At 41.3% G+C, this 72,089-nt stretch overlaps 2 protein-coding genes and 2 long non-coding RNA genes across 9 annotated transcripts; 1 reads left to right on the top strand and 3 right to left on the bottom strand.

Annotated features, from left to right (window-relative positions):
* Nucleotides 1–29,762: 29,762 nt before the first annotated feature.
* Nucleotides 29,763–31,417, bottom strand: LOC123173906 (uncharacterized). The gene is made up of 3 exons (XR_006486625.1): nucleotides 31,204–31,417; nucleotides 30,189–30,798; nucleotides 29,763–30,109 (listed from the first exon to the last, which is right to left on the bottom strand). It is a non-coding gene; the product is annotated as an uncharacterized lncRNA (long non-coding RNA).
* Nucleotides 31,418–32,010: 593 nt separating this feature from the next.
* Nucleotides 32,011–36,290, top strand: LOC123173895 (uncharacterized). Its single transcript, XR_006486614.1, has 2 exons — nucleotides 32,011–32,421; nucleotides 35,642–36,290. It is a non-coding gene; the product is annotated as an uncharacterized lncRNA (long non-coding RNA).
* Nucleotides 36,291–40,723: 4,433 nt separating this feature from the next.
* LOC123182750 (uncharacterized) lies at nucleotides 40,724–43,764 on the bottom strand. 6 transcript variants are annotated; one of them, XR_006492309.1, is made up of 4 exons: nucleotides 43,352–43,764; nucleotides 43,029–43,174; nucleotides 42,013–42,064; nucleotides 40,724–41,357 (listed from the first exon to the last, which is right to left on the bottom strand). XR_006492309.1 is itself a non-coding variant. In XM_044595409.1 (3 exons), the coding sequence occupies exons 1-3, from the start codon at nucleotides 43,589–43,591 to the stop codon at nucleotides 42,892–42,894; spliced, it is 429 nt and encodes a 142-aa protein (XP_044451344.1). In that variant the 5' UTR covers nucleotides 43,592–43,764; the 3' UTR covers nucleotides 40,724–42,891. The 6 variants fall into 6 exon arrangements, 3 of the variants coding, with proteins under 3 accessions (XP_044451344.1, XP_044451345.1, XP_044451343.1); XR_006492307.1 differs by having other exon boundaries at nucleotides 42,013–43,174; XR_006492308.1 differs by lacking the exon at nucleotides 42,013–42,064 and having other exon boundaries at nucleotides 42,794–43,174.
* Nucleotides 43,765–61,169: 17,405 nt separating this feature from the next.
* Nucleotides 61,170–61,606, bottom strand: LOC123160284 (nuclear transcription factor Y subunit C-3-like). Its single transcript, XM_044578089.1, has one exon. The coding sequence runs from the start codon at nucleotides 61,593–61,595 to the stop codon at nucleotides 61,170–61,172; it is 426 nt and encodes a 141-aa protein (XP_044434024.1). The 5' UTR covers nucleotides 61,596–61,606.
* Nucleotides 61,607–72,089: the final 10,483 nt, after the last annotated feature.

Here is a 72,089-nt window from a genome sequence, read left to right as displayed (position 1 = left end):
CTCCAATGGTGGTTAAACCAAAGCAATGGAGACCAAAGCTCGGATACCAATTGAAAGGAACAATAATAGAGGTCTAGAGGGGGTGGTTAGACCCTTAACAAGTAAAAGTGGCAGTTTTTAGTTTCTTCAAGTTAAAGTTGAGTTTAGCACATGTTAATGGGCACACAATACATTTTACACAAGCATAGCAAGAGTATGAGCAGTGGAAAAAGTCAAGCATGCAAGTGCAGGAATGCAAAGGGATGGGATTGGAGTGTGCAAATGTAATGGAAACACGGAGATTTTTTGGCGTGGTTCCGATAAGTGGTGCTATCGTACGTCCATGTTGATGGAGACTTCAACCCATGAAGGATAACAGCAAGTCCACGGAGGGCTCCACCCATGAAGGGTCCATGAAGAAGCAACCTTGTCTATCCCACCATGGCCATCGCCCACTAAGGACTTGCCTCACTCGGGTAGATCTTCACGAAGTAGGCAATCTCCTTGCCCTTGCAAACTTCTTGTTCAACTCCACATCATGTTGGAGGCTCCTAAGCGACACCTAACCAATCTAGGAGACACCGCTCTCCAAAAGGTAATAGACGGTGTGTTGATGATGAACCTCTTGCTCTTGTGCTTCAAATGATAGTCTCCCCAACACTCAACTCTCTTCACATATTTGGCTATGGTGGAAGAAGGATTTGAGTGGAAAGCAACTTGGGGAAGGCTAGATATCAAGGTTCAAAAGCTTGGAATGGGATCTATTGATCTCAACACATGAGTAGGTGGTTCTCTCTCTCTCGGAAAATGAATGATGGAAGTGTAGTCACGTTCTGATGGCTCTTTCTTATGAGGAAGAGAGAGTGGAGGGGTATATATAGCCTCCACACAAAATCCGACTGTTACACATTGCTACCTCTTGAGCATGCGTTGGTTTTCCCTTGAAGAGGAAAGGGTGATGCAGCAAAGTAGCTTAAGTATTTCCCTCAGTTTTTGAGAACCAAGGTATCAATCCAGTAGGAGACTACACGCAAATCCCTCGTACCTGCACAAACAATTAAGAACCTTGCAACCAACGCAATAAAGGGGTTGTCAATCCCTTCACGGCCACTTGCAAAAGTGAGATCTGATAAAGATAATAAGATAAATATTTTTGGTATTTTTGTTGTATAGATTGAAAAGTAAAGATTGCAAAATAAACGACGATAAAAATAGCTAGTTGATGGGAGATTAATATGATGGAAAATAGACCCGGGGGCCATAGGTTTCACTAGTGGCTTCTCTCAAGATAGCATATTTTACGGTGGGTGAACAAATTAGTGCCGAGCAATTGATAGAAAAGTGCATAGTTATGAGAATATCTAGGCATGATCATGTATGTAGGCATCACGTCCGTGACAAGTAGACCGAATGATTCTGCATCTACTACTATTACTCCACACATCGACCGCTATCCAGCATGCATCTAGAGTATTAAGTTCATAAGAACAGAGTAACACATTAAGCAAGATGACATGATGTAGAGGGATAAACTCAAGCAATATGATATAAACCCCATCTTTTTATCCTCGATGGCAACAATACAATACGTGCCTTGCTGCCCCTGCTGTCACTGGGAAAGGACACCGCAAGATTGAACCCAAAGCTAAGCACTTCTCCCATTGCAAGAAAGATCAATCTAGTAGGCCAAACCAAACTGATAATTCGAAGAGACTTGCAAAGATATCAAATCATGCATATAAGAATTCAGAAAAGAACCAAATATTGTTCATAGATAATCTTAATCATAAACCCACAATTCATCGGATCTCGACAAACACACCGCAAAAAGTATTACATCGAATAGATCTCCAAGAAGATCAAGGAGAACTTTGTATTGAGATCCAAAGAGAGAGAAGAAGCCATCTAGCTAATAACTATGGACCCGAAGGTCTGTGGTAAACTACTCACACATCATCGGAGAGGCTATGGTGTTGATGTAGAAGCCCTGCGTGATCGATTCCCCCTCCGGCAGAGCGCTGGAAAAGGCCCCAAGATGGGATCTCACGGGTACAGAAGGTTGTGGCGGTGGAAATAGGGTTTCGTGGTGCTCCTGGATGTTTTCAGGGTATATGAGTATATATTGGCGAAAGAAGTAGGTCGGTGGAACTATGAGGGGCCCACGAGGGTGGGGGCGCGCATACCCCACTGGGCGCGCCCTCCTGCCTCGTGGCCGCCTCATTGCTTCCTTGACGTCCACTCCAAGTCTCCTGGATTGCGTTTGTTCCAAAAACGATCCTCGTGAAGGTTTCATTCCGTTTGGATTCCGTTTGATATTCCTTTTTTGCGAAACACTGAAATAGGCAAACAAACAACAATTTGCACTGGGCCTTCGGTCAATAGGTTAGTCCCAAAAATAATATAAAAGAGCATATTAAAGCCCATGAAACATCCAAAACAGATAATATAATAGCATGGAACAATCAAAAATTATAGATACGTTGGAGACGTATCAAGCTGTAGGAGATATGACCTAGAGGCAATAATAAATGCTATTACTTATCTCCATGTTCATGATTATGTTTATGTTCCATGCTATAACTGCTATGGTTCTCGAGTCTGCAATAACACGAGGCTCGGACGAAGACTCATATGCACGTGTGGAATAATAAACGGTAAGAAGTATTCCTAGTCTGGCCTCTAAGACTAGCTCAAGTGTTGCATGATGATTCTGTTTTCCTGGTCATGGGCATGTCTATGCCAGCAACTTTGAGGGCACAATGGTAAGAGAACATTTGTGTTGAATCGACCCGGATTGATGTTATGCTATGAGATTCGTTCGTCACAAGTTAATGGTACATAACACAGAGATGGTTAACGTTTGCATAATTCCTTAGACCATGAGAGTATCGAGTTTCTTCATACTTGCTTCATGAACTTTGGGGTTTGTTAAACGTCATCCGTAAATGGGTGGCCATTACGGCAGCTTACGGGTTCATGGAAAAGTGTGTCAAGTAACTTGATAGCTCAAGATTGGGATTTGCTCCTCCGACGATGGAGAGATATTCTCGGGCCCTCTCGGTGTTACGGTATCCATCATCGTCTGGCCAGACACAGTGTGATTTGATCACAGGGATGCCGCAACACGGAAACGAGAAAAGAGAACAAAACCGGTAACGAGGTAACTAGCATAGTGGACAAGTCGTTGATCCACGGGGATGCAAGTAAATCTCACCTCGGGTATTTGTAACATATCACGAAGCAACAGGAATAGCACACGGCAATTGGAGGTTCACTCGAATATTCATTCGTGTGGATATAGGGGTCAATATGGGTGTCCACGGCTCCGATGTTGATCATTGATCGGAAGGGGTTCCGGGTCATGTCTATACTTCACCGAACCTATAGGGTCACACGCTTAAGGGTCATCTATCTGCTGAATACTAGACAGGGAGTCTGAGAGAAAATCATCGAACAAGTTTCGGACACCGAAAAGTTTCGGACAGCGGAAAAGTTCTGCAGAGAGAGGTCACCGGATGAGTTTCGGTGAAACCGAAATAGTTGTTTCGGGGTATGCCATTAAGTCAAAATGGTTTCGGCACATGCCTGATAATTCTTGGAGGGTGCCAGAATCATTCTGGAAACTTTTTGGAATTTTCAGAAATAAAAACCGGAAATGTTCCGGAGCTGCAGGAACCGGTTCAGATGCTTTTCGCAGATGAAAATCACTAAACTGGAATTGTTCGAGAACACGTTGAAAATTATTATGGTGGGTACTGGAAATTTTCTAAGCCCACATAAATATTTTCAGTTCGAACGGACGCTGAAAATGTCATTGTGAATAGTGAAAGTACTTTTTGGGATATTTTATGGAAAGCCACCTTTTGGGGCTTTGCCCAAAAGATCTAGGGATGACATGGATGGATTGGGAGTCAAGAATTGGGAGGCCCTCATGGGGGCCCCCCAAGGGGTGTGGCCGGCCACACTTGGGGCTCCACCTTGGAGCCCCTCTTGTTCCTTGGTTTCACTCTTATGCCCTTGAGGAAGGACTTCATTCATGTGCATTTTGGGTTTTTGTGTTAAACTACCCTACCCCTTGGGATTTCCTATAAATAGAGGTGGAGGGGCAGCCCTCCACACTCACTCTTTCTCACATACAAGTGCCATGCATGATCTGGCTTCTCTCTCCCTCCTAGCGAAATAGTTTCGTAGAGCCGAAAGGTTGTCTGGGTTCCGGTAGGAACTAGTTCTGGACGGCGAAGCCCTGCTGGATAGATGACACCGTATGTGTGCAACTCTGTAGAGAGGTCGTAGTTTCGATCTTAGTGCCCGAAGGGCTGTCCAAGTGATGGTCCGAGTTCTGTGAGTCCTCCCGAAGGGCTGTCCGAGTGACCGTCCGAGTTTCGAAGGTCCTCCCGAAGGGCTGTCCGTAACACCGTCCGGGGGGTTGTTCGACCGCCTCCCGGAGGGCTGTCTGAGGGGCAGATGTGGGTATACATCCTCGCGGTTGGGAGGTTGTAAATCCTAGCTGCGGGGATCTGCACCGCCGATTGTCATCGACTCTACTTCCCGCTGCGCTACGAGTAGGTAGCGAAAAAGATCAAACCATGTATGCAGTGTCCATAGTGGTCTTGGGCTGGTGCGTAGATCGGAAAATTTTGTTTTCTATCGCGTTCCCCTACAGTGGTATCAAAGCCGTGCTATGAGTAGATGCAGTTTTCGATCTAGAATACATGGAGATGTATGGGTATTGCATAATATAATTAGGTAGTAGATGAGATCTATTGCTGAAAATTATTTATGCGGGTGAGAGATGAAATATGTTACCCAACGTTCTTGTTGCTTCCCTAGAATTTGCGTTTGCTCAATCTGGAGACAGCATGGTGGAATTTGACAAAGTTCTGGCAATCCGTGATCCTGATTGATCATGGAAGTGCTATCAGTTCTTTGGGTTCTGCCGTAGTCAAAAGAAAGATGAAATTCGCAGATGAAAGGGCATTGCAGATATGATCTGCACGGGGGTCATGCGTATGACGAAGTTTAGTATGGGGCTCGAGATTTAATTATCTCGTGTTTCATACACCCCGAGATGTTAATCTAGCAACTTGAATAATCATACTTGATGATAAAACGTTGGTAGCTGCGGTTTAAGTCAAAACCTTAGAAGCCACGTAAAATAAAATTTTGCATAAACCGATTAGAGGCGTCTAACTTGGTTTGCAGGATGTGCATGTGATGTGGTATAGCAATGCTCATATTTAATTTGATTATGTATGAGATGACTATATGATGTAATTAACATGACCTGCGTGTCATGATTCGGCACGATGGCTGGAGCCATATGATTGTCACTTTAATGACCTGCGTGTCAACCTTAAGTAATGCACTTATTTTATTAGCTATAGAGATAGCAATATTATCTGGTGCATCGACAAGGTGGTGGCAATCTTCGTGAAGGTGAACACCGATGCGAATGCCGAAGACGAAGGAGTGAAAGACTTCTCCGTCATAAAGGGCTATACCATATCATGCTATTATGAATTGCCTGAGATGTTTATCCCTTTGATGCACCCTTTTTGGTTGCGCGATAGTCGCTTTTTATTAGGGTGATCTCTCACTAAAATATCAAGTAGTTAGTGTTCTCCCCAGTGTAGCACCATCACGGCACCTATCTTTTCGGGGTGCGCCATGGATGCATGGGTACGAACGATTAGAGAAGTGTGAGGCGGGTGAGGTCAGACCTCGCAGCAAGATCACTTGGTTGTCTTGACGTTCATGGCAGGATCGTCCTGAGCTCGGAACACACGCATCGAAAGATGAGCAAGAGTCACATAGAGATGTGATCGGCAAGTTGGCCTACCGATTAAAATTCCCGTTATGAGATGATAATTCTATGGTGATGAATTGAAATCTGGATCTTGTATCACTCAAAATTAATTATGAGAGATATTGATTTGAGTGGGAGCGCATTGTTGAATTAACATGTTTAATTCTCAGTGCAATTAATTATGAACATTGTCTAAGTGTTTCTTGCAAAATAGTTGTAGAATAATGGCTCGCGATTCCACTTTCCCTGTTAAAATTGAATAGCTATTAAATATCTGGTTAAAACTTTACGATTGGTAACATAATATGAGGATTGTCCTCAAAAGTGCCGAGAAGGACTTTGTCCTATCGCATCTTTCCGTATCCTCCCGCTAATGCTATGGATCATGTGACTCTCGTCCTTCGATCCAAAAGCTAGAATTCTGTTATGGTCAAGTGGAATATGTTTGCTTCCATGAAACCCAAACTTCGAAAGTTGGGATAGTTATATGATATTCATGGAACTGAAAATTATTTTCAGATACAAACAAAGCAATGTTTGTTTTCAAGTATTAGTAAAAGTGTTTACTATGCATTTGACTGTTGGGAAAGGGATCCAGAAGAACGCCTGTCATATAATGAAAGGTGAATAAAACAACAACTTAAAGAGATAGGAAGTGTCCAAAGGGTGTTAGTATGACTTACACGCCTAGGAAGTCCGGGGCTAACGCCACTCTTAAGTTGGGTGCTTCCTTTGCGAGTAGGAGAAATACTAAAAGTTAAAACTGTTAGAAGTATAAAGGCAGAAAGAAAGATGACTGGAATATCCAGCTCATGTATGAATGTCATACAAGTTTTTGATGTATAGTAGGCTGGTCAAAGATATAATTCTTGGGAATTATGGTTAAACATGTTAATCACTAATTCTTGGGTATTGTGAGTTAATCACAAAGATACCCGCTCGATTGCATTCTGTTACGAATCAATGTAAGAGCTACTATGGCCTAAAAAGACTAGCCAGAAATGAGGTTAAGGTATACACAGGGAACATAGTAAATGTTACTATACCTTCCATCGGTGTATTGCCGTCTGTATTTATTTTCATAATTCATTTAGAGTTTTACAAACTCTAGCCCATTGCATAAGGTATCTTACAAGAAGGTTGTTCATAAGAGAACTTTTTATGTTTGATGTTATGAATAACACAAGGGCCATACTTTTATTATGAATGAGATGTATGTTATGAATATTGATAATAATACAATACCTCTGGGTTTACTTTCATAATTCATTTTAGAGTTTCATACACTCTAGCCCATTGCACAATGTTTGTTGCAAAAGAGTTGTTCATAAAAACAACAATTGTTGTTAAGTATTATGAATAACAGGAAGGGCCATGCTTCCATCCAAGATGGGATGTATGTTATGAATATTGATGGTAATATGATACATCCATAACACTGACGCTAAATGTCGCAAGACTAAAAGAATACCACACAAGTGTGGCACTACATTTGGTCACATTGGAGAAACCCACATGGAAAATTCCATTATGATGGATTTTGAAGTCTTTTTTATTTTGAATCATCTGACACTTGCAACTTTCCTCCGAAAAGTGAAGTGACTAAAATACCGTTCACAGGCCATAAGGAACGAACAACAAACTTATTAGTGATCATACATTTGATGTGTGTAGTCCGATAAGTGTTGTTAGTGGTGGATTTATTTATCTTCGGAAATGACTCAAGTAGATATATGGATACTTACTTGATGAGACGTAAGTATGGATCTTTTGAAATCATTCGAAAGGTTTTAAAAAATGAAGTAGAAGTTATTGTAACAAGAAAATTATGTTTATGCAATTTGATTGCACAAAGGAATATTTGAGTTACATGTTTAGCGAATGTCTGATGAGTTGTGAAAGGGGTTTCATAACTTGCACCTCCCGGAACACCACTGCAAGTGAAAAGTCCGTGGAGATGTAATCTAACCGTTTATGACATGGTAAGGTCAAAGAAGACATAAATAAATTGCAGCTGAACTTGCAGCTGAACCACGTAGGCAAGGCTCGTGCAAACCTCTCAGGTGCGCAAACGAGATATTGTTGTTAGACAACATTATACCTACGATACACAAGGAAGCGTTGATGGGCCCTGACTCCAGAATTGGCTAAATGCCAATACAACCCGAGTTAGTTTCCATATAAGTGATTCAAGATTAAAACCTTGATACACCTTTTGGAAGACTTAGAGTCTAACGAATATTTATGGAACTTAAAACTGATACGGATAAAAATGTTTTATACATAAAGCTCGACTTGTTGAAATAACAAGTTCAAGAGTTGACTACGATGAGGTTGTTTTCATCGTAGCGATGCTTAAAGTCAGTTCGGGTTGAACTAGCAATTAATACATATTTCAATCATGAGATATGAAACATGGATGACAATAGGATTTCCATCTAATGGAAATGAAACCAAGGACTTGCATGTGTTACAGTCCAAGGCATTTTGTCTATCCAGAGGATGCTAGTAAGGGTGCAGACTTCAGAGTTCCAGCAATGGATAGAAGAGAGCAAAATGGAGTTTGAATCTTCGTGCTTTGATGAAATGGTCAAAGGGTTCTCACTTCATCAATGTGTAACGAAGATGCTTGTAATTCAAGAAAATAAGTGGGAGCGTAATAATATTTCTAAAAACCTTGTGTGCTTGACACATTGTTAATTGGAAATAAATTTCTTGGCACGAATTAGGACTTCATTTGAAATTGTTTTTGGTGAAGTGCTTAGGCTAAATAGCCTCAATATTAGGCATGATGATCTATGGAGATAGATTTACCTAATATGGCTAAGCAATGAATACATATTGACAAGGTGCTAAAACCTATTTAGCATTTAAAACGCCAAGGAGTGATTCTTGACTAAGTCACGTGGAAAGAGTTTTTACAAGACTCGGTGTCCCAAAACACTGATGGGTAAAATACATGATGGAGATTCCACACACCTTCGTGTTTTGGATTAATCATGTATTCCATGGTATGTAAAAACAACCAGATATGTCCGATACTCCCAAGGTGTTGCGAGTATGGATACCAAAGTGATCAAAGTACTGATCGTGGGACAACAGTGAAAGATGTCATTTAGAACTAGAGTAAGTACTGATGACATGTTTTCTCGCAAGCGGAGATCATGAAGAGTTCGTTGTAAAATGTTACATCGATACAGTCTTCATCTTTTCTCCATGCGATTTTTGATTTAAGTTAAGGGTTTTGTGTAATACACAATATGGTGGCACGGTAGTTGGAAATTGTTCCCAACAGGATACTGTGGCGAATTCTATAACAAATGACTAAGTATGTTGACGCTTTAGAAGCGACAAACAAGATGCTGAATCATATAGTTCATTCATGAACTTAGTATGGTTCCAAGATGGCTTTTGTCAATGGGACACTACTGCAGGTAGTTTCTCCATAACTTAGTCTGAGGAATCCAGGTTCGACCTGTGATTCACATACATAAAAGCCAAGTCTGCACAAAATATGAATTTTGTGAAAGCGTGAAAACGCGAGGATATGCAGAGATAGACACGGAACTGAAGTTTTCAGATCTGATGGAAATCAGGCTATACCACATGCGAAGCAATTTTTACACCGGTATGTCATAGGTGTAAAGTGCATTAGTACTAACCAGATTATTAACTCTAGTGCAAGTGGGAGTCTGTAGGAGATATGCCCTAGAGGCAATAATAAATGCTATTACTTATCTCCATGTTCATAATTATGTTTATGTTCCATGCTATAACTGCTATGGTTCTCGAGTCTGCAATAACACGAGGCTCGGAGGAAGACTCATATGCATGTGTGGAATAATAAACGGTAAGAAGTATTCCTAGTCTGGCCTCTAAGACTAGCTCAAGTGTTGCATGATGATTCTGTTTTCCTGGTCATGGGCATGTCTATGCCAGCAACTTTGAGGGCACAATGTTAAGAGAACATTTGTGTTGAATCGACCCGGATTGATGTTATGCTATGAGATTCGTTCGTCACAAGTTAATGGTACATAACACAGAGATGGTTAACGTTTGCATAATTCCTTAGACCATGAGAGTATCGAGTTTCTTCATACTTGCTTCATGAACTTTGGGGTTTGTTAAACGTCATCCGTAAATGGGTGGCCATTACGGCAGCTTACGGGTTCATGGAAAAGTGTGTCAAGTAACTTGATAGCTCAAGATTGGGATTTGCTCCTCCGACGATGGAGAGATATTCTCGGTCCCTCTCGGTGTCACGGTATCCATCATCGTCTGGCCAGACACAGTGTGATTTGATCACAGGGATGCCGCAACACGGAAACGAGAAAAGAGAACAAAACCGGTAACGAGGTAACTAGCATAGTGGACAAGTCGTTGATCCACGGGGATGCAAGTAAATCTCACCTCGGGTATTTGTAACATATCACGAAGCAACAGGAATAGCACACGGCAACTGGAGGTTCACTCGAATATTCATTCGTGTGGGTATAGGGGTCAATATGGGTGTCCACGGCTCCGATGTTGATCATTGATCGGAAGGGGTTCCGGGTCATGTCTATACTTCACCGAACCTATAGGGTCACACGCTTAAGGGTCATCTATCTGGTGAATACTAGATAGGGAGTCTGAGAGAAAATCATTGAAAAAGTTTCGGACACCGAAAAGTTTCGGACAGCGGAAAAGTTCTGCAGAGAGAGGTCACCGGATGAGTTTCGGTGAAACCGAAATAGTTGTTTCGGGGTATGCCATTAAGTCAAAATGGTTTTGGCACATGCCTGATAATTCTTGGAGGGTGCCAGAATCATTCTGGAAACTTTTTGGAATTTTCAAAAATAAAAACCGAAAATGTTCCGGAGCTGCAGGAACCGGTTCAGATGCTTTTCGCAGATGAAAATCACTAAACTGGAATTGTTCCAGAACGCGTTGAAAATTATTATGGTGGGTACTGGAAATGTTCTAAGCCCACATAAATATGTTCAGTTCGAACGCACGCTGAAAAATGTCGTCGTGAATAGTGAAAGTACTTTTTGGGATATTTTATGGAAAGCCACCTTTTGGGGCTTTGCCCAAAAGATCTAGGGATGACATGGATGGATTGGGAGGCCCTCATGGGGCCCCCCAAGGGGTGTGGCCGGCCACACTTGGGGAAGGACTTCATTCATGTGCATTTTGGGTTTTTGTGTTAAACTACCCTACCCCTTGGGATTTCCTATAAATATAGGTGGAGGGGCAGCCCTCCACACTCACTCTTTCTCACATACAAGTGCCATGCATGATCTGGCTTCTCTCTCCCTCCCAGCGAAATAGTTTCGTAGAGCCGAAAGGCTGTCTGGGTTCCGGCAGGAACTAGTTCTGGACGGCGAAGCCCTGCTGGATAGATGACACCGTATGTGTGCAACTCTGTAGAGAGGTCGTAGTTTCGATCTTAGTGCCCGAAGGGCTGTCCAAGTGATGGTCCGAGTTCTGTGAGTCCTCCCGAAGGGCTGTCCGAGTGACCGTCCGAGTTTCGAAGGTCCTCCCGAAGGGCTGTCCGCAACACCGTCCGGGGGCTTGTTCGACCGCCTCCCGGAGGGCTGTCTGAGGGGCAGATGAGGGTATACATCCTCGCGGTTGGGAGGTTGTAAATCCTAGCTGCGGGGATCTGCACCGCTGATCGTCATCGACTCTACTTCCCGCTGCGCTACGAGTTGGTAACGAAAAAGATCAAACCATGTATGCAGTCTCCATAGTGGTCCTGGGCTGGTGCGTATGTCGGAAAATTTTGTTTTCTATCGCGTTCCCCTAGACAAGCATCCCCAAGCTTAATTACTGCTCGTCCTCGAGTAGGTAAATGATAAAAACAGAATTGTTGATGTGGAATGCTACCTAACATAATTTTCAATGTAATTCTCTTTATTGTGGCATGAATGTTCTGATCCGAAAGATTCAAGACAAAAGTTTAATATTGACATAAAAATAATAATACTTCAAGCATGTTAACCAAGCAATTATGTCTTCTCAAAATAACATGGCCAAAGAAAGTTATCCCTACAAAATCATATAGTCCGGCTATGCTCTATCTTCATCACACAAAATATTTAAATCATGCACAACCCCGGTTTCAGCCAAGCAATTGTTTCATACTTTAGTATTCTCAAACTTTTTCAACTTTCACGCAATACATGAGCGTGAGCCATGGACATAGCACTATAGGTGGAATAGAATATGGTGGTTGTGGAGAAGACAAAAATGAGGAAGATAGCCTCACATCAACTAGGCGTATCAATGGGCTATGGAGATGCCCATCAATAGATATCAATGTGAGTGAGTAGGGATTGCCATGCAACGGATGCACTAGAGCTATAAGTGTATGAAAGCTCAACAAAAGAAACTAAGTGGGTGTGCATCCAACTTGCTCGCTCACGAAGACCTAGGGAAATTTGAGGAATCCCATCATTGGAATATGCAAGACAAGTTCTATAATGAAAAATTCCCACTAGTATATGAAAGTGACAACATAGGAGACTCTCTATCATGAAGATCATGGTGCTACTTTGAAGCACAAGTGTGGAAAAAGGATAGTAACATTGTCCCTTCTCTCTTTTTCTCTCATTTTTTTTGTTTGGGCTTCTTTGGGCTCTCTTTTTTCTTCCGGAGTCTCATCCCGACTTGTGGGGGAATCATAGTCTCCATCATCCTTTCCTCACATGGGACAATGCTCTAATAATGAAGATCATCACACTTTTGTTTACTTACAACTCAAGAATTACAACTCGATACTTAGAACAAAATATGACTCTATGTGTATGCCTCCGGCGGTGTACCGGGATATGCGATGAATCAAGAGTGACATGTATGAAAGAATTATGAATTGTGGCTTTGCCACAAATACGATGTCAACTACACGATCATGCAAAACAATATGACAGTGATGGAGCGTGTCATAATAATCGGAACGGTGGAAAGTTGCATGGCAATATATCTCGGAATGGCTATGGAAATGCCATAATAGGTAGGTATGGTGGCTGTTTTGAGGAAGGTATATGGTGGGTTTATGGTACCGGCGATAGTTGCGCGGCACAAGAGAGGATAGCAATGGTGGAAGGGTGAGAGTGCGTATAATCCATGGACTCAACATTAGTCATAAAGAACTCACATACTTATTGCAAAAATCTACAAGTCATCAAAACAAAGTACTACATGCATGCTCCTAGGGGAAGGGTTGGTAGGATTTAACCATCGCGCGATCCCGACCTCCACACATAAGGAAGACAATCAATAAATAAATCATTCCCCAACTTCATCACATAACGGTTCACCATATGTGCATGCTACGGGAATCACAAACTTTAACACAAGTATTTCTCAAATTCACAACTACTCCATTAGCATGACTTTAATATCACCATCCTCATATCTCAAAACAATCATCAAGCATCTAACTTCTCATAGTATTCAATGCACTTTATATGAAAGTTTTTATTATACCAATCTTGGATGCCTATCATATTAGGACTAATTTTATAACCAAAGCACATTACCATGTTGTTCTTCAAGACTCTCAAAATAATATAAGTGAAGCATGAGAGATCAATAATTTCTATAAAATAAAACCACCACCGTGCTCTAAAAAGGTATAAGTGAAGCACTAGAGCAAAACTATCTAGCTCAAAAGATATAAGTGAAGCACATAGAGTATTCTAATAAATTCCGATTCATGTGTGTCTCTCCCAAAAGGTGTGTACAGCAAGGATTATTGTGTTAAACTAGTAAGCAAAGACTCAAATCATACAGGACGCTCCAAGCAGAACACATACCATGTGGTGAATAAAAATATAGCCTCAAGTAAAGTTACTGATAGACGAAGACGAAAGAGGGGATGCCTTCCGGGGCATCCCCAAGCTTAGGCTTTTGGTTGTCATTGAATTTTACCCTGGGGTGCCTTGGGCATCTCCAAGCTTAGCCTCTTGCCACTCCTTATTCCAAAATCCATCAAATCTTTACCCAAAAACTTGAAAACTTCACAACACAAAACTTAACAGAAAATCTCATGAGCTCCGTTCGTATAAGAAAACAAACCACCACTTTAAGGTACTGTAATGAAATCATTCTTTATTTATATTGGTGTTAAATATACTGTATTCCAACTTCTCTATGGTTCATACCCCCCGATACTAGCCATAGATTCATCAAAATAAGAAAACAACACACGAAAAACAGAATCTGTAAAAAACAGAACAGTCTGTAGCAGTCTGTAACTTTCGAATACTTTTGTCACTCCAAAAAATCCTGAGAAATTAGGAAGTCCTAAGAAATTTGTTTATTAATCTTCTACAAAAAGAATCAACTGAAAAGCATGTTCCTGTGATTTATGAAAACTAATCTCGTGCGCACAAAAGTTTCTGTTTTTCAGCAAGATCAAATTAACTATCACCGTAGGTTATCCTAAAGGTATTACTTGGCACAAACACTAATTAAAACACAAAACCACATCTAACCAGAGGCTAGATGAATTATTTATTACTAAACATGAACAAAAAGCAAGGAACAAAAATAAAATTGGGTTGCCTCCCAACAAGCGCTATCGTTTAACGCCCCTAGCTAGGCATAAAAACAAGAATAGATCTAGGTATTATCATCTTTGGTTGGCAATTCTTCAATTGAACACTTATAACCCTTAGGAGTTTCTTTGTTTATTAATGATCAAACTCCTAGGCAAGAAATCAAGAAATTGATTTGTAGCAAAAGGTTCCTTAATGATAGCGAAAAAGTTGGGGTGAACACTTATTGATTTGAGATCCGCAGTTTCCTTACTAGAAGATTCACCCTTATTTTTAGGAACATACATAAATTTGGCAACTTTGGTAGTAGGAGGGTTTGAAGTATTTCTCACGGCAGAAAAAGCAGACCCTAAGTTGGTAATAATATCCTCAAGTTTATCAATTCTAGTGGAATCTTGATCTATTTTTTCATTAACTATGGGTTCTTTTTCTTTAAAAAAATTCAGAGTGACTCCTACCTTAGACCCATATTGGGTAATTTGGTTGTGGATCTTTTTATCGAAATTCTCAATCAACTCCACAGTGGCAACTTTATTTTCAATAATTTCAAGCCTTTGCATTACGTGTTCCAGAGTTAAAACAGTTCCATTAACCAAAAGAGGTGGTGGGCCAAACAAATCTATCATAGCATTATAAGAATAAAAAGTATGGCTACCCAAGAAATTCCCTCCGGTAATGGTGTCAAGAATAAATCTGTTCCAAGGAGTGATGCCTACATAAAATATGCGAAGAAGAACGGAAGTAGATTGCTTCCTAGTGGATCTATTCTGAGCATTGTAAATTCTGTACCAATCATCTTTTAAATTTTCTCCCTCCCTTTGTTTAAAATTAAGAATTTCATTTTCGGGAGTAAATGATAGAAGGACTGGCCATGACGGCGAAACAAACGATCTAACACACGGAGGCACAAGAAGCAAGCAAAAAGAGGCGAACAGAAAAAGGGCGAATAAAATGGCAAAGGTGAAGTGGGGGAGAGGAAAACGAGAGACGAATGGCAAATAATGTAATGTGAGGGATAAGAGTTTGTGATGGGTACTTGGTATGTCTTGACTTGTGCGTAGATCTCCCTGGCAACGGCGCCAAAAATCCTTCTTGCTATCTTGAGCATGCGTTGGTTTTCCCTTGAAGAGGAAAGGGTGATGCAGCAAAGTAGCGTAAGTATTTCCCTCAGTTTTTTAAAACCAAGGTATCAATCCAGTAGGAGACTACACGCAAATCCCTAGTACCTGCACAAACAATTAAGAACCTTGCAACCAACGCGATAAAGGGGTTGTCAATCCCTTCACGGCCACTTGCAAAAGTGAGATCTGATAAAGATAATAAGATAAATATTTTTGGTATTTTTGTTGTATAGATTGAAAAGTAAAGATTGCAAAATAAACGACGATAAAAATAGCTAGTAGACGGGAGATTAATATGATGAAAAATAGACCCGGGGGCCATAGGTTTCACTAGTGGCTTCTCTCAAGATAGCATATTTTATGGTGGATGAACAAATTACTGCCGAGCAATTGATAGAAAAGTGCATAGTTATGAGAATATCTAGGCATGATCATGTATATAGGCATCACGTCCGTGACAAGTAGACCGAATGATTCTGCATCTATTACTATTACTCCACACATCGACCGCTATTCAGCATGCATCTAGAGTATTAGGTTCATAAGAACAGAGTAACGTATTAAGCAAGATGACATGATGTAGAGGGATAAACTCAAGCAATATGATATAAACCCCATCTTTTTATCCTTAATGCCAACAATACAATACGTGCCTTGCTGCCCCTGTTGTCACTGGGAAAGGACACCACAAGATTGAACCCAAAGCTAAGCACTTCTCCCATTGCAAGAAAGATCAATCTAGTAGGCCAAACCAAACTGATAATTCGAAGAGACTTGCAAAGATATCAAATCATGCATATAAGAATTCAGAAAAGAACCAAATATTGTTCATAGATAATCTTAATCATAAACCCACAATTCATCGGATCTCGACAAACACACCGCAAAAAGTATTACATCGAATAGATCTCCAAGAAGATCACGGAGAACTTTGTGAGAGAGAAGAAGCCATCTAGCTAATAACTATGGACCCGAAGGTCTGTGGTAAACTACTCACACATCATCGGAGAGGCTATGGTGTTGAAGTAGAAGCCCTCCGTGATCGATTCCCCCTCCGGCGGAGCGCCGAAAAAGGACCCAAGATGGGATCTCACGGGTACAGAAGGTTGCGGCGGTGGAAATAGGGTTTCGTGGTGGTCCTGGATGTTTTCAGGGTATATGAGTATATATAGGCGAAAGAAGTAGGTCGGTGGAGCTACGAGGGGCCCACGAGGGTGGGGGCGCGCCTACCCCCCTGGGCGCGCCCTCCTGCCTCGTGGCCGCCTCGTTGCTTCCTTGACGTCCACTCCAAGTCTCTTGGAATGCGTTTGTTCCGAAAACGATCCTCGCAAAGGTTTCATTCCGTTTGGATTCCGTTTTATATTCCTTTTCTGCGAAACACGGAAATAGGCAAAAAACATCAATTTGCACTGGGCCTTCGGTTAATAGGTTAGTCCCAAAAATAATATAAAAGAGCATATTAAAGCCCGTTAAACATCCAAAACAGATAATATAATAGCATGGAACAATAAAAAAATTATAGATACCTTGGAGACGTATCACACACTTTTGACCCATCTTGGTGGCACTGATTGGAAAACTCGGTGGCACCGATCTGTACAAAAATATGAACGTTAGGAACCTCGGTGGGACCGATGTGCTAGGGCTTAGGGAAAACCTCATCTCGGTGGCACCGATTGCATTATCTCGGTGAGACCGAAGTGAAGCAATAAGGTAACAGAGAATCAGTCAAGCCATCTCGGTGGGACCGATTGCAACATCTCGGTGAGACCGAAGTAATTGCAACAAGTCATAGAGCGCTGGCAAGGCCATCTCGGTGGGACCGAATTGTTAGGGTTTTGTCCGTGGCTAAGTCCAGATGAACTCAGTGGCTACGGATGGGAAATATCGGTGGAGCTGAGTTGGGAATTAGGGTTTGGACATATTTGGATGGAGAAAGTGGCTGAGGGTTTTGGAGCAATATCACTAAGCACTTGAGAAAATGGATCATTAAGCAACACCCCATCCCCTTTTAATAGAATTGGCTTTCCTATGGACTCAATGTGGTCTTGGATCACTCAAACAAAAATGTAGAGTCTTGAGCTTTTGTCAATCCTTGTCCTTAGCATTTCGAAGGGGTTCCACATCCTCTTGGCCTTGCCATACCAGTGTTGAACTCATCTGAAATAAATTAGATAAAACTATTAGTCCAACAAAAGATATGTTGACATTAATTACCAAAATCACCTAGGGAGCATTGTGCTTTCACCACCTCTTTTCCATCTCCCCTACCCATGCTTTTTACCGTAAATTTGAGCTCCCCCTCCCCGGCACCACTGCTTTCTTTCACCTTTCCTCCCCTCTCCTTCACTTACGTGCTTTTACTCTAAGCTCCCTACCGCTATATTCTGATCATATGCCTAACCCCCACCCCATGTTTTCCCCTAAGTTGAACCATCGCACCACTCTTTTTAGGTATCTCTTCCCATTCCTCTCTCCACCCCATGCTTTTACCCTAAGTTTGCGCCACAACTAATGTGACATTGTCATTTTCTAATTTATGCCTCTCCACTTCTCGTGGCTGCACGCTTTTACCCTAGTTTGTTACGCATTTTTAAGTTGCAATATATCACCTTATATGAGTCCAAGTAATTGTCCTTTTATCATATAGAAAGTTTGTGCGTGGTTCAATGTTTGGTCTCCATTTTTTGTAAAGGAGGTTTGAGGTTGAAGATTAAATGCTCCCAAGAGCCGAATTAGATTTCTAGTTTGAGGTTGAAGATTAAATGCTAATATTCAATTTGGGAATGTTCTTCGTGTAAAAGTGTATATATTATTCTTAACTATTGCACGTGCTATGTTTTAATAATGTTGCACTCATTGCAGTACATATGTCAATTTGGTGTCTGGTTCACATGCGCCTAGAATTATTATTAGCTATATGCAGATTTTTTTATTCCAACATACTTTTGTTTAATATCGTTTGGATTGCTTACCACATGTCACACGGTGGGATACCGACATACTTGTACACATGTAGAAAGGCAGATTCGCTGATATCATCTATATGTCTATGAATATAGTGCTAACATATATTTTGGGAAGCAATATTTCTTATGACGAATTGGTCGACTACCTTTGTTTTCTCACTTATTTAGCATTTTCTTGTAATCACGGTATCAATTTTCACACATAAACCGTGTGCGGTATTTTTTTATTAATTTATTAAATTTCACAATGATCCACCGCGTAACTGGTATCTATAATTGCTGATACCAATATAATCGGTCAATGTCATTTAGGCTGAGAGTTTTCTTCTCATCCATCTCACTGTGTATTGCAGAGGAAAAAAGACATAATATCTCACATACATTTTTTAATGAAAATAAACATATTTTTAACCAACGCGGACATGGTTTTTTTACATTGTATAAACATTTTTAAAGTCTCACGACAATTTTTTAAACACAATAATATTTCATTAAACCATCACTTATATTTAATTTAATGATATTTTTTTTCTTACATTACGTAAAGTATATACATTGTATTCACATTTTTAGAAAATGTCATGAACCCAAATTTTGAAACTTGTGAACTTTTCCAAAATGTAACATACATTTGTTTTTTGAATTTACAAAACATTTTTGAATTTATCAACATTTTTTACATTGTATCAATAATTTTTTAAATGTTGCACACATTTTTAAACACGTAAAAAAAATTAAAATGTCACAAAAAAAATTGCACACATGACTAACATTTTTTGTTAACGCATGGCTAAAATTTTTCCTTACATTCTGCATTTTTCATATATGTAGAAACATTTTTCTTAAACCTTTTTCGAATGCATGATTAACACTATTTCAAATTCTGTAGTTTTTGTCATATATATGTATATATTTAGATTATTTCAAAATATAAACATTTGTAAAGAAAATAAAAAAATGTGAAGAAAAAAGGAAGGAAATAATGGGAAAACATGAGTGATGTGAGCATGACGCGGCCATGTGGTTACTGTGCCAGCCCAGCAAGGACTCTATAGTAAGAATCGCAGCGGGGGGCCCATAGGCCCCCACCCCCTAAATATCCGCTTTATTTGTTCATCTTACCTACGCCGTCGTCCTCTCGACCGCACCTAACTGGAGCCGTGGCCGCCATGGCCTCCTCCGATGCTCCCACGGGATCTTTACCGTTGTTGTGTCCTCCCTTAGCCACCGCCACAGGCGAGAACGACCTCATTTCTTCTTCTGCTCTCTCTCTCTCTCTCTCTCTTCCACCGCCGCCTATCTTGTCCAACTTTCCCGTGGAGAATGAGATGACATGACTGCACAACCACATGTTGCAAGAGTGAGTCTACTTTTTTCGGGCAAATAGGACAGCAACCAGCAGACTACCGGTGCCACAACGGCGCGAGTGGTTAGCACTTGAATAGATTTACTTTTTTTTCTCCAGTTGTATACGGATGAAATTGGGGATCGACATATTGCATGAATGCATGCCTCATGGACATGTCCAATTTTTATGTACCGATGGTGTTTGTGACTACCGCTTATTTCTTAAGTACGATAGTAGTAGTATCCATCTTTTTTTTTCTTTCTATCTATGATACTTGGTGTAATTAGGTGCTTGACCAAAGAATTTAAAGGCATGAAATGGATAAAAGTGGAACTGTGTTTTGTGTTCTAATTTCAGAATCATATTTCAGATCAATATTCTGTACCTGGGATAAATTGTTTTCTAGCAACTTCCTACCTATGCACATGTATATGCTAATCATGTAGCACGTTGTGTTCCAATCAAAGCCGTAAGAAAAACCATAGAAGGGTACAAATCAACATAAATTAACAACTTAGAAAATTATAATTGAGCTCATGTGTAGTGCGTACTTCTCTTTCGATGCAGTGAGTGATGTCCATTTTTATTTTTGCATGTCACCATTTTCTTAATGAAAATTTGTGTTCCTTTTTTCCCTAATGAGTATTCATTTGAACAGGCAGGGCCAGGCATATACATTGTGCATAGTTGTAGGTTTATTAGTAGTGGCAAGGTGAAATATTTTTTGGAAAGGAATTGAAAGTGTTCCATTTTAGTCATAGTTGTGCTTTAAAATAATTTATTTTTCACTAATATGGAGAGTAGTAGCTCTCCAATGGAATTGCCGGATTGAATTGGACGTACTTATGTGATGGCTCATTGCCATTTAATGTATTCATCATGGCAAGTTCTGGTCAGTTAGGTCCTTCCAGCAGTTTTATCATGAGGAACTACAACCATTTCAATATATTAGTTTATATTAATTTCCTTGGTTTCATTGGTGATGTTCTTATCAAGAACACTTCCGATGACTCTAAATCCCGGGTGCTTACACAAACAAAAGCAGAGCAACTATATTGACTATTTTCTGTTATGAATCTTTATGTCTCTATATAAAAAACAAACATTTCCTAAATTGTATATATAGTTTTGCTGCTTTTAAAAAAAATTAGGTTGATTGCTACCTACGGTTTTTAGAGTGATTCTTGTGCTAAGCCTGCACTTGCACATCACCATTCTTGTTTGATTTATTACCATAGAATAAATCTTCATTTCACATTATTTGATTGATTTCCACATGAATGGATGTCTAATCACAATGTCCAACGGACGCACGTACTCAATTCTTAGAAATTACATGTGACTGTTCTGATCATTCAAATATTCTTTGTAACATTGAGTCATCTTTAATGATTTGACTTACAGTGTGGTGTGCCTTTTGGTTTGGTGTAGGAAGCCATTTTTTGGTATCTTTCTTCCTTGCATACATCATGTCAGTCCACTTCTTCTAGATTATTTAGATCATATCATAATCTTAAAGTTAGATTTACATGGACGATGTAGTTTATCATTTTGTAGAATTGTTAGGGTTATATCAGTGATAGACTTTATCCTTTAGGAGATCACATCTGACTGGCAATATTCGTTCAAAATATGTAACCTTGCTTCAAAGAACATACCACCCACTTTGAACTAACTTTACTATAAAGGGATAATTAGATTTATGCCCCTAGTTGTGTCCCACTCGTCTGTTTTACCCCTAATTTCCAAAAGTCACCGGTTCTGTCCAAGTCACTTTGCTCCTCTTATGCTTTTGCCCTTTGACCGTTTGACCGTTAGTTTGAAAACTTCATAAATAATTCATAGTAAATCAGAAAAATGCAAATAAGATACCAAAATGTTCAGAAAAACATCACTTATATGTCAGTATCATTTGCATTCATGAAGAAAGTGTTGGAAAGTGCACATCCGAGTCTTAGCTCTTTTGATACCACCATGAACAGTAAAATCTAAAAAAATTCAAAAAAAATATGGTGGCAAAGAACGACAAATGTTCTAAGTGCTTGCCAAGTTTCATGAGGGAACATCATTCGTGGAAGTCGTGGCAAAAAATTAATCTATTTTGGAGTGCTGATTGTTTTTTTTGCTGGGGCACCCATGAATGTCATTCCCTGATGAAACTTGGCAGGCACTAAAAACATTTGTCATTCTTTGCCACCAATAATTTTTTATTTTTTTTTATTTTTTTAGATTTTACTATTCATGGTGGTAGCATAAGAGCTAAAACTCGGATGGGCACTTTCAAACACATTTTTCATGAATGCAAATGACACTGACATATAGGTGATGTTTTTCCGAACATTTGGTATCTTATTTGCATTTTTCTGATTTAGTATGAATTAGTTATGAAGTTTTCAAACTGACGGTCAAACGTCAAAGGGCAAAAGCATAAGAGGAGCGAACTGACTTGGACAGAAGCGGTGACTTGTGGAAATTAGGGGTAAAACAGCCGAGTGGGACACAACTAGGGGCATAAATCTAATTATCCCTACTATAAATGCTTCATAAAAGAACATACTCTTTTCTTATAATTTAAGTTAGGCTTGATCGGAATATTTCTATTTAGATAATTTATTTCAATGTATGCAAAATATGATTTATGGTGTTAATAGGCTGCGGAAACCCTCCTACGCATATTTGTGCTAGGACTAAAAATAGCCTTCATGTATGTTTATTGTTTTGGATTAATTATGTTTCACGCTAACATAGTCATTCGGTACATCGAGTGGAGACTTTTGACTCCTATGCTCCAAATGGTCAAAAGATTTTAAGCAATGGGAACTTATATCCTTAAATACTTTCCACGAGTTTACACAGAGGGGAGACTTTTGGAACCTATGCTCCAAATGGTCCAAACTTTTCAAAAAATGGCAATCTATATAGGTTTCAAAATACCCTTAAATGTTTTCCATGTGTGCATGTAAAATTTCAGAAGGAATATCCAGATGTGCTTTTGTCTAAGGTTTTCCACCTCTTTTCCATATTTCCCCACCCCATGCTTTTTACCGTAAGTTTGAGCCCCCTTCCCGCCGTCGTTGTTTTCTTTCCCTTTCTCTTTCCCCTCCCCTCTCCTTCACATACGTGCTTTTACCCTAAGCTTGAACCACCGCCGCCGCTATCTTTTAATCCTACACCCATCCCCCACCCCATGTTTTTACCCTAAATTGAACCATAATGACGTTCTTTTTAGGTATGCCTTCACCATTCCTTCTCTCCCCCATGCTTTTACCTTAAGATTGTGCCACCATTGATGCGACGTTGTCGTTTTCGGATTTATGCCTCCCCATCTCTATTGTGTGCATGCTTTTACCCTAGTTTGTTACTCATTTTTAAACTGCAATATATGACCCTATATTATTCCAAGTTATTGTCATTTTATCATATAGAAAATGTGTGCATGGTTCAATTTTTCCTCTCCACTTTTTTGTAATGCAGGTTTGAGGTTGAAGATTAAATGTTAATGTTCAGTTTGGGCAAGTTCTTCGTGTTAAAATAAATATATTATTCTTAAATTTTGCATGTGCTATGTTTTGATAATGTTGCCATTCATTGCAATACATATGCCAATTTGGTGTCTTCTTCACATATGCCTGCGTAGAATTATTATTAGCTATATGAAGTGTTAGGATTCCAACATACTTGTACACATAAAAAAAGCATAATTGCTGGTATCATTTGTATGCCATGGAAAATATAGTGGTACCATATATTCAAAGAATCAAGATTTCTTACGAAGAATTGGCTGAATACCTTTTTTTCACTTATCTAGCATTTTCTTTTAATCTCGGTATCAACTTTCTGATAGAAACCGTGTGCGGTATTTTTCCTGAATTATGTTATTTCGCAATGATTCACCATGTGACTCGTATCTATAATTTCTGACGTAAATATCTGGTCAATGTTATGTATGCCAAGAGTTCTGTTCTCATCCATCTCTCTCTCTCTCTCTGTGTGTGTGCGCGCGCGTGTGTTTGTGTGTGTGTGTGTAAGCTGTGGAGAAAAACAAACACAAATGTTTCGTACATAATTATGATGGAAATAAAAAAAAATCAATGCAAACATATTTTTAAATCGTATAAAGAATTTTAAAGTGTCACCAACAATTTTTTGAAAAGCAAGAATATTTCTTTAAATGTCACTTCCATTGTTTTAGTGGTATGATTTTTTTACATCACAGAAACTTTTTTTACATTGTATACAAATTTTTCAAAAAGGTCGCGAACACATTTTTGTGTGATTTTATTTAAATATAATATATAATTTTTGGAATATACGATACATTTTTTACATTGTATAATTTTTTCAAAATGTCACATACATTGTTTTAAATTTGTGACATTTTTTAAACGTGGCAAACATTTTATGTACACATGACTAACATTTTTCTCATACTCCCTCAGTCCCTAAATATAAGCCTTTGTAGAGATTCCAATGCTGACTACCAGCGGCGGAGACAGGCCCCAGGCAGCCCGGGCGGCTGCCTGGGGCGTGAGACCATTTTCCTTCGTTAACTGTAGCAAACAGTGCAGCTACAGTGTGTATACAGTCTACAGTGCTTGAAGACTGCCTGGGACAGCCTGGGTCCTTGCCCCAGCCTGGCGCCGCCACTGCTGACCACATACGGAGTAAAATAAGTAAATCTACACTCTAAAATACGTCTATATACATATGTATGTAGTCTCTATTGAAATTTCTAAAAGACTTATATTTAGAAATGAAGGGAATACATGATTAAAATTTTCCATTTTGTCTTTACATTGTACATTTTTCATATACGGCAGAAACATTTTCCTGTACAAGTTAACATTTTCCAAATGCATGATAGATTTAAAAAATTATTTAAATTGTTTTCTATCTATATATATATATATATATATATATATATATATATATATATATATATATATATATATATATATATATATAAAGTCTATTAGGCACCCAGGGTGAAGAATAGCTTATTCCTCACCCTGGTCGATTCGACCGAGATACATCTTGCGTCCAACGTCCAACCAAGCCACCGTTTCACCCACGTAATAAGATTACAAAGGGATCGAGAAAGAGGCCCACCGCCCCTCGCCGTAAGATTACAAAGGGATCGAGGTATTTTTACGTTTTTGAGTTTGACTCGAGCCTCCTCACCTCCACGTCTTTTCCTAGTTCGCTGCGGACGGTTAGAAGCAGCGAACAGTATCGACTGCGAACGGCGGCATGGTGCTCAGCGATTTGGTTCATCTGGGCGCTCCCGATCTGCTCGCTCCGGCGCCCCTCGAGGTCCCGATCTGACTATAAGTCGGTGGATCTGGGTTCTCCCGATGGTGAAGTTGAAGAGGCCCTAGTGGCTAATGACATGACCGCCAGGAGGCCACCACAACCAGCGTCCTGGAGCTCTACCTCTAATCATTCTTCTACCACACATCATCACGTGCGTTCTATTGGTATGTACCCATCCTTGCCTGGTCCAATAATTTTCATTTGCATCAATCCCCAATCTGGTTCGTAGTAGACGTACATGTAGCAAAATAGAATCTTTGCCTCCAGGTTGTAGAATTTTTGGTCGACTAGTGTGCTGTTTCACATCGTCAAACCATGGAATAATTTCTGATCCTTCATGGACTGAATTGTTGAAATTCTTTTCCTTCTTGTCGTGCATACATCACGATTTCTTTCAGAAACCAAAAATCCTATTTGCCGGACTTCTAATTTTCAGAGTTTCCAGATAGTTATTTCAAGTTTAACAATTGGTTGTAATTTTGCTTCATCAGCTGCACCATATGCAAATACACATCTATTATTGGGATAAGTTTTTGTTCTGTCACTCAGGGTCATACTTGCTGCAGCTAGTAGCTGTTCCAAACATGATTGTAATGTTAATATGTTAATTACTACTACTTAATAATGATTCTGGAGGTGCTGCTAACATTTCCTATCTGCAGAGATAAAAAACACTGTGTGTGGGCTTCAGTAATGCGATTGATTTCTGTTTACAATGCATTAGTCTTTCCTATCATCTATGTGGGCTTCAGGGGGAGAGGAGGTGGGCAACCCCAATCCAAATTCTTCCCGTTTCAAATATATAATCGACTTCCATTTGCACTTGTCTTTGTTCTTCCCAAATTGCTAATTTGGTGCTCGGTTTTCGTGGATGCTGCAGATTGGAGAGATCACGAAAGGCCGAACATCCTGCCCAAACAGGCAATTTAGATTTTATTATATATGCTGGAATGTGTTCGATCAAACTAGAATTATTGCCGAAATTGTAAAAAGTACAGTAACACTGAAATATTTATAATATATAACTTCATAAAAGGAAAGGTGATGCAGCCCAACTTTGCTGCTCTAATTAATGCATGCATGCATGCTACGAATTGTCCAACTTTTCTGCTCTACTTGATTTACATGATATGAAAATACAGCCTCGGGTTTATTTGTCAAGTCCGGTCATTTTATCATCTGTACTCCAGCATTTAAATCATCTGTACTAAGAGGAGATGATTGCTCCTAGACCAAAAAATGTCACATATACAGGAGGACCAGCCCATAGGACCATTGCGAATATGAGTGGACTGTTCCCGATTCTTGTTTGAGTTGAATGGTGCTTGTTAATACGTTCAGAAAATCTGGCCTCTTCTTTTTTGCCCACAGATTTTTAACTGACGAAAATCATTTACGAGCTAACAATGGGAAAACAGCAATCTGTCAAAAGAAAGAAGTGCTTAACTATTGACTAATTTTAACTCACTATAATATGAGATAGTTTAACTGAGAATAATACGCTATATATTCCAAAGCAGCTTCATTTTAGTCCAAGGTTCTATGGATTTGCATTCGTGCATGTAACACAGTGGAATCTTGTTCTTAGTAACACTCTAATGTTTGTACGGTGGGTGGTTGTGGACTCGCAGCAGGCGCAGCAGTGGTGTAGCGTTGCCGGTGTTGCTCGCATCAGGTTACTTTGGCCGTTGTCATTCTTATAGAAGCAGTCTGCATCTCCTTCCACCACGACGGTCAGCATCTAGGCAGGCTTAATACTCCGACTGTAATATATTTTGAGATCTCGTATATTATTGCCCAGTTTGTGTGTTCAATCATAAATCTTTTTTTTGATAGATCATGTCGTTTATAGTTTACCTTTACTCGTACCATGATTGAAGGAATATCATTCAGTACTGTCACATACTCACATATTCCATGTACATGTTGCCTAAAGATTTAATTTCTCACAAAATGAAGCTCTACAGTTAGGAGTCTGCCTTCCAAAAAAACATTTCGGAGACTGAAAAGGTTTACTTTTTTTGCCCCCATGTTTGAATCTTATTGACTTGTGACTTCTTCTCATTGTTGGTTTCTGATTACTACTAGCTTATTCTAATCTAAACTATTGTCATGCATCCCCTTCATTACTGGCACAAATTTCCAACTACAATCTAGCTTGTATATTTCTATTTCTTATGTTCTTTGCAGAAAAGACGTTCTGTACAAATGTTGTCACGGATGCAAATTATCAGGTCAATTTTTTAAGCACATAATATTAGTGGTTTATTTTTATTGTTGGAATTGGAAATCATAAGTTTAAGGTTTCTTTTTATGTACAATTTGCTAATTTTGACCATTTGCATAGTTCTTTTACTTTTTGCTATGTTTGGTTTACCGCTTTGTTCAGTTATAGAAAGTACAATGCTAATTTCACAGTGCATACTGTTACTACATAAATCAAAGAATGCTCACATGATGGTCTGGTAATGATGGGTATGTGAGGGATATTAAGGTCATATAGGCTTACTTAACAAATCACAGAATGGATAATAGGAACCTAAACCCCGCTGTTTTTCTATCGAGGAGCGAGTTTTTCTTAAAACCTGCCTTTTTAAAGGTTTGTAGGGAAAGTTTCTGGCCAAATTGACTATACTACTAGTAGTCAGAGTTTTGATTTTCAGTTTCCGTTTTTTTTTGCCCTAGGCCAAGATGGTTGAATTTCGGACATTTTTAAAAAATGGCAAAATCTCGGACGAAATTGCAAGAAGAAAATTTGATTTTTTTTTAATGAACGGGCCGAAATTATTTGCCCGAAAGGGACTTATTTCGCCAAAGGCCGAGATGGCTGAAATTCAGCCGAAATTCGTTTTTTCCGCGACCGCGGAAATCAAATCTGACCAGTACCATGGCATAATATTTTGGTTTTGTACTGATAGAACGGCAAGTTACAGGTTAGTTAGAGAAATGTTACTGTAATCACACATCTCATAGGTTATTTAGATTCTTGTGTAAAACTATGGCAAAATTACCTGAAAACACATTTATGCATTCACACATTTCTTGGCATCTCACCTTGATTTCGAAATTCAGTCGGACAGGACCTAAATACATTTATTATTCATTGGATTTAGAACTCGCATTTGTTCAATATCATATGCTGTCTAACTTGTTATGCTCATTGATTGAATTTGCAGCATTTGAATTGCACTCAGAAGAGATGGAGGGCATTAGCTAAGGCTAAAAATGCTAGTGTAATATGGCCTTGCGTCTATCAACTTGAATGCCCGGGACATGTCCTCGCAAGCTTCTTCCTCTCTAACAAACATCAATCGTGTAGGTGCTAGTGGAAGAGCATGTACTACAGCTCAGAAAAAGACAAAGAAGCCATTGCCGCTGCTACTACAAGAAGATCAAGTATAATAAGAAAATTTCTTGTTATGGCTGCTGCTTAAATACCACTGAATTTATTCATTTGTTCATGTCAGATTTGTTATGGCTCTGTTATTTCAGTAACATTGTATTTCTCGTGTTTTCAAATGACAAATGATACCTGAATTTACACATCTATGCTATATTTTTTTTTATTATACTTGTCTCTAGTGAATACATTTCTTGAATTAGCTATGTCTGTTATTGATGTATTTCTCGGTTGTACCATGTTCAATTTCAATTCAAAATTTTCAGTTGGCATGGAGAATTACTTGGCTGTAGCATGCGTACTGATTTCAAGTCCCAACTCATTAATCCCCTCTCAAAAATGACCCTACTGTCAAAATAAAGGAAAGAGACTAGTTCAATTACCGAACTTCAAGCTGAATCACATTGTCAAACATTCCATTGAGATAATTTTGAACAATTACAGAGTAGTAGAGTATACATCCTCACCTTACCCTACACCTTGGTTACACCTCAGCTGCTAAGAGAAATGTCAGCAAACTAAAGAAAGATCAGCAAACACAACACATGCATTGTCTGCCTCCAGAGAACACTCCTATGTCCTGTTATTTGCACTTAGCAGTACTGACTGACAAGCGACAAGGGACACTAATTGCCGTGACGAGAGGGTCGGCGAGGAGTAGCACACCAGGCTGTCGCCAGGTCATTCCCAGTCCGCCATGGACGCACCTCCGTGGTCGCATTCAAGCAGGAAAATAAACATGCAAAAAAAATTCCATCCCCACATATAGTACAGATAATTATTGCAGTTTTTCCCATCACATACAGAACAATATTGCAATTGTTTCTTCACTAACAAATATGCAGCCCCAGCCCTCCATGACATGTGTATCAACACCTTGGCTTACTTGGAAACAGAATATTCATGCTCCATATACAATGTATAACATATATTTCAGAAACAGTAACTAATCAAACTCTGTCATTTAAGTTCAGCAACATTCCAAGTTACCTGTACTCATAATGTTTTGCTAGCTATCCAAGTTCAAGTCACATCAGTACCGAAGACATTTACATCTAAAAAGAAAACATATGAGCAGTGAATGGCATAAAAATGTACTGCCAATTAATATGGATTGGAAGGGAGTACAAAACTTCTCATGTCACCGATGCACTTCAGGTATCAGAAATTCAGGATGCCATTCTTTCTACCAAGATTACAGGCATCTTCAGGATACCATTCTTTCCCAAGATTACAGGCATCTTCAGGATACCATTCTTTCTACCAAGATTACAGGCATCTTCTGGCAACACTTTATGATAGATCATGGAGCTCATCAATAGAGTCAAATTCAGAAACAAACCTAGTTTAACGCAAAGTACAATTTTCTCAACCAATTAAAAGGAATATGCTCACAGAAGTTCACATGCCACTTCCGACATAGAAAGCATGTGCGGATAGACATGGTTAGAATTCAGCCAGCAGAATTAGCTACCATACACATGTATAGAATTCTGGCAAGGAACGACACAACACAAATGAACAGAATGAGAAGCCTCTGCATCAGCATCCAGACATCCTATGTTCCCAACTTTGTCTCTCGGCCGCAACCTTTTTGGTATTCTTCCAGGACATCCTCTGCTATGTCCTGCAGGGCATTTGAAATCATATGTCAATTCAGAACAGAGTTACATAGTGTGACCAACCATGTAAAGAGGATTCAGTACCTTCTGAATTTCACTCCACTACAGTGTGAATTCCCCTGCTACCCCAACTCAAAATCAACATGAACAATCAGAACCATGGCTGCTCGACCAGACAAGACGCTTCCACTGCGGTCTTCTCACGTGGGTCAGGGTGCTCGCCGGAGGCGCCTCCACGCCGGGATGCTGGATCGCCGGGACAAGCTCCCCTGCCGGCCGCCGCCATGGTTAGGCTACGGGCTAGGTTCTCCCATGGCGCTCCCTCATACCGGCCTGGCGGAGCGATGGTGTCATGTGACATTGAACCGGAGACACACTCGAAGCAACAATACTCCGCCTGTTAAAAATCTGCGCATGAAGATACAAAAGAAACGACATGCTGCTTAACTATTTTGTATGATCATAAGAAGATGGCTACAACAAAGCTCGGTTAGAAAGGGTGGGCTTTACATTAATTGAGCTCAGCTCAACGCATATCTATGAGTATCCAACAAGGAATGAACAACATCACATTGGTGCTTGATCAGGCACCGAGAATGGAGAGGCTGACGAGATCTGAGAGGAGATGGGGCGAGCTTGTACGGATTTGATGGGGACAGGTGGTGCTGACATCTTCACAACAGTGTCTCCAGTCCTGTTCTTGATAATTTAGGCAAAGGTTAGCAAAATGCTACTGCTGCAGCACAATGGAGCTCAGGATTTGTAGAAAGCACGAACTGAACTTTAGCCCTATTGTAATGTATTTAGTAGTGGTTAAGTTATCTTCTGACCTGAACTTGAACTACTTAATTAGTCCTATTGGCCACTAGCCGATTGGGACCAGCCATGAAGTTTAACTAGTTAACTTGACTACTGTAGTGGTTTCAATACTAGCGATTTTAATTGAACTAGCCAATTAGCCCCATCACTTGCAAACTTTAACCAGCCAAGAACAGCATAGATCGTAGCATTGCTGGGACAAACCAATCAATCGTGTGCATCCAACCGATTGGGATAAAGGAGCGAGAGGGGACAGATCACAGAGGAGGCGGGAGTGGACCTGGATGGTGTGGCTGATGAAGACGACCTCCAGGCCAACGCCGCTTGCAGGATGGCCGACGGCAGGATCGCGGTCGCTTGGAGGAGGAGCGAACGACTGTCCGGTAGATCGCCCCTGTCCTGGTTGCGGAAGTCGACGGTTTGCCGGCGCCTCGGCCACCGTCGCCATTGCCTCATCCTCCTCACGGTAAACGTAAATCCAGGGGCAGTTATGGTTCGTCGCTGGCACCCTAATAAGTTTTGCACAATCGTGAGACAGTCACCGTAATCTTACCTCGCTGGCACACCATAAGTTTACAACCAAAACTTACCACACAATATACAAGCACACGACCAATTATGAGGAATGTAAAATTATTACCTCACAAGCTTACGGGGGATGGAGGCAGGTTCGACCCGATGCATGAGTTGGCTGGGGTGAAGTAGCGCAACCCTGGGTGACATATAAAAAAAATATAAACAGTGGTAAAAAAGACTAAAACAAGAAAATGTGAAGAGAAAACAAAAAATGGATACATGAATGGTGTCAGCATGACTCTGCCACGTTGATACTGGGATGGCCCGGTAACAGCTCCCTATAGGCGACCCTATGCTTGGAATCGCAGCGGGCGATACATAGCAAATAAGTAAATTTACCAGTGTTGGTATCTAGCGGTGAAAAATCCACCATCCGTCGCTTCTTGTAGATTTGTGCCTTTGGACCCCACAGGGTTCTTGTTTCCGCCAACAATTCCTGGATACGAGATCTATACAAGAGGAATAAGGGGTGGACCCCGCTCGAGATAATATCAACCCCACGCCACTCGCTTTCCCACCACCAAACCTTCTCCCCCCTTCTCTCGTTTGTTCCTACTGGTCGCTGGTCGTCGTTGCCGGTTGCTCCTAGCTATTGCCACCACAAGTCTGGCTTCTCCACCAACGTCCGGCACCGGATACGGCTTCCGCGGCACCTAGCACGGCTGGACATACACAAGACCGGCGGTGGTGAGGCTATGCCACGAGGCCGGCGAGGAGAGACGCCAGATCACGCCGGCGGAAGAAGGATCCACTGTCGTGGGCGTTGGGGAGACCTGCTCCGGCGTTGTTCGACCACAACGGGCACCAACCACGACGGGTCAACGAGGAGGGTCGTTGCCGGATCCGACGACTCCAAGCATGGCTGGCACCGGATCTGGTGATTCATGAAGCCCACGACAAGATGCATCCAGCCCCACCCCAGGTAAGCACAACTCCCCTAACATCTCTATCTCTGTGTTTACTTCGTGATTGTTCTTTTATGGTACATGATTTGAGCTCCCCTTGCTTCTTCACCATATGGACAGCTCCCCCTACTTGTGTGATATATGGAACTATTACACTTGATGGAAGTGAAGTTGTCAAATTTAACTCGATGTGAAGATCTCGAGCAGATTGTGTGATATATGTGATATTGTTGTTCCGAAATTGAAATAGATATGTAGATATGTGGAATTGCTATATCTGTTGTGAAGACAGATTTGTGAAACTAATACCCGTGATGTGAAATGAAATTGTAATTGGAAAGTATTTTTTGTGTTGAAATGCTTTTTTTCTTCTTCAGAAATTGGAACGCATGTCTATGTATGTGAAACTCTACAACAAAAACAGTCAGTAGAGACATCCAATTTCATACCTAGTGACGCCTTATTTCATCTCTAGCCAACTATAGAGCCGTTTAAGCAAAGCGTCCTTGGAGCGCCTCCCTACGGACCGTCTCAAACAGATAGACACGCTAGCCAAGCGTGTCTTACATGGCATGAGACGCTTTCTAGGGACGTTCAAAATCGTGTCTACATTTAGAGACGTTGTGTTAGGCATGCTCAAAAATTGTGTGTACATGTAGAGACGTTATGTTAGGCATGCTCATATTACGTCTCTACTCATAGACACGTTTCATTCGCCTCTTATAGTCGTCTCTAAGTATACATAAGAATATTTATACAAATGGAATATTTTACTTCAAATATTATTTGATTACCCGCAAAAAAATATTATTTGATTAATTTCGAATTTGTTTCATCGTTTCAAATACAATTATTCTTAATGTCATGGTTGCACATGCAGATTGGTCAAATAATATTGTGATACGAAGACAACCTCAGTAACAACATCCAATGCATTAATTAGCAGGAACAATGTCTCCACTGAAAGTACTTGGAGTTCACAGCTGAATAATATGTAACATTCATATGAAACATGCAATGATGCAAATAAATAAGAAAAGGTCCTATAGACTGGAACTATTTTTGTCTATGAAGCTAAATTCTATACATAATCTAGAATATTTGTTCATTCAAAGATAGATTCATCAACTACTCCCGACTCCTCTAGTGCACTCCCTTTTCAAGTGCTCCCCAGCCACTCGTAGCTCCTTCAATGCACTCACTCTTCAAATCCTCACCGCCCTGAAAGGGAGAAAGAACAACATTTACATGAACACATGTTTATAGAGAAGTGCAAGATAAGAGATTCTTTGATGAAATTGTAAGAAATGTATCATACCAATGCTCTGTGGTTGTGCTGGAGGGGTTGGCTTAACTATTTTTACCTAAAAAAAGGAAGATTCCTGATAAATAACATATCACACATGTGCAGATTGGAGCATACACATTGCTTGAATGGGAACATACTTACATGTGAGCGAGGCCAAGCAATAACAGAACCCATAGCATCCCTTACTGTTTGGAATTTTTCATATGGTCTAACTAGTTTCTCATCTCCTAGATATGTACAGCCGCGAACACGAACTGCAACGTATTGCACTCCAAGCATGTTTCCTCCAACCACATATGTTTTCTCTTTACTCTCTAAAGTTCCTTTGGCCACAAGTTTGTCTTTGTTTCTCAAGTTCATCGAATACAACACGACTTCAACTTTATCCTATTTTTCAAGAAATGGAACATTTGTTATTGATGAACCTGAGAAGATTTCATTTTACACAAATAAGAACAATTTCACAAATAATTAGACCAACTATCCATTATATAATCATTGTCATCTGGATATCTAGCCTATATGTACCTGCTTTGTGACTTGGTGATGACCATGTGGCTTGGTTGCATTGCTATTTTGAGCATGATCATTCTGCAATTAAATAGGAATACGCGTGAAGGGAGACACGTGGCCAACTATAATCAAGAATGATAGCTTTGAAGAGTTCCATTACATGAAGTTAGTAAGGAGCCTTATTCCACACGCACTTTCGGTTGCGCACTTTGCTTTCAAATTAGATTAAAGTCTTATTACAAAATTATTTATTGTGAAAACTTTGCAAGAATGCAGCAAGCAAACAAATGAAGTTCAAGTCATGTAAATTTATACACTAAAAACAGGATTGACCTAATATTCAAGGGCCAGGGTGTTCCTCAACATCTATGCAAGGTTTCCACCAAAAAGACCATGTATGCAAGTTTGGTGTTTTATTAGTACTCATGTATCAATTCAAAATTGATTAATTAGTTTCTTTGAATACGAGATCTCTTGGAGCAGCAATGATATGTGTGTGACTAACTTTTGGTCCCATCGGGCCAAATCATGTTGCTGTTGTATGCAATACAATTTTTTAATACTTGGTTGAATCCGACTTATGATCTGCTAGCGGTGTCACGACATTTTTTGAAACGACCTTGTCAAAATGGGATTGGTGTTTCATAATAATGTCATTTACCTTGCACTTACATACAAAATTAGACAACCTCTTGTACAATCATTGTCATTTAGATATGTAGCATATGTTTACCTGGTTAGTGACTTGGTGAAGTCGTAAACTTGGTTCAGGGCCACCTTGCTGCACTGCAAGATTATTTTCAGCATGGACATTCTGCAATTTAATAGGAAAAGATGTCATCGTCATCATTGATAAAAATCTAGATAAGTCCTTGCACGTAGGTTAAGATTACTAGGAAGGTATATACGAACCCAAACAGGTTACAGTTGCAAACCAAAAGGTTAATATTTCACAAAGTTTTAACTTGATGATAAGATAGCTTTCCAATATTTAACTACTAAAAGGGTTCAACCAATCCCAAAATTACTGGCAGGAGATAATTGATAATTGAGTACAAGTTAGTTAACACACCTTAGTGATCACATGTTCATGTGGTAAATGCGCATTGCCACAACCCTCTTTTGATTTCGTTTGCTGCAACTCCTATTAAAGCAATAGTTCTAAGACATTAGAATGGATCTGCATTAAATAGTACATAAAAAGCCCATTACATTACCTGCATGGTAGTTTGTGGCTCCTGCACATCATTATTTGATTGTTCAAGAACATTATAAGATTCAGATTGGAGATTGTTATCTCTGTCATGTGGAGTGACCTGCAATAAAATTATTGTAATAGCATATCAGTGTTCATTAATTTCATCTTTGCACAAATATAACTGCTTTTGATATGCTAACTTGATAATTTTCTGTAGGAGAATCCACTTCATTTCTGCAAATCTCTCCAGGAAACTTTTTGGCAAGGAATGCAGCAATCATAGCCATCTGACCTCTGACATCCCCTACATCACCTTTGACTTCCTTTACATCACCTTTGACGTCCTCTACATCATCTTTGACATCTTCTACATTATCTTTCACCATGCGTACTTCAAACTGAAGATTTTCTTGGTCAGATTTCCCAACAAAAGTTATTCCCCGAGAAACATTTACTCCGCTCCAATACTTTTCATCATAGTAACCTCGAAGTTTTGCCCTTTTATCAAGTGCACCTTTAAAGGCTTCAGTATAATCGTCAATGGAAAGGCTACCATTATGATCGATTTTCCTTTTTTTAACTCCTCATTAGCTGCATCCTATTGAATAGGAATAATTATTAATTCATTACTATACTATGGAATAGATTGTATGTTGGACTGTAGACAAAATAAGTAGAATGTACCATTATTGTCCTCACATTGTCGCTTGTGTAATTGCCATCTTTTTTCTTATGAGCTTCATCCCATAGGTCAATCTTGTGGATCGGTGCTTTCCTTTTGATTTCCTAGCCAACAAAGTATGTTAGGTCCACTAATAGTTATTTTTGAAGATAATTGATTTGTCATGTAATAAAGACTATGAAAAGTATCATTGTCACCATCTCTTTTTGTAGCCTGGCATGGCTTTTTCTCCCGGTTGTGTGTGGATTCTTCTGTTGCTTCGCACACTCTGTGTTTTTCTCGCATAACTTCTGCAAACAAATTAGATGCAGACACGCAATGTTAGCAAACTAATTTTGGAGTTCAGTTTGAGCATGAGAGGATGAGATAATAACCATGTGTGAATCCTGGCACCACATTCCAACTAGAGACTCCCATTGATGCTTATTAACACCTATTGGAACATCACTAATAATTTCCTGGAGAGATCTCTCTTTCCGTTTGAAATATTTTTTCTTCAAGCGAGATTTGTAGGCTCTCCTCTTTTGCAAACAGTCATTAGGACCCAGTCTCGTGTAAGCTGCTTTGTCTCAGATGGATAGACAAATTTCTCCTTCAACAAAGTAAATTTAATTGTTTCATGTGAAATGACAATAAAAATGTATGTGATGATACATCAAAAAAAGATGTATGTGATGATACATCAAAAAAAGATATATGTGATGATGTACCTCTACATCCTTGATCATGTTGTTCTTTCTTTGGACAAATAATTCATTGTCCCATCTTGGAATGTTCAGTGGTGCAAATGTGGAGTTCTCTGCAACGTCGCTAAGATAGCTACTAAGAATGGAACCAGACCTTTCATTCGGAACACCTTTTTCGTTAGTCTCCACAATTATCTTTCCTCCATGTACCTGGGATAAATTCTTCAGCCGAAATTCCCCTACAATCTGCCGCATCTCTCCATTTGGCCCTGCAAGCATGAATATCCCAACACGTCAGAAACCAGTATAATAAAAACCTCATTCCGAAGAAGATTAGTCATGGAAACTTACAAATTATCTTGATTTGGCTAGTGGATTCATGAGATCTTCCTGGTACTATATTATCAATCTCTGGAGGACCTTGCAGATTTTCTTCAGCAAGCTGCACATGTTCTGCATCATGCATTGTAAGGTTCAAGTCCCGAAGTCGTCTTGGTATCCTCGCCATCGTTAATCTGCCAAATTAACAAAAACTACAGACCTCAACCAAAAGTTCAGTGCGGCATGGCATGTACAGAGAGAAAATGCCTTAAGTCTACAGCTAGCGTAGCTAACTCGTACACTGTTACAGAGAGCTGGAACATTCAGTTAGGCAAATGGCTACACATCACCTTGATGTCTCTTGAGCTCATGACACAATCTACAACGAGATGCTTCAGATTTTCAGTTTGCAAAACATGAGCTCAGTATACAATCTTTACAAGCAAGATTAGAAATAAACAAAGGGTCAAGCCTCAGTAAAACATTAAAAAGCCCTAATGACCGAGTTAGCACAGCTAAATCAGTGCACTATGTTACTTCCTGTACCAGCGAGATGGAAGATGCAGTTAGGAAAGCGGCTACACAGTACATTGATGTCTCTTGAGGTCATGACAGAATCTGCAGCGAGATGCTTCAGGTTTTCCAGTATATTCATCAGCATCAAAAACTACAGGGGAGTTGAATAGCTGTAGCACTAACAGAACAATAAATCTCAGTGCAAAAGCTTCAGCATTTGTACAATTCTTCATAGAACAGAGGTTGTGCTGAACGTTTCTTCAGACAACTAGATAATTGAGGTACAATTCTTCAGATAACAGAGGTTCTGGCCGCCTCGCCTCGGGCCTCGTCGCTGCAGGAAGTCTCGGGGTTCCCTGTGGCAGCTAGCCATGGGACGGGGGAGACTTAGGTCGGAGTTGGGGAATTCCAAGATGATTTTGTCTAATCACTTAGAGAATAGAGGGTTATCTGCTAATTGCGCTTAAGTGGATGGTTAAGGATCCCACCTTTAATCGGTGGCGTTCATTACAGATCTGAGGGTCCACGTAGGAATCTTCAGATTTTCACTGAGTACCTATTTCCACTAGATACTTCACCAATATCAAGCATGCAATGAGATCTAATTCTGCCTAAAAGTTAAGTTAATGCAAAGCAGCACATGAACAATCTGAAAGAACAATCAACAGTTAAGTGGTTTCACTAGTACAGACTATAGAACTACAAAAACAACTGCTCACCCAAACATTTTACAAAAAAAAACAATTGGGATGGGACTCTTCCCAAATGGTTCTGCCAACATGGTTTTTGGATATTTGTGCTACTAGTACCTATGCGTGATGTGGCTTAATGGGTGTTACCAGTTACTCTGTTCCTACCATGGAGCAGAGCTCCTGCAGGTTGCACAACCGGACAGCAAACCTTCACACCGATTAAGCCACAAGAAATCAATCTAAAGATCAACGAAACTCAGTATTTTCTGCACCAAGACTTGAGAGAGCACGTCACAATGATGAGGATCAATACGAACCTGGGGCGCAGCTACCCTAGGCAGGATGGCTGTACTCGTGCTTGCTCTGCTTAATCCACCTGTAGGTTGGAGACGAACTTGCTCGTTGCAGCAGACGATTCTTGCGACCTTCCCGCCCAATCGCCGCCGTTGGCCCCAACGCCTACACCAGCCGGTCTCTATCCCGACCTCCACGGCCTCCAATCGCCCGACCGCCCGCTCGCCGAGTCCCCGTCAGTCCGCCCACCAAGCCAATCGATCCCCGTTCATGTGATTGAGGCGATGCACATCAGCGAACGGATTGGAGGGATCCCATTAGATGGATTGGGATGGATTAGGAAGTGGAAGAAGAGAAGTGGAGAGATGGCGGCATGGGCGAGGAGAAGTGGAGAGAGGGCGGCGTGGCGGAGTGATTGGCGGGCATTTTTTTTTTCCAATAATAAGAGCACTGGCGCGCTATTTCCTGGCGGCAAATGGAAAATAGTTGCCCCAAATGCCAAAATGATTTCCTCCAAAAAATTGAGGGGAAAATGATTTCCTCCAAATGAAATAAGGGAGAAAAAGCCTATTTAGTTGTGTTGTACACAAACAACCAAAAAATGGGCCAGGTCACGTGCTCTATTTTTATTATTATTAGCATACATTGTGAAATGTTTTCTCCTAGAAAAAGTAGAATTCCATTGTATTATAATGTATAATGAATTTTTGCGTCTAAGGGCATCTTCAATGCCAACCCCCAAACCGTCCGCATACGTCTAGACTGCGCGGTGCGGACATTTTTTGGCGTCCAACATTGTGTTCTATCGGTCCGCTCGGCGGTCCGGACACACTTCTTCCCAAAAACCGCAAACAAAGTGGGGGGGGGGGGTTGCGGCGTCCGGACCGCTACCACGTCCACTTCTGACTACCCTGGCCGGCCCAAAAATCCCACCTGCCTCTCCTGCACTTTCCATTGAACGCCGACGCCGCTTGCTGCACCGCATTCATGTCGGCTCAGAGCATGCATCGGCTCGCATTGATGCCCGTGATTTGACCGAATGAGAGGGCGGCACTGACGGACATGACCACTCGGGCGTAGCCGCTTCAATGCGGACGTTGCGCACTGAGAAACCAACTCCGTCCGCTGCGCCGCATTGTAGTAGGCTGACTGCCACTTCGCCTGGCCTGGTCGTGGCCATTTAAGCCGTGCGCAAGCGATACATAGAGCCGCTTCCCCCTCCCCGACCACCGTCCCCTCCTCCACCCTGTCACCATCCCCGAGCCCAGCGGCGATGTGAAGTTCTCGTTCTCCATGTTAGTAGGCAGAGGCGGTGGAAGTCCCTTGTCTGGCAGTAGCGGCCCCATCTTCTCGTGGAGGCCCCACGTGAAGGAGGAGCCACCTTCCCCGATGCGTGCGTCCGCATGAAACGGGAGTCAACATCCCCCCAATGCCTCTGCCACGTGAAGGATGAGCCCGCATTGACAGACCCTCATCGCCGCCACGCCGCAATCGCCGCCCGATAAAGGAGGAGCTTCCACCCGTGATCATGAAGGAGCGTGGTGCATCCTCCACTACCTCGGAGGAGGTGGTTATGGCGGTGCGTCGGGCTCGAGGGCCATCGTATTTGAGGAGGAGCGCGCGGCGAGGCAACAGGAGCGGTACGGCTGGCGCAATGCCGCTCCCCGCTTTGCGTTCGTCAAGAGCGACGTGCCACCGGAATGGGTCCCCAACGACCTGGACCTTGCTGCCGCGTGGGCGCTCGACCGCTCCGTTACGACCGCTGAGACAGTCACCGGGCGCCGCAGCAGGAGGCGGAGCATGGTTGTCCTTGTGTCAAAATTTCATAATCCATATGGATACTTATTTGGGTTCAATTTTTTTGCCAATAGGCGGTGAATTGGTATTTCAATTTTATCTTTTATTCTGTTCAGCCAAAACCATTGAAAATTTCCCACAATAATAATCATATGGTTGTCGTAAACCTCGGAAAAGCATGCAATCATTGTGGCATGCATGAATTTTCTCGTAGTCACGGCCTAAGCCACGAATGATTTGTTGTACCTCATAGTACTTCTTTGGTAGTTGTGCCTGTGGAAGTGCATCAGACAAAACACCAAGTAGCGTTGTAAATGATTCTTGTGACCATCCATGTAAGCATTTCATGTGATACAAGGTGATGAGAAATGACAACTTAGAAAATGCTTTACATCCAGGGTATAACTCTGTGTTTGCATCCTCCAAGAAGCTTGCATACGTATTAGGTTTCTTCCTTGTTTGAGCATCTGCATTCTCATCCTCAACTGAATTAGGTACCATATTCTCAAATTCAACGCATCTAATTCACCATCAGATGTGCTTGATAAAGATTCACAACTGTTAGCCATAGCAAAGACAGCACTTAAGAGTCCTAGCATGTCATCCATCCTTCCATGGTTGCCTTCTCCAACAACATTCCTTGGGATGCCAGGAATAGAAAAATTGCCACTGTTATCTGATACATGAGCAAATGCAAATGATGGTTCACTGTAATCCTCTCCATGGCAAACCCACTTAGTGTAACCTTGAAGAATACCATCACATCTCAAGTGAGTTTTCACTCCATCATAACTCTGCATAGCTTTATTTCGGCAATTTACACAAGGACAGAGAATTCTATCACCAGCTGGAACATCATGGAATGCAAAAGACAGAAATTGTTCGACACCATCTTTGTAAGCAGCACTAGCTCTTGGTTGACTCATCCAACCTCGATCCATCGCCCTTTGATATGCCGAAGTAATTAAACAAAAAAACACATATGTCAGTGTATAACTTCACATGTGTTATTTAAGAGATGAAAGCTGATTTAAATCTTTTTGCAAGAAAAGCATGGAATACATAGATATTTTAATTCAATGATTGGATCCTAAAATATTTCATCAACCTTGAATTGAAAAACATCAAAAGAAATGTGCCATTGTAGGTTTAACTAGTATGCAAAGACGCCACTCAGTTCAATACAATTGCACATATGCTGCCATCTTTCTCCCCCTAATCCCAACTCTGGCTACATCGAAAGGAAACACACACCACATGAAAAAACAAAAATATAAAATAGGACACATGATTGATATTATATATGCAGGGCCTTCAATTATCTAGAAATATTTACTCTTTCTAATTGCTGTAGGGACTTCTTTCCTTCTGCAAAACTACTAAGATTGTTGGACTATCTAAGTATCCAAACTGAGCATAAAAACCATATAATAGGGTGCTTTAAAAAACAACTGTGTTAATTTCCCTGCTTTATATCATCATGTTATTGATGATCTTGTGCATCTCAGGTAAGCACCATATACAAAAATCAAGGTACAACAGAAGGTAAAAAGGCCAATGATCACAGTCAGTATTATTATATATACAGTTATCACCATACTGGAAATACACTCCTTCCCAATTACAGAAACCTGGAGGATATGTGCAGCCACCTGAATGAAAAATGAAAAGCATGTATAAAAGGGCGTTTGCAATGCAATCTAAATAATTAGTGGGCTGCACTGCATACACGTCATATCTATTTGTTCTAAGGATAACAGGAAAAGGGATATTAAGTTGGACTGATTAACAAGTCAGATAAGACATCATTGAACAAGAAACAGAGAACATATGTGATGATCTACAATACTAGATTGAAACTTAAGACCAATTTAACACCCTAGTTTGGTTAAAAGCTTACTTTGCCACAACTAAGCCAAAAGTAGTAATTGTTACCCCTCAGGACAGAGTGTGGCTTGCCACAAAAGTGTGGCCAAAATATACTCCTTAATCATGTGACTAGTAAAGTCGCAAGCCACAACTGTGTCAGCCAACCGAACACTCACTCACCTCAGAAATTATGTGTGCCTAACCATAGGTCTGGCAACATTTGGCTGGAAACCAAACAGTCCCCAAGTGACTTGCAATTGTTGAAGGGTAGCCGGTCGCATATTTTTACAAAGTTAGCAAGCAGGGCCTAAGAGAGTAATTATCAAACAGTGCATTCTAATGCACACGATCAGTTGCTGCATGTGTTTACACCTTCAGGAAAAGGGGATTTTTTAGGATACACTACCACTTGCCTCATTGGCGCATGGTAGGATACGCTGAAAAGACAACTTAGGTGAGTGGCATGTTGCTGATTTATTTATAAAAAATCATGGAAGATTGCAGCTACTTACTTGCATTATGGAAGTTACTGTGCTCTTCAGTGTTATAAGCATGATTCAGCTTCATACATGCTACATATATTGTTTCAGTACCGAATAGGTTGTCCACTTTACATCCAATGCTTGATACTTCTGGACAAATGGTATGTCTCTCTAGAATTTAAACTCAATTCTTAATGATACAACAAAATAGATAAAAAACATGCCAAAAACTTCAAGAAAAGAGTATGGGATACAAAAGAGGTACTTTCTCGAGTTGAGATTGAAGGCGGGTTGTTTGAAGCCAAAGGCGGTGGTCCAATCTATGGTTGTTCCAATTTGTGGAGTTGATTCAGTCCAACTGAAACACTGGGTGTTGAAACTTGCAATGAAATATATCTTCCTCTTCTTTTTCTACAAAATGAAATGAAATTGATATTAAAATGCATTCCCTTCCAAATCAACAATATGTTATACATATACACAGTCCCCTGCATATTCGCTGATACACAATTTTTCAGTTCAAATTTAATTTCATTTTCATCATACACTGATAGGAAGAACAGAAGAGAGAGCTTTCTCAGAAAATACCCCTGTCCCAGCCTGCTTGCTATTTGTTGACAGCAAGTCCTGTCCTGGGCGGCAGAGTCCGGCCGAGCAGGCGAGCAGCCCGGGATTGGCAGGAGCAAAGCGCCAGAGCCGGCGCGGCAGGCGGCGGCCACCGGCAGGAGCAGGCGTGGAGCAGCACGTCCCTAGCGACCAGGCAAAGGGCCGGGGACGACCGAGGAGCGCCGGAGCAAAGGGGCCAGGGGCAGTCCTTGCGGACGGCATTCACTGGCGGCGGACGCGGCGCACTGGCAGGACTAGTTGCAGGAGGCAGGAGATGGAGTTGGTTGTTGGAGGCTATGGAGATTGGGAGGGGGCGCATGGGTGGAGGAGGAGCCAGGCCGTCGGCGGCGGCGGCATAGATGTGCGGCTCAGGACGTGGCGGCGGGTAAGGTGAAGGAGGGCGCGCGCTGAGTTCGGTACGTGGGCTCGTTTTACTGCATAGATGGGCCCTGTAATTTCCTTTTTCTGCAAAAAAATACTTTGGTTTTATTATTTATTTGTTAAACTCTTTCATGTATCCTAAAACGTCTCAAAAATCGTCTGTACCTATTTACACATGTAAAAAATAATAAATGATATATACCCTAAAATTAAGATTTGTGACCGTACTTATATCGTCTCAAAAAGCATGCCTACGTACTAGATGCTTTCAGTATAGAGACGAATATAAAAGCGTCTTAGAAAAAACGTGCCTACTGACATGTTTTGTTGTACTGTTGTTTCTTCATTATGTGAATCAGAACTGGCAAGTTCATTTTTTACATGATTTATGTGAGTACTTTGAAATAACCAGTTTGACTCTTTTTCGCAATATGATATTCGAATAACTAAAATATAGTTCGTTCATTTAGAAGTTAAAATATAGTGAAACTGGTATGTGCATGAAATATTTCACATTTTAAATTTTATGTTTTCCATGTGTGCATGTAAAATTCATAAGGAATATCTAGATGTGCTTTTGTCTGAGGTTTGCCATCTCTTTTCCATCTCCCCACCCATGCTTGTTACCGTAAGTTTGAGCTCCCCCTCCTCGGCGTCACTTCTTTCTTTCACCTTCCCCTCCCCTCTTCTTCACATATGTCCTTTTACCCTAAGCTTGACCCACCTCTACTGTTATCTTTTAATCCTACGCCTAACATGGCCCCACCCCATGTTTCCCCTAAGTTGAACCATCGCACCGCTCTTTTTAGGTATCTTTTCCCATTCCTCTCTCTACCCCATGCTTTTACCCTAAGTTTGCGCCACAACTAATGTGACATTGTCATTTTCTAAGCCTCTCCACCTCTTGTGGCTGCACGCTTTTACCCTAGTTTGTTACACATTTCAAAATTACAATATATCACCTTATATTATTCCAAGTAATTGTCCTTTTATCATATAGAAAGTTTGTGCATGGTTCAATGTTTTGTCTCCATTTTTTTTGTAAAGGAGGTTTGAGGTTGAAGATTAAATGCTCCCAAGAGCCGAACTAGATTTCTAGTTTGAGGTTGAAGATTAAATGTTAATATTCAATTTGGGAATGTTCTTCATGCAAAAGTGAATATAGTATTCTTAAATATTGCACGTGCTATGTTTTAATAATGTTGCACTCATTGCAGTACATATGTCAATTTGGTGTCTGGTTCACATATGCGCGCCTAGAATTATTATTAGCTATATGCAGATTTTGTTATTCCAACATACTTTTGTTTAATATAGTATGGATTTCTTATCACATATGTCACGCGGTAGAATACCAACATACTTGTACACATGTAGAAAAGCAGACTCGCTGATATTATCTATATGTCTATGAATATTGTGATACCATATATTCTGGGAAGCAATATTTTTTATGAAGAATTGGTCGAATATCTTTTTCTTCACTTATTTAGCATTTTCTTGTAATCACGGTATCAACTTTCAGACATAAACCCATGTGTGGTACTTTTTTTCTTAATTTATTAAATTTCACAACGATCCACCGTGTAACTGGTATCTATAATTGCTGATACCAATATATTCAATCAATGTCATTTATGATGAGAGTTTTCTTCTCATCCATCTCTCCGTGTATTGCAGAGGAAAAAAGACATAATATGTCACGTAAATTTTGTAATGGAAACAAACATATTTTTAACCTACGCGGACATTGTTTCTTACATCGTATAAACATTATTAAAGTCTCATGAACATTTTTTAAAACACAATAATATTTCTTAAACCATCACTTATATTTATTTTAATGATATGATTTTTCTTACATTACATAAACTTTTATACATTGTATTCACATTTTTTGAAAATGTCACAAACACAAATTTTGAAACTTGTGAACAGTTCTAAACTGTAACCTACATTTTTTTTATTTACAAAACATTTTCTGAATTTATCAACGCTTTTTACATGGTATCAATAATTTTTTAAATGTTGCACATTTTTTAAACACGTAAAAGTTTAAAATGACAAAAAAAATTGCGCACATGACTAACAGTTTTCGTTAACACATGACTAACTTTTTTCCTGACATTCTACATTTTTCATATATGTAGAAACATTTGTTTACACGTTAAACATTTTTCAAATGCATGATTAACATTATTTAAAATTCTCTGTAAATTTTTGGCATATATATATATGTATATATTTAGAGTATTTTAAAATATAAACATTTGTAGAAAAATATAATAAATGTGAAAAAAAACAGAAGGAAATAATGGGAAAACATGAGTGACGTGAGCGTGACACAGCCACGTGGTTACTGTGTCGGCCCAGCAACGAGTCTATGCTAGGAATCGCAACGAGCGGCACATAGGCCCCCAACCCCCAAATCTCCCCTTTCTTTGTTCTTCTTATCTATGTCGTCGTCCTGCTGACCACACATAACTGGAGCCGTGGACGCCATGGCCTCCTCCGAAGCTTCGACGGGATCTTACCATTGTTGCGTCCTCCCTTAGCAACCGCCACAAGCGAGAACAACCTCATTTCTTCTGCTCTCTCTCTCTCTCTCTCTCTCTCTCTCTCTCTCTCTCTCTCTCTCTCTCTCACAGATTCCCCGAACCACCACCACCGCCTATCTTGTCCAACTTTCCCACGAAGAATAAGGGCATGAACTATGCTACAGCGTGGACATCTGCTCCACCGATCCATGTCAGATAAACAGCCGATGTGGAAGAGAGAGGGAAAAAGTAGTGTTGTCAGAGTAAAACGGTCTCTTGCAGAGGAGTCCGCTGCCTCGCTCAAAAGTAGAGGGAGCAGTGTGCTGCATGTGTGAAGGCCCACTGGTAAAGTAAGAGAGAGAGCTAGGAAACAAAAATTAAGTGTGGTCCTGTGATGCAGCGTTGGCAGCTGGGGCAGCACCAGCACCAAGGTGCTGCCCCCATTGTACATGCCCTAAGAGGACATGACTGCACAACCACATGCTGCAAGAGTGAGTCCACTTTTTTGGGCAAATAGGACAGCGACAAGCACATGTGGCTACCGGTGCCACAACTGCGCCAATGGTCAGCACCTGAATAGATTTACTGTTTTGTTTCTCAAGTTGTATGCAGGCGAAATTGGGGATCGACGTATTGCATGAATGCATGCCTCATGGATATGTCCATTTTTTATGTATCGATGGTGTTTGTGACTACCGCTTATTTCTTAAGTATGATAGTAGTATTATCCATCATATTTTGTTTTTCTATCTATGATACTTGATGTTAATGTTCAGTCTAGGCAAGTTCTTCGTGTTAAAATAAATATATTATTCTTAAATGTTGCATGTGTTATGTTTTGATAATGTTACATTAATTGCAATACATATGCCAATTTGGTGTCTTGTTCACATATGCGTGCGTAGAATTATTATTAGCTGTATGAAGTATTAGGATTCCAACATACTTGTACACGAATTAAAAAAAACATACTTGCAGATATCATTTGTATGTATATGAAAATATAGTGGTATCATAGATTCAAGGAAGCAAGATTTCTTATGAAGAATTGGTCGAATACCTTTTTTTCACTTACCTAGCATTTTCTTGTAATCTCGGTATCAACTTTCTGATAGAAACATGTGCGGTATTTTTCCTCAATTATTTTATTTCGTAATGATTCACCATGTGATTGGTATCTATAATTGCTTGCGTTAATATCTGGTCAATGTTATTTATGCCGAGCTCTCTCTCTCTCTCTCTCTCTCTCTCTCTCTCTCTCTCTCTCCCCGTTGTGGAGGAAAACAAACGCAAATGTTATGTACATAATTTTGATGGAAAATAAAAAAAATCAACGCAAACATATTTTTAAATCGTATTAAGATTTTTAAAGTGTCACGAACATTTTTTGAAAAGCGAGAATATTTCTTTAAATGTCACTTCCACTTTTTTAATGGTATGATTTTTACATTACAGATACTTTTTTAAAATTGTATTAACATTTTTCGAAAAGGTCACGAACACATTTTTGTGTGATTTTAGTTAAATGTAGCATTTTTTTTGGAATATATGAAACATTATTGACATTGTATAATTTTTTTCAAAATGTCGCATACATTGTTTTAAATGTGTGACATTTTTCAAACGTCACAAACATTTTTTGTACACTTGACTAACATTTTTCTCATACTTACTTTGTCCCTAAATGTAAGTCTTTTTAGAGATTCCGGTGCTGGTATCTAGCGGTGAGGAATCCACCATCCGTCGCTGCTTGTAGATTTGTGCGTGTGGACCCCACAAGATTCTTATTTCCGCCAACAATTTGTGGATACGAGATCTATAAAACAGGAATACGGGTGGACCCCACACAAGATAATATCCCCCCTCTCTCGTCTGTTCTTACTCGTCGCTGGTCGCCGTCGCCGGTCTCTCCCAGCTATTGCCGCCACTAATCTGGCTTCTCCACCAACGTCCGGCACCGGATACGGTTTCCGCGGCCGGCACCTACCACGGCTGGACATACACAAGACCGGCGGCGGCGAGGCTGTACCACGAGGCCGGTGAGGAGAGAATGGCAGATCACGCCGGCGGAAGACGGATCCACTGTCGTGGGCGTTGGGGAGACCTGCTCCGGCGTTGTTTGACCACAGCGGGCACCAACCACGATGGGTCAGCGAGGAGGGTCGTCGCCGGATCTGGCGACTCCAAGCATGACTTACCCCGGATCTAGTGAGTCATGAAGCCCACGAACAGATGCATCCAGCCCGACCCCCAGATAATCACAACTCCCCTAACATCTCTAACTCTGTGTTTACATCGTGATTTTTGTTTTATGGTACATGATTTGGGCTCGCCCCCCGCCCCCCCTTTGCTTCTTCACCAGATGGACAGCTCCCCCTACTTGTGTGATATATGGAACTGTTATACTTGATGGAAGTGAAGGTGTCAAATTGAACTCGATGTGAAGATCTCAAGCAGATTGTGTGATATATGTGATATTGTTGTTCCGAAATTGAAATAGATATGTAGATATGTGGAACTGCTATATTTGATGTGAATACAGATTTGTGAAACTAATACCCGTGATATGAAACGAAATTGTAATTGGAAAGTATTTTCTGTGTTGAAATGCTTTTTCTTCCAGAAATTGGAATGCATGTTTATGTTTGTGCAATTGTTGTTTCAGTAACCATCTAGCAAGCTCGTCTGTAATATGTGGGCAGATTTAATTGGCTTTGGTTGGTAAGGTCAACGATATGATCGATGTGCTATCATCCCCTATGTACTCTGGGCATCTGGCGCATCTACAAACCTCCCCTTCACTGTACGCAACTACATCCCTATGGAGATATTGATCAATCCGCCCGAGTTCAAATATTAGCGCTCACACTTATATGTACATGTGAGCATTGTTCGGCAGAAGTATTTTGATATTTCCGGATTTATCGTCGGTCCCATTGATTTTCATGGATTTTCAGTGACTGCGCGTCATTGTTGAACATCGTTCAGAATAGGTACAAATACGGCAGGACTGCTAGAAAGACTAGAAGAAGATGTGCGTCATGCACATGCATGAAATGGAAAACCCAAGAAAACTGAAAGTTCCAAGAGCATGCCTTGGGCAAGGGGGTCAATGGACACATTGAACCAGCAGCTAGTATGTACGTGTTCAATCCACGGCCAGAGCAACAGTCGTGCATCCATGCAGGTTTCTTTTGGAGAATTTGCCGCACGGGGAAGTCGAACTGCTGCATGGACCTCCAACGAATATACTGTCAAGATAGACCTGGAACCCCAACATACATGTGGAAAAACTAGATTCGGCGGGTGTGGCCAACATTTTACCGACACCTCCCACACCCATCTCTATAGTCTGCACTCTGCACAGCTCTAGGTGAGCTCACAAACTCAACAAATTACCTTTGTTGCATCGATCTTTTTCTCTTGGTCTATCGATCCAGCTCAAGGTAGGAGCTTCACATATATATAACACATACCTTGTGCTGCTTAATTAATTCAATTCTAGGAGGTTGTTGCACCGGTCGAGCTGAACATAACCACATGATTTGGTGATCCACGTTAACACATGTACTCAACTACCCAAGTCAAGTAGAGTGCAATTGTATTGTAATTTGTTTCTCCATTGTGGTGGTGGTAACTACACCAACTGAGGTGAACACACAACAATGGGTCATAAACACATAAATTCAGTGCATGCAATAATATCTTGCTCCCATTTATGTCCGACTGAATGTCGTGCAAGCAGCTGGTGGTTGTGTACGATATGTGCTTGAGTAAAGTTCCAATGCATTGTGATAGAAAATTCTCTACTTCATACGAAACCGTCACCGCCAACTAGTTATGTAAGATGAAAATTCATGTAAACCACATGTATTTATCCTAGGGGGTCGGTCGATGTGGATAGTATGGATTTCTTTTGACATGTCTCTTTTAGGGGTTGGGTTTCACTATCTGATATCTAGCAGGTTCAACACTATCGATATAGGAACCACCTATGCATCAGTAAACCGATTTTCTTGTTTCGGTCGGCATTGCTAGAGCCATCATTCTCTTTTTAGTTTTGACTCTGGGTCCGGTACAGATTGACGCGGAGGATAGGGATGGGAAAAGAAGCCCTAGCTTTGGGAAAGACCGGATCATAACATGAATTTCAGGGTATACTTAGTAGATGCAGATCTAGGTACTCTTTCTTCCCGAGATGGGAAATGGGCCAAGCCGATCCGTTGTTGGCTCTGAAAGTGCATTTGCTAGTTCGAAAGAAGCTGAATCCGGGTGCCAATGGGATTCAAAATGATTCTTATGTTTCGTAGCATTCTGTGCAGACTCACTTGGTAAATAGAAGGGTTGTGGGTTCATCTTCCTCCTTCCCTGGCTGCACAGTTCATCTTCCACCTCCATCAACCATCCTGTCACGGCCTAACGCATGTCGCCACCACCCACGGTCGGCCGACATTGCCAAGCAGCCGCCTCCGTTGTGCCGTCCCCATCCCCGCTCATCCCTCTAAGCCCTACTTTGTCAGTGTTTGCGACCTCCCCCTGAATCCGTCAAGCCTCCGACTCACTCCCACCAGCTGTGGTGTCATCATCTCCTGCCTATTGTCGACCTCCCCCTGAATCTTATATTATTGAATGAATTCCGGTTTTTATCCCCTAATTTAGCATTTTTTTACATTGGTTCCCCATTTAACAAATTTTCATCCAGATTACCCCATTTAGTGACAATCTTAACTGTTTTTACCCCTTATTTTTAAGAGCCTTCTTGCAAAGATCGTGTTTTACTTGAGAGTCGAGACTAAGTGCCCAAGCATACATTTCTATTAAAACAAAAAACGTCCTATTATGTTAATAATTGGTAGTACTAATTTTAAACGGACACACATCATTGGCGCCCAACTAAAAAACACATGTTCAACGTTAGCACTGCGGACCTATAAAATAGGATGTGATGTTTTTATCTGATGATCTCCCAAAGCGTAAAATAAATGCTTCCTCCTATGTTTTGCATGAAGGAAGAAAACTAAAATATCATCACATTAAACCTACGAACCACAACCCACAATGCAAAATTAAACGTACTTGACCGCTCATGATAACTGTTCGTTTTTCCTGCGATGTGGTGCACACATACACCTGACAGCCATGAGAAAAAAAAACAGGTGCGGCTAAACCAAGTGACCGGTCCGGGCATTGGAAAAAACGCCAAGATGAATCTGATCGCAGGGAGTTAGCTGGCAGATCGCTCTGAAAAGAATTATTGTGGTAAAAACTGGCAAAACATTTGCTAAATGGGGTAATCTGGATGAAACTTTGTTAAATGGGGTAATTAGTGTAAAAAGTGTTAAAATAAGGGGTAATGACAGGAATTCATTCTACATTATTTTATAGTGGGAATAGCTTTTTTTGCGAAGAGCAAGAAATTAACATCTAATAGAGATAAAGAAGTTATTTGGTTACATCATAGAAAAGCTATATGAATTTTTGTAATATGATCCAATAATTGGTAAACATGCAAAAAAATATCCAACTAGTGCAATTAATCAAGGCATTGTTTGATTTCATAACCACAACCTGCAACTCTGCATGCATTGACAAGTTTCTAGTCGAGATTGTCGCGGACAGCGACCGGGGCTCCACGCGGCCTTCATCTCCCGATCTTCATCTTTCACCCTTACTGGGGACGCTGCTGAAGAAAATATGCCCTAGAGGCAATAATAAAGTTATTATTTATTTCCTTATTTCATGATAAATATTTATCATTCATGCTAGAATTGTATTAACCGGAAAGTTGATACATGTGTGAATACATAGACAAACATAGTGTCACTAGTATGCCTCTACCTGACTAGCTCGTTAATCAAAGATGGTTGAGTTTCCTAGCCATAGACATGAGTTGTCATTTGATTAACGGGATCACATCATTAGGAGAATGATATGATTGACTTGACCCATTCCGTTAGCTTAGCACTTGATCGTTTAGTATGTTGCTATTGCTTTCTTCATGACTTATACATGTTCCTATGACTATGAGATTATGCAACTCCTGTTTATCGGAGGAACACTTTGTGTGCTACCAAACGTCACAACGTAACTGGGTGATTATAAAGGTGCTCTACAGGTGTCTCCAAAGGTACTTGTTGGGTTGGCGTATTTTGAGATTAGGATTTGTCACTCCGATTGTCGGAGAGGTATCTCTGGGCCCTCTCGGTAATGCACATCACTTAAGCCTTGCAAGCATTGCAACTAATGAGTTTTTTGCGGGATGATGTATTACGAAACGAGTAAAGAGACTTGCCGGTAACGAGATTGAACTAGGTATTGAGATACCGGCGATCGAATCTCGGGCAAGTAACATACCGATGACAAAGGGAACAACGTATGTTGTTATGCGGTCTGACCGATAAAGATCTTCGTAGAATATGTGGGAGCCAATATGAGCATCCAGGTTCCGCTATTGGTTATTGACCGGAGACGTGTCTCGGTCATGTCTACATAGTTCTCGAACCCGTAGGGTCCGCACGCTTAAAGTTCGATGACGGTTATATTATGAGTTTATGTGTTTTGATGTACCGAAGGTAGTTCGGAGTCCCGGATGAGATCGGGGACATGACGATGAGTTCTAAATGATCGAGACGTAAAGATCGATATATTGGACGACTATATTCGGACATCGGAAAGGTTCCGAGTGATTCGGGTATTTTTCGGAGTACCGGGAGTTACGGGAATACGGGAAAGAAGTATTGGGCCTTAATGGGCCTTAGTGGGAAGGAGAGGCAGCAGCCAGGAGGTGGCGCGCGCCCCTCCCAAGCCCAGTCCGAATTGGACAAGAGGTTTGGGGCGCGCGCCCCCTCTCCCTTCCTTCTCCTCTTCCCCCTTTCCCCCCTTCTCCTAGTTGGACTAGGAAAGGAGGAAACCTACTCCAACTAGGAGTAGGAATCCTACTCCCTTGGCGCGGCCCTCCTAGGGCCGGCCTCCTCCTCCCTTGCTCCTTTATATATGGGGGCAGGGGGGCACCCCATAAGCACAACAATTGATCTCTTGATCTCTTAGCCGTGTGCGGTGCCCCCCTCCACCATAATCTGCCTCGATAATATCGTAGCGGTGCTTAGGCGAAGCCCTGCATCGGTAGAACATCATCATCGTCACCACACCGTCGTGCTGACGGAACTCTCCCTCAAAGCTCGGCTGGATCGGAGTTCGAGGGACGTCATCGAGTTGAACGTGTGCAGAACTCGGAGGTGCCGTGCGTTCGGTACTTGATCGGTCGGATCGTGAAGACGTACGACTACATCAACCGCGTTGTGCTAACGCTTCCGCTTTTGGTCTAAAAGGGTACGTGGACACACTCGCCCCTCTCATTGCTATGTATCACCATGATCTTGCGTGTGCGTAGGAAAACACAAGTGAGTTGTGGGCGATATAAGTCATACTGCTTACCAGCATGTCATACTTTGGTTCGGCGGTATTGTTGGATGAAGCGCCCCGGACCGATATTACGCGTACGCTTACGCGAGACTGGTTTTACTGCCGTGCTTTGCACACAGGTGACTAGCGGGTGTCAGTTTCTCCACTTTAGTTGAACCGAGTGTGGCTACGCCCGGTCCTTGAGAAGGTTGAAACAACACTAACTTGATGAACTATCGTTGTGGTTTTGATGCGTAGGTAAGAACGGTTCTTGCTCAGCCCGTAGCAGCCACGTAAAACTTGCAACAACAAAGTAGAGGATGTCTAACTTATTTTTGCAGGGCATGTTGTGATGTGATATGGTCGAGACGTGATGAGATATAAATTGTTGTATGAGATGATCATGTTTTGTTGAAGTTATCGGCAATTGGCAAAAGTTTTATGGTTGTCTCTTTATTGCATAAGATGCAAGCGCCAAATAATTGCTTTACTTTATCGCTATGCGATTTACTTTATCGCTATGCGATAGCAATATTTGCAAGAGCAATAGTTGGCGAGACGATCATGTGACGACACATTGATATAGATCAAGATGATGGAGATCATGGTGTCATGCCGGTGACGATGGAGATCATGACGATGCTTTGGAGATGGAGATCAAAGGCACAAGATAATGATGGCCATATCATGTCACATATTATGATTGCATGTGATGTTTATCTTTTATACATCTTATTTTGCTTAGTTCGGTGGTAGCTTTATAAGATGATCTCTCACTAAATTATCAAGTTATAAGTGTTCTCCCTGAGTATGCACCGTTGCGAAAGTTCTTCATGCTGAGACACCACGTGATGATCGGGTGTGATAGGCTCTACGTTCAAATACAACGGGTGCAAAACAGTTGCACACGCGGAATACTCAGGTTAAACTTGACGAGCCTAGCATATAACAGATATGGCCTCGGAACACTGAGACCGAAAGGTCGAGCGTGAATCATATAGTAGATATGATCAACATTGTGATGTTCACCATTGAAACTACTCCATCTCACGTGATGATCGGACATGGTTTAGTTGATTTGGATCACGTGATCACTTAGAGGATTAGAGGGATGTCTATCTAAGTGGGAGTTCTTAAGTAATATGATTAATTGAACTTTAATTTATCATGAACTTAGTCCTAGTAGTATTAGCATATCTATGTTGTAGATCAATAGCTCGCGTTGTTGCTTCCCTATGTTTTATGTCTGTTCCTAGAGAAAACTAAGTTGAAAGATGATAGTAGCAATGATGCGGACTGGGTCCGTGATCTGAGGTTTATCCTCATTGCTGCACAGAAGAATTATGTCCTTGATGCACCGCTAGGTGACAGACCTATTGCAGGAGCAAATGCAGACGTTATGAACGTTTGGCTAGCTCAATATGATGACTACTTGATAGTTTAGTGCACCATGCTTAACGGCTTAGAATCGGGACTTCAAAGACGTTTTGAACGTCATGGACCATATGAGATGTTCCAGGAGTTGAAGTTAATATTTCAAGCAAATACCCGAGTTGAGAGATATGAAGTCTCCAACAAGTTCTATAGCTAAAAGATGGAGGAGAATAGCTCAAGCAGTAAGCATGTGCTCAGATTGTCTGGGTACTACAATCGCTTGAATCAAGTGGGAGTTAATCTTCCAGGTAAGATAGTGATTGGCAAAATTCTCTAGTCACCATCACCAAGTTAGTAGAACTTCGTGATGAACTATAATATGCAAGGGATAACGGAAATAATTCCCAAGCTCTTCGTGATGCTGAAATCGACGAAGGTAGAAATCAAGAAAAACATCAAGTGTTGATGGTTGACGAGACCACTAGTTTCAAGAAAAACGGCAAAGGGAAGAAGGGGAACTTCAAGAAGAACGGCAAGCAAGTTGCTACTCAAGTGAAGAAGCCCAAGTCTGGTCCTAAGCCTGAGACTAAGTGCTTCTACTGCAAAGGGACTGGTCACTGGAAGCGGAACTGCCCCAAGTATTTGGCGGATAAGAAGGATGGCAAAGTGAACAAAGGTATATTTGATATACATATTATTGATGTGTATTTTACTAGTGTTCGTAGCAACCCCTCGGTATTTGGTACTGGTTCAGTTACTAAGAGTAGTAACTCGAAACAGGAGTTGCGGAATGAACAGAGACTAGTTAAGGGTGAAGTGACGATGTGTGTTGGAAGTGGTTCCAAGATTGATATGATCATCATCGCACGCTCCCTACACTTTCGGGATTAGTGTTGAACCTAAATAAGTGTTATTTGGTGTTTGCGTTGAGCATGAATATGATTTGATCATGTTTATTGCAATACGGTTATTCATTTAAGTTAGAGAATAATTGTTGTTCTATTTACATGAATAAAACCTTCTATGGTCATACACCCAATGAAAATGGTTTGTTGGATCTCGATCGTAGTGATACACATATTCATAATATTGAAGCCAAAAGATGCAAAGTTAATAATGATAGTGCAACTTATTTGTGGCACTGTCGTTTAGGTCATGTTGGTGTAAAGCGCATGAAGAAACTCCTGGCTGATGGGATTTTGGAATCACTTGATTATGAATCACTTGATGCTTGCGAACCATGCCTCTTGGGCAAGATGACTAAAACGCCGTTCTCCGGAACAATGGAGCAAGCAACAGATTTGTTGGAAATCATACATACTGATGTATGTGGTCTGATGAATATTGAGGCTCGTAGTGGGTATCATTATTTTCTGACCTTCACAGATGATTTGAGAAGATATGGGTATATCTACTTAATGAAACAGAAGTCTGAAACATTTGAAAAGTTCATATAATTTCAGAGTGAAGTGGAAAATCATCGTAACAAGAAATAAAGTTTCAACGATCTGATCGTGGAGAAGAGTATTTGAGTTACGAGTTTGGTCTTCAGTTAGAACAATGTGAAATAGTTTCACTGCTCACGCCACCTGGAACACCACAGTGTAATGGTGTGTCCGAACATCGTAACCGTACTTTATTAGATATGGTGCAATCTATGATGTCTCTTACCGATTTACCACTATCGTTTTGGGGTTATGTATTAAAGACAGCTGCATCCACGTTAAAAAGGGCACCGTCTAAGTCCGTTGAGACGACACAATATGAAATGTGGTTTGGCAAGAAACCAAAGTTGCCGTTTATTAAAGTTTGGGGTTGTGATGCTTATGTGAAAAAGCTTCAACCTGATAAGCTCGAACCCAAATCGGATAAATGTGTCTTCATAGGATACCCAAAGGAGACTGTTGGGTACACCTTCTATCACAGATCCGAAGGCAAGACTTTTGTTGCTAAATTCGGAATCTTTCTGGAGAAGGAGTTTCTCTCGAAAGAAGTGAGTGGGAGGAAAGTATAACTTGATGAGGTAACTGTACCTGCTCCCTTATTGGAAAGTAGTTCATCACAGAAATCTGTTCTTGTCACTCCTACACCAATTAGTGAGGAAGCTAATGATGATGATCATGTAACTTCAAGATCAAGTTACTACCGAACCTCATAGGTCAACCAGAATGAAATCCGCACCAGAGTGGTACGGTAATCCAGTTCTGGAGGTCATGTTACTTGACCATGACGAACCTACGAACTATGAGGAAGCGATGATGAGCCCAGATTTCGCAAAATGGCTTGAGGCCATGAAATCTGAGATGGGATCCATGTATGAGAACAAAGTATGGACTTTGATTGACTTGCCCAATGATCGGCGAGCCATTGAGATTAAATGGATCTTCAAGAGGAAGACGGACGCTGATAGTAGTGTTACTATCTACAAAGCTAGAATTGTCGCAAAAGGTTTTCGACAAGTTCAAGGTGTTGACTACGATGAGAGTTTCTCACTCGTATCTATGCTTAAGTCTGTCCGAATCATGTTAGCAATTGCCGCATTTTATGAAATCTGGCAAATGGATAAACAAAACTGCATTCTTTAATGGATTTATTAAAGAAGAGTTGTATATGATGCAACCAGAAGGTTTTGTCAATCCTAAAAGTGCTAACAAAATATGCAAGCTCCAGCGATCCATCTATGGACTGGTGCAAGCATCTCGGAGTTGGAATATACGCTTTGATAAGTTGATTAAAGCATATAGTTTTATACAGACTTGCGGTGAAGCCTGTATTTACAAGAAAGTGAGTGGGAGCACTACATCATTTCTGATAAGTATATGTGAATGACATATTGTTGATCGGAAATAATGTAGAATTATTCTGCAAAGCATAAAGGAGTGTTTGAAAGGAGTTTTTCAAAGAAAGACCTCGGTGAAGCTGCTTACATATTGAGCATCAAGATTTATAGAGATAAATCAAGACTCTTGATAAGTTTTTCCAATGAGTACATACCTTGACAAGATTTTGAAGTAGTTCAAAATGGAACAGTCAAAGAAAGAGTTCTTGCCTGTATTGCAAAGTATAAAGTTGAGTAAAGACTCAAAACCCGACCACAACAGAAAATAGAAAAGAGAATGAAAGTCATTTCCTATGCCTCAGTCATAGGTTCTATAAAGTATGCTATGTTGTGTACCAGACCTATTGTGTACCTCACCATGATTTTGGCAAGAGGGTACAATAGTGATCTAGGATTAGATCACTGGACGGCGGTCAAAATTATCCTTACTGGAATAAGGAAATATTTCTCGGTTATGGAGGTGACAAAAGGTTCGTCGTAAAGAGTTACGTCGATGCAAGTTTTGACACAGATCTGGATGACTCTAAGTCTCGATCTAGATACATATTGAAAGTGGGAGCAGTTAGCTAGAGTAGCTCCGTGCAGAGCATTGTAGACATAGAAATTTGCAAAATACTTACGGATCTGAATGTGACAGACCCGTTGACTAAAATTATCTCACAAGCAAAACATGATCACACCTTAGTACTCTTTAGGTGTTAATCACATAGCGATGTGAACTAGATTATTGACTCTAGTAAACCCTTTGGGTGTTGGTCACATGACGATGTGAACTATGGGTGTTAATCACATGGTGATGTGAACTATTGATGTTAAATCACATGGCGATGTGAACTAGATTATTCACTCTAGTGCAAGTGGGAGACTGAAGGAAATATGCCCTAGAAGCAATAATAAAGTTATTATTTATTTCCTTATTTCATGATAAATGTTTATTATTCATGCTAGAATTGTATTAATCGGAAACTTGATACATGTGTGAATACATAGACAAACATAGTTTCACTAGTATGCCTCTACTTGACTAGCTCGTTAATCAAAGATGGTTGAGTTTCCTAGCCATAGACATGAGTTGTCATTTGATTAACGGGATCACATCATTAGGAGAACGATATGATTGACTTGACCCATTCCGTTAGCTTAGCACTTGATCGTTTAGTATGTTGCTATTGCTTTCTTCATGACATATACATGTTCCTATGACTATGAGATTATGCAACTCCCGTTTACCGGAGGAACACTTTGTGTGCTACCAAACATCACAACGTAACTGGGTGACTATAAAGGTGCTCTACAGGTGTCTCCGAAGGTACTTGTTGGGTTGGCGTATTTCGAGATTAGGATTTGTCACTCCGATTGTCGGAGAGGTATCTCTGGGCCCTCTCGGTAATGTACATCACTTAAGCCTTGCAAGCATTGCAACTAATGAGTTTGTTGCGGGATGATGTATTATGGAACGAGTAAAGAGACTTGCCGGTAACGAGATTGAACTAGGTATTGAGACGACGATCGAATCTCGGGCAAGTAACATACCGATGACAAAGGGAACAACGTATGTTGTTATGCGGTCTGACCGATAAAGATCTTCGTAGAATATGTGGGAGCCAATATGAGTATCTAGGTTCTGCTATTGGTTATTGACCGGAGACGTGTCTCGGTCATGTCTACATAGTTCTCGAACCCGTAGGGTCCACACGCTTAAAGTTCGATGACGGTTATATTATGAGTTTATGTGTTTTGATGTACCGAAGGTAGTTCGGAGTCCCGGATGAGATCGGGGACATGACGAGGAGTCTCGAAATGATCGAGACGTAAAGATTGATATATTGGATGACTATATTCGGACATCGGAAAGGTTCCGAGTGATTCGGGTATTTTTCGGATTACCCGGGAGTTACGGGAATACGGGAAAGAAGTATTGGGCCTTAATGGGCCTTAGTGGGAAGGAGAGGCAGCAGCCAGGAGGTGGCGCGCGCCCCTCCCAAGCCCAGTCCGAATTGGACAAGGGGTTTGGAGCGCGGCCCCCCTCTCCCTTCCTTTTCCTCTTCCCCCCCTTTCCCCCCTTCTCCTAGTTGGACTAGGAAAGCAGGAAACCTACTCCAACTAGGAGTAGGAATCCTACTCCCTTGGCGCGCCCCTCCTAGGGCCGGCCTCCTCCCCCCTTGCTCTTTTATATACGGGGGTAGGGGGCATCCCATAGACACAACAATTGATCTCTCGATCTCTTAGCCGTGTGCGGTGCCCCCCTCCACCATAATCCGCCTCGATAATATCGTAGCGGTGCTTAGGCGAAGCCCTGCGTCGGTAGAACATCATAATCGTCACCACACCGTCGTGCTGACGGAACTCTCCCTCAAAGCTCGGCTGGATCGGAGTTCGAGGGACGTCATCGAGTTGAACGTGTGCAGAACTCGGAGGTGCCGTGCGTTCGGTACTTGATCGGTCGGATCGTGAAGACGTACGACTACATCAACCGCGTTGTGCTAACGCTTCCGCTTTCGGTCTACGAGGGTACGTGGACACACTCTCCCCTCTCGTTGCTATGCATCACCATGATCCTGCGTGTGCGTAGGATTTTTTTTGAAATTACTACGTAACCCAACAGCTGCGACATTTCCATCTATAGCTTGGGGCTTCATTCTTCTCACACAAAATCGATTGCAGTGATTCGGATATTCAGAGAACTGAGGAATACCGAGTTCGCAAAAAAGAAAAAAAGAGCAGAGCTAATAGGGTTTTTTTTGGGGGTGTTCTACGCATCCGCCGGGTCGCGAGCCATCAGATCTGCCACATCGATCGGCAGAGAGTGCCTCCACCACTGCAACACAGGTCTTGTTGCAGCAAACTTTCTGCGACCCAGGTATTGTTGCAGTTTTTTGTTGCAACAACTGTTTTGTTGCAAAAACATTTTTGGAACCGAGGTTTTGTTGCAATTTTTTCCAACTAAGATCTTGTTACACATTATTTTTGCAAGAGAAGTTTTATTGTAAAACATAAACCCGTCGTAGACCATTGCAACACCACATATGTTTCAGAAGCATGGCCCCTGTTGCATGAAGGATGGTACATAGGCCCTCACTTGAGGCGTGTCATCCAGGGAAGGTGGCGGACACGGCCGTTGCGATCCACCGGTTGATATTAAGCATTTCCTTTTCTTTCTTTTTTGGTAGAAAAGCTATATGAATCTTGAATCTTTCATGTAGCTTGTGATCATGAAACATTTGTATCCTATTAGTGCAATTAATCGCGGCATAGTTTGATTTCATAATCACAACCTACGACCCTGCATGCCGCCGTGGACACCAATGGCCGGCGTGACGCTGCCTTCACCGTCCCCAGCTTTGACGCCATCGTCACTCGGCCCGGCCTTGACGACGTCGACGAGGAAGTCAAAGACGTTGGTGTCCCTGACGGCGGCGGCGACGTCCTCGGCGTGCATGGTCCGGCGCCGGCCCTCAAGCGTGGCGTCCCAGGCGGCGCGCGTCAGCTCGGCGACGAACAGCTCGCACGCCCTGGAGAACACCACCGGCGCCTCGCACGAGATCATCCTCGCCCCGGCGCCGTCGCCGCCGCTGCCGTCCCGCGCCGACCGCTTCATGATCTTCTTGATCCGCGCCAGCGGCAGCGCGTGCGGGCCCGTCCTCGCCGTCGCCCCGCCCCTGAACACCCCCGAGTACGGGCTCGGCAGCCTCATCCTCTCGCCGCCGTCGTTCAGTCGCCTCGCCGTACGTGCTAGGCTGCTGGGTAGCTAAGCTCTAACAAATGGACGGTGCAATTCTCATTCGACCGCGGCCATTGACGGACCTTATATCCCCATGCCGCTTGACCCCGCGAACAAGGGAGCGCGTGGCCGTCGCGGCTCCATGGCCGGCCGGCAACCGAGCGGCGTGGCCGCGGCCGGCAGTCTCGACAGCGATCGGTCGATCGTACAGAGATCACGTAAACAAACCGCAAGAGACGGTGGTTGGGATCGCGATCGCACCGAGGACTAGGAGCGTCCGTATTTGGAAGGCGTCGTTGTCGTCATACGTAATCACCGGTGTAAAGCGCAGTTTCAAGACATAAAGTTAGTGTAGTAGTATATTCTATTCTGTGTCGCATATACCGTTATTGGCAGTACAAGGTATACAAAACAAACAAGGTACCGTGCCTGGCTTTTATTTTCCCCTGAGGTATGATAATGTGCCATTTGGCGCCATAGTAGATAGCATGCATGTGGAGGGGCACAAAATCGGCAACACACCACACCACAGTGACCACATGGTCATGGGTGCACCGGTAGATTAATAGTACGTGGATCCACACTGACCACATGGCATTTAAGTTGGCACGTGCATTTTTAGACATGTCTAGGTTTGAGGCACGAGGGCACAACGATGAAATGATGGATATGGGAAACAAGAAGCACACAAAATAAAAAGAGAAAACCGGAAGTCGTCCGATCCATCTTTGGTAGACACGCTAAACAACAACAACATGAATTCGCTAACTGTCTGACGTTTAAATTCTCGGTGCATCCCATTTGAATAGACACATTAACATCATTGGATGCCTCTTAGTGTCCTCATCACACTCCTCCGTTTCTCTAGTTCTCCTAGCTAAAAGTTAGCTGATAGAAGCGAGCAATTTTGAACTACCGCTCTGTCTTGCTATTCACTAAGAGCCGACCCAAAGTCTTGTATATATGGATGATGGGTGTACATGTGCACATGAACTAATAGACCTCATCAATAATTGCATCTGTCATTTATCTTCCAGGTAAACTTATAGAGCAGTAATATAAAAGCTCTAGCATCCGAAGTCTATATTGAACATGTTCATGTTTTCATGTAATTGTTGACTAGGGTGCCACATATTAGTAAAACTAGATAATATCCCACGCGTTGTGAAGGGAATTGGTTGCAATATACTTATATGATATTGCTTATTGTGGAGATGAATGTTTGGATGTATATTATGATAACTAAAACTAAAATAATATATGATTTATTGTATTTAGTTATTGTGCTGGGCCTTTTTCCATGCATGTTCGCATGTTCAGGTGATTTTTTTTCATGGATGTTTACATGATGAAGTGGCATGTGTGTGTTGAGAAAATGAGGTTAGCGGATGCTACCTATTTAGATATAGAAGATACATTTTGAGATAACAAATGTTCTTCTATTATTGGCGAATCAACATTTTGTTCTGCGAAATCTTGTCATAGGATAGGGAGCTTTTCCAAAATTGCATTAAAAAGAAGAGAGTTGATTAAGCTAATGAGGAAATTTGGATCTTAAAACCATACATCTCTTGTTTCATTAAAACAAGAGTAAAAACCAAATGCAAACACAAAAAATTAGAGCTCGGGGATAGGATTTAGACAAACACACACACTCCCAATATCATAGACCATCTTCTGAACGAGACAAAAGAGAGCCAAGGCCCAAAACCATCAGACACAACTCATGTGCGGCCAAAACGACCGCCATAGTAAGAAGAGGTCTCCTGGAGGCATGCACTGATGGCACGAAGTGTGTGGGCATTGGCAGAAGAGGGTTTAGTAGAGCAAATGTGCCAGCATCAGATTGCTGACGGCAAAAGCTTTATTTTTGCCTTGCATGATTCTTTATCCCACAGTGAATTTATTCGCATGGTGGCTACACTTAGGGCAATTTGGGGAGCGAGGAGGAAAGCCATCTATGAAGCACATCTTTTTATTGAAGCTTATTTGAATGACCTCCAGATTCTGGACAAACCGACAAGGGCAACGGGAAATGTGCCCCCATCGCGGCCGACTCAGTCGACTCCTCCACCTGGGGACCTAGCGAAGGTGAATGTTGATTCAGAGGTCAGGAGGGGTGCCGACATGGGTATTGTTGCCGAGATTAGTAGAGATCATGAAGGTATTTTCTGGGGGAGCTTTGGCCATTGTAACAAGAGAAATTACTGACCCGGCAACACTTGAAGAACTTGCCCTTATGGAAGCCCCGGCTCTGCCGGAGGATCTGAATTTGCAACGGATCCATGTTGCATCCGACTGCAAGGTGGTGGTTGATGACATCAAGAATCGCAGTGCAACAACGTATGGAGCTATCATACATGGAATCATAGAGTATTCTAGTAGTTTTATTTTATGTAATTTCGTTCATGAGCTTAGGGCTTGAATTTTGAGACTCGCAATTTAGCAAAGCATGTTTTGAAATTGGGGGTTGGCCGTCATGTTTATTTAGGTCAACCCGGTGATCTTTTGTTCATCCGTTCAATAAGGCTTCACGAGATTGCCTAAAAAAACTAACAAGAGATCTCAAGCACACCAGGATAATCAACCAACTGTAAAAAGTCAGGCTGTTTTTGAATGCCCATTTACTGTGCAAGGGAACTACACTTTAGAGTTATGGACTCACCGTGGGACATTAAGCATATAGGTCCCATGGAGGAGGTCTTTGCCACGACAGTCACCGGCATCATCCCTTATAATTGCGCTGCAGGTTCCCATTGAGTCGGCAAGAGAGAATGAGGCGTCCACATTAAAGTTTCAGACTTCCCGCCGGTGGTCTGTTCCATCTCTCATCTTTTATCGGATATGCTACAATACTTGTTGCCCGATGATGATTCAGAGCAAGTGCTTGGATGAAAGTGCCACAGTTATGAACTTTCTGCCGCCGCTCCCACCACATGAACCAACACGTGACCGCTGCAACTCGTCCTTATGAGATTTATTATGTTAGTTAAGATTTGAACCAGCACGACAGAGGAGCTTTTCAAGAGAGCAGAGCGAGCCCTGTCAATGATCATCGGCTTATGAACATCATCCAACATACCCGACTCGGCGACGTCTTATATTGTGGGGCGGAGAAAGTACACGGCAACACAAGCAAAGGAGAGAGACTGACAAGGCAGGACAGACCACCAGAGGCCAGCACTGAGGCAAACTCAAAAGGTCACAACAACAACACCGAAAGCACTGACAATTTGTAATACAGGGCTCCACCTTCAACCACCCGAGCCATCCAACATCCAACATTTGGGTGGTCTTGCCCGTGGCGAGGTGAGAATGACGAAGGGAAAGACTCTGGCTCAATGAGCATGCACGGGTAGATGGCAGCTAGCCCAACCTAGCCGCCCCTCCTCATCCTCCCCTCCCCTCCCCCCCTGCATGGGGAACCCCAGATCTGGAGCGGCGGCTCCATTGGCAAGGCACGGACGGCTAGCAGCCGTGCGGGCGGTGGATCTGGCCTCCCGGCCGCGGGCGGCGGGATCCGGTGGTCGTTGGCGGCCGGCGGCGGCGGTCGGTGCGGCGATCTGGCGCCTCCCCTCCTCCCCTATTCGGCGTGCGGGCCAGCCTGGTCGGGCCGCGCTTCCTCTTGGTCACCGGTTCTGTACAGGAGGCGCTGCTGGTGCCGGGTGAGGGAGTCCTGGATTAGGGGGTCCTCGGACAGCCGGACTATATACTTTGGCCGGACTGTTGGACTATGAAGATACAAGATTGAAGACTTCGTCCCGTGTCCGGGTGGGACTCTCCTTTGCGTGGAAGGCAAGCTTGGCAATTCGGATATGTAGATCTCCTCCCTTGTAACCGACTCTATGTAACCCTAGACCCCTCCGGTGTCTATATAAACCGGAGGGTTTAGTCCGTAGGACAACAACAATCATAATCATAGGCTAGCTTCTAGGGTTTAGCCTCTACGATCTCGTGGTAGATCAACTCTTGTAATACTCATATCATCAAGATCAATCAAGCAGGAAGTAGGGTATTACCTCCATCGAGAGGGCCCGAACCTGGGTAAACATTGTGTCCCCCACCTCCTGTTACTATTAGCCTTAGACGCACAGTTCGGGACACCCTACCCGAGATCCGCCGGTTTTGACACCGACATTGGTGCTTTCATTAAGATTTCCACTGTGCCATCATGATAAGGCTTGATGGCTCGTCTTGTTGTCAAGGACAACATTACCTCTGGGGGAGCCCTGGCTGTATGCCAAACTCTCCGACTAGGCGGCTTCGTCATGACCGCCCGTTCGGCCGTCGCGCCGACGATGACTTCTTGGGTCATCAAAAACAGCCTCCACATCGGCTCGGGATTCACCGAGCAGATGGATCCAATGGAGCTCTCTTCCTTGAACGAGCTCTTGGATTGCATCGCCGCCCTGGGAGTCGCTACGGACTATGATTGGATCGGGCTTAAACCCGACCAAAGGGAGATTAACTCTCCGCCAGTCACCCATCAGACAGCGGTGGTGGAGGAGCAATGCAGCGATTCTTCCTCTATTTTGAGGACAAACTATGTCCGGATTCCTGAGCTCTCCAAGCCGGATACCCGTCTACGGGAGGACATGGCCCAAGCTTCGAACCTAGAATCGAACAGCGGGCCAGAACTATTGGGCAACATCCCGGAGCCCGAACTGCCAAGCTCGGAAACTCCTCTGCCCCTGGGACTCAGACCGGGTCAGGGTTTGGACCTAAATCTACCCACCCACCCAGACATAAGTGATCTTTCCCACATTAGACAAGAGCCCCAAGAGACAGTACATCACTATTGGGCCAGATTCCTCCTTGTAATGAGCAAGGTCAAGGACTGTCGCGAGGAAGACGCAATTTCATTCTTTTGCAAAAATTGCACGGACAAGGGAATCCTCAACGCCATAAGTCGCCGTGACATAGCACACTTCGCTGACTTGGCGTCCATAGTACAGAAGTACTGTGCGATGGAAAGCGCCTGGAAAACCCAAACAAAATTCTGGGATCCTCCGGCTCTCACTAAACCCACCGTCCGAACTAAAAGGGTGTACTCACGTAAGTCACCCGATCCAATTACAAAGAAACCAAAGCCCACTACAGGGCGTGGAACCGTATTGGAGGGATGGCTCAATGGGCCATGCAAAATTCATAGTACACCGGATACCATGCCAACACACAGCCTTAGAGCGTGTTGGATACTCGGTTAGATATCCAGGTTCTCTCTCTCAAGGATTTGGAATGGGATTTGAGTGGAAAGCAACTTGGGGAAGGCTAGATATCAAGGTTCAAATGCTTGGAATGTGATCTCTTGATCTCAACACATGAGTAGGTGGTTCTCTCTCTCAAAAAATGAATGAAGGAAGTGTACTCACGTTCTGATGGCTCTCTGTTATGAGGAAGAGAGAGTAGAGGGGTATATATAGCCTCCACACAAAATCCAACTGTTACACACTTTTGACCCATCTCGGTGGCACTGATTGGAAAACTCGGTGGCACCGATCTGTACAAAAATATGAACGTTAGGAACCTCGGTGGGACCGACTGGAACAACTCGGTGGGACTGATGTGCTAGGGCTTAGGACAAACCTCATCTCGGTGGCACCGATTGCATCATCTCGGTGAGACCAAAGTGAAGCAATAAGATAACAGAGAATTAGTCAAGCCAACTCGGTGGGACCGATTGCAACATCTCGGTGAGACCGAAGTAATTGCAACAAGTCATAGAGCGCTGGCAAGGCCATCTCGGTGGGACCAAGATCCATATCGGTGGGACCAAATTGTTAGGGTTTTGGCTGTGGCTAAGTCCAGATGAACTTGGTGGCTCCGGATGGGAAATATCGATGGAGCCGAGTTGGGAATTAGGGTTTGGACATATTTGGATGGAGAAAGTGGCTGAGGGTTTTGGAGCAATATCACTAAGCACTTGAGCAAATAGATCATTAAGCAACACCCCATCCCCTTTTAATAGTATTGGTTTTCCTATGAACTCAATGTGGTCTTGGATCACTCAAACAAAAATGTAGAGTCTTGAGCTTTTGTCAATCCTTGTCTTTAGCATTTCGAAGGGGTTCACATCCTCTTGGCCTTGCCATATCAGTGTTGAACTCATCTGAAATAAATTACATAAAACTATTAGTCCAACAAAAGATATGTTGACATTAATTACCAAAATCACCCAGGGAGCACTTGTGCTTTCACCACCTCTTTTCCATCTCCCCTACCCATGCTTTTTACCGTAAGTTTGAGCTCCCCCTCCCCAGTACCGCTGCTTTCTTTCACCTTTCCTCCCCTCTCCTTCACTTACGTGCTTTTACCCTGAGCTCGCTACCGCTATATTCTGATCATATGCCTAACCCAGCCCCACCCCATGTTTTCCCCTAAGTTGAACCATCGTGCCACTCTTTTTAGGTATCTCTTCCCATTCCTCCCTCCACCCCATGCTTTTACCCTAAGTTTGCGCCACAACTAATGTGACATTGTCATTTTCTAATTTATGCCTCTCCACTTCTCGTGGCTGCACGCTTTTACCCTAGTTTGTTACACATTTTTAAGTTGCAATATATCACCTTATATTAGTCCAAGTAATTGTCCTTTTATCATATAGAAAGTTTGTGCATGGTTCGATGTTTGGTCTCCATTTTTTTTAAAGGAGGTTTGAGGTTGAAGATTAAATGCTCCCAAGAGCCGAATTAGATTCTAGTTTGGGGTTGAAGATTAAATGCTAATATTCAATTTGGGAATGTTCTTCGTGTAAAAGTGTATATATTATTCTTAACTATTGCACGTGCTATGTTTTAATAATGTTGCACTCATTGCAGTACATATGTCAATTTGGTGTCTGGTTCACATGCGCCTAGAATTATAATTAGCTATATGCAGATTTTGTTATTCCATCATACTTTTGTTTAATATCGTTTGGATTGTTTACCACATATGTCACGCGGTGGGATACCAACATACTTGTACACATGTAGAAAGGCAGATTCGCTGATATCATCTATATGTCTATGAATATAGTGCTACCATATATTCTGGGAAGCAATATTTCTTATGAAGAATTGGTCGAATACCTTTGTTTTCTCACTTATTTAGTATTTTCTTGTAATCACGGTATCAACTTTCACACATAAACCGCGTGTGGTATTTTTTTATTAATTTATTAAATTTCACAATGATCCATCACTTAACTGGTATCTATAATTGCTGATACCAATATATTTGGTCAATGTCATTTAGGCTGAGAGTTTTCTTCTCATCCATCTCTCTGTGTATTGCAGAGGAAAAAAGACATAATATGTCACATACATTTTTTAATGAAAATAAACATATTTTTAACCAACGCAGACATGATTTTTTACATCGTATAAACATGTTTAAAGTTTCCCGAACAATTTTTTAAACATAGTAGTATTCCATTAAACCGTCACTTATATTTAATTTAATGATATATTTTTTCTTACATTACGTAAAGTTTATACATTGTATTCACATTTTTTGAAAATGTCATGAACACAAATTTTGAAACTTGTGAACTTTTCCAAAATGTAACATACATTTGTTTTTTGAATTTACAAAACATTTTTGAATTTATCAAAAAAAATTACATTGTATCAATATTTTTTTAAATGTTGCACACATTTTTAAACATGTAAAATTTTTAAAATGTCACAAAAAATCGCACACATGACTAACATTTTTCGTTAACGCGTGGCTAAATTTTTTACTTACATTCTGCATTTTTCATATATATAGAAACATTTTTCTTAAACCTTTTTCGAATGCACGATTAACACTATTTCAAATTCTATAGTTTTTGTCATATATATGTATATTTTAGATTATTTCAAAATATAAACATTTGTAAAGAAAATAAAAAATGTGAAGAAAAAACAGAAGGAAATAATGGGAAAACATGAGTGATGTGAGTATGACGTGGCCATGTGGTTACTGTGCCAGCCCAGCAAGGACTCTATAGTAGGAATCGCAACGGGCGGCACATAGGCCCCCACCCCCTAAATATCTGCTTTCTTTGTTCATGTTATCCACGTTGTCGTCCTCTCGACCGCACCTAACTGGAGCCCTGGCCGCCATGGCCTCCTTCGATGCTCCCACGGGATCTTTACCGTTGTTGTGTCCTCCCTTAGCCGCCGCCACAGTCGAGAACGACCTCATTTCTTCTTCTTCTGCTCTCTCTCTCTCTGCCACCGCCGCCTATCTTATCCAACTTTCCCGCGGAGAATAAGATGACATGACTGCACAATCACATGTTGCAAGAGTGAGTCTACTTTTTTGGGAAAATAGGACAGCAACCAGCAGACTACCGGTGCCACAACGGCGCGAGTGGTTAGCACTTGAATAGATTTACTGTTTTGTTTCTCTAGTTGTATACGGATGAAATTGGGGATCGACATATTGCATGAATGCATGCCTCATGGATATGTCCAATTTTTATGTACCGATGGTGTTTGTGACTACCGCTTATTTCTTAAGTATGATAGTAGTAGTATCCATCTTTTTTCTTTCTATCTATGATACTTGGTGTAATTGGGTGCTTGACCAAAGGATTTAAAGGCATGAAATGGATCAAAGTGGAACTGTGTTTTGTGTTCTAATTTCATAATCATATGTCAGGCCAATATTCTGTACCTGGGATAAATTGTTTTCTAGCAACTTCCTACCTATGCACATGTATATGCTAATCATGTAGCACGTTGTGTTCTAATCAAAGCCGTAAGAAAAACCATAGAAGGGTACAAATCAACATAAATTAACAACTTAGAAAATTATAATTGAGCTCATGGGTAGTGCATACTTCTCTTTCGATGCAGTGAGTGATGTCCATTTTTATTTTTGCATGTCACCATTTTCTTAATGAAAATTGTGTTCCTTTTTACCCTAATGAGTATTCATTTGAACAGGCAGGGCCAAGCATTTACATTGTGGTATAGTTGTAGGTTTATTAGCAGTGGCAATGTGAAATATTTTTTGGAAAGGAATTGAAAGTGTTCCATTTTAGTTATAGTTGTACTTTAAAATAATTTATTTTTCACTAATATGGAGAGTAGTAGCTCTCCAGTGGAATTGCCGGATTGAATTGGACGTACTTATGTGATGGCTCATTGCCATTTAATGTATTCATCATGGCAAGTTCTGGTCAGCTAGGTCCTTCCAGCAGTTTTATCATGAGGAACTACAGCCATTTCAATATATTAGTTTATATTAATTTCCTTGGTTTCATTGGTTGATGTTCTTATCAAGAACACTTCCGATGACTCTAAATCCCGGGTGCTTACACAAACAAAAGCAGAGCAACTATATTGACTATTTTCTGTTATGAATCTTTTAAGTCTCTATATAAAAATCAAATATTACCTAAATTGTATATATAGTTTTGCCGCTTTTTTAAAATTAGGTTGATTGCTACCTACGGTTTTTAGAGTGATTCTTTTGCTAAGCCTGCACTTGCAATCATCATTCTTGTTTGATTTATTACCATAGAATAAATCTTCATTTCACATTATTTGATTGATTTCCACATGAATGAATGTCTAATCACAACGTCCAATGGTAATTCATACACGCACGTACTCAATTCTTAGATATTACATGTGACTGTTCTGATCATTCAAATATTCTTTGTAACATTGAGTCATCTTTAATGATTTGACTTACAGTGTGGTGTCCCTTTTTGTTTGGTGTAGGAAGCCATTTTTTGGTGTTTTTCTTCCTTGTATACATCATGTCAGTCCACTTCTTCTAGATTATTTAGATCATATCACAATCTTAAAGTTAGATTTACATGGACGATGTAGTTTATCATTTTGTAGAATTGTTAGGGTTATATCAGTGATAGACTTTATCCTTTAGGAGATCACATCTGACTAGCAATATCCGTTCAAAATATGTAACCTTGCTTCAAAGAACATACCACCCACTTTAAACTAACTTTACTATAAATGCTTCATAAAAGAACATACTCTTTTCTTATAATTTAAGTTAGGCTTGATCGGAATATTTCTATTTAGATAATTTATTTCAATGTATGCAAAATATGATTTATGGTGTTAATAGGCTGCGGAAACCCTTCTACGCATATTTGTGCTAGGACTAAAAACAACCTTCATGTATGTTTGTTGTTTTGGAATAATTATGTTTCACGCTAACATAGTCATTCGGTACATCGAGTGGAGACTTTTGACTCCTATGCTCCAAATGGTCAAAAGATTTTAAGCAATGGGAACTTATATCCATAAATACTTTCCACGTGTTTACACAGAGGGGAGGCTTTTGAAACATATGCTCCAAATGGTCCAAACTTTTCAAAAGATGGCAATCTATATAGGTTTCAAAATACCCTTAAATGTTTTCCATGTGTGCATGTAAAATTTCAGAAGGAATATCCAGATGTGCTTTTGTCTAAGGTTTGCCACCTCTTTTCCATCTTTCCCCACCCCATGCTTTTTACCG

The sequence above is a fragment of the Triticum aestivum genome, chromosome 1D (genome assembly GCF_018294505.1).
Source record: "Triticum aestivum cultivar Chinese Spring chromosome 1D, IWGSC CS RefSeq v2.1, whole genome shotgun sequence".
NCBI lineage: Eukaryota > Viridiplantae > Streptophyta > Magnoliopsida > Poales > Poaceae > Triticum > Triticum aestivum.
This window is presented reverse-complemented; position numbering and strand designations above follow the sequence as displayed.

Excerpts from the sequence above, each read along its gene's own strand:
- LOC123182750 (XM_044595408.1), bottom strand. The coding sequence starts at position 43,591 with ATGCCGTCCGCAAGGACTGCCCCTGGCCCCTTTGCTCCGGCGCTCCTC. Across the intron at positions 43,175-43,351 it reads GCAAGCAGGCTGGGACAGGG|AAAAAGAAGAGGAAGATATA; the intron begins GTATTTTCTGAG and ends TTCATTTTGTAG. Across the intron at positions 41,358-43,028 it reads TTCAATCTCAACTCGAGAAA|GGCGATGGATCGAGGTTGGA; the intron begins GTACCTCTTTTG and ends GGCATATCAAAG.
- LOC123160284 (XM_044578089.1), bottom strand. The coding sequence starts at position 61,595 with ATGAGGCTGCCGAGCCCGTACTCGGGGGTGTTCAGGGGCGGGGCGACG.